Below are 71101 nucleotides of genomic sequence, written 5' to 3' on the forward strand. Positions count from 1 at the left end.
TTCATTCTCTCCATCTGTCATGCAGCAGAAACTACAGTCAGAACTCAGAGAGTATTTTTTTCTTCTCCAGGCTGAACAAACACAGAACCCACAGCCTGTGTTCTTACATGAACACCCTGAGAGCTCTCGTAACTTCTGTATTTGCTCTTTTGGAGTGACAGCACCAATTACTTAACACCCTGCTCATTATTCCTTACCTGTACATTTTCCTGTCCTTCACCCTTGACTAACACAATTAAGCAGATGATGGGCATGATAATGAAACTTTCAAGAAGAGGCAGCAAGAACCCTCACACTGAAAGATTTATGTTAAGATTCAGCCTCATAGATGCATCAGCTGAGTTTGACAGACAGAAAAGCAGTTTTGTTCATAAAAATTAACATAATGGGGGAGAAGGAAGTCCAAGACTGAAGAGGCACACATAGATCCACAAGGAAAGTATATAGGCAATGGTGGAGACAAGGATTATCAACTGGAGGAGATGCTGAATGCACCTTATGTTAATTCTTATGATCAAACTGTTTTGCTGTCTGTCAAACAGTTAATCATTGTATTTATTAGGAATGTATTTTTCAAGTGGGAAAATGTGTGCCTATAGGTCACCAGCCTTTCCTACCTGAGAAGACTGGAGCTCTGTCTTTTGTATAAACTCCCATCTTTAGGTAGTGTAGGACTGCAATTAGGTACCCCCTTATCACCTGTCTAGGTGGAAAAACCTCCTGTTCCTCAGACTCTCCCAATCAATGTACCGTGTACTCCAGCCACCTAACCACAATGCTTGATTGCTACCCCTCTTTTCAATCTGAGGAAAATGCTTCTCAAAACAGTAAACTCCTGTAGATTTAATGACAACATGCAGCCCAATAGGGTCTCTCCTCTCCTTTAATTCTCTAACTGATAAAAGGCTGCACATTGAACTCCCAACACAAGGACATGGACCTGTTGGAGTGAGTCCAGAAGAAGGCCATGAAGATGATCAGAGGGCTGGAGCACCTCTCCTGTGAAGACAGGCTGAGAGAGTCCAGGTTGTTCAGCCTGGAGAAGAGAAGACTGGGGAAACCTTAGAGCAGCCTTCCAGTACCTAACGGGGACTTACAAGAAAACTGGAGTGAGACATTTTACAAGGGCATGCAGTCATAGGGCAAGGCATAATTACTTTAAAATGAAAGAGGGTAGATGTAGATTAGATATAAGGAAGAAATTCTTCACAGGTTACCCAGAAAATTTGTGGCTATCCCATTCCTGGAAGTGTTCAAGGCCACTTTGGATGGTGAACAACCTGGTCTAGTGGAAGGTGTCCCTGCCCATGGCAGGGGGGTTGGGACTAGATGATCTTTAAAGTCCCTACCAACCCAAACCATTCTATGATTCTACAGGTCTATTTCATTATATACCAAAAAAGCCAAACAAGAAAAAGGCTGTATTAATATACCAACCATGGGAAAGGCTTAACAAAAAGATTACAATGAACTATAAAACTCAACAGAATCCAGCTAACTACTTAGTCAACTGCAATAAGGTAGGTAAAACACAGCTCATGAACAGTTCTTATGCACCACTGTAAGACCACACAGGTCTTCTACTGTAGATACTTTATTGAGGCTGGACAGAACGTGTAAGTTTCAGATCAGCTGCACTCTGAACTAAGACAGCTGCCTAGGCAGCAAGGACCTATATGCAGGCTTTCCAATCTAAAATGCCTTACAAAAACACACCTCCTTTAACTTAAAAGCAAAGTAGCTAAAACTTCAACATAACGCTAACGGTCTGCCACTGTGTTACGACTCCCAAGCGCTGTCAGGCTCCCAAGATTACCGCAAGGCTCATTCAGCAAACCTCCCGCATGACGAGAACCACACCCAGCGCAAAGCGCGGCTTGGGCACCAGGAGCGGCATTTTCCCCGCCGACCTCTTCTCCTCTCCCGTCCGCTCCGGGAGGGCAGCGCAAGGGCCGCTCCCGCCCTTTCCGAAGCCATGCGGCGGCAAACGCGCCGGCCAGCGGCCCTCCCGCCCCTCCGGGGCCTCCAGCTCCGCTCCGCGCTGCGTCCGCCCGGGGAAGGCTGAGAGCGGGACGCCGTGAGAGGGACGCTGAGCCCGCCCCGCCGCCTCCTCCCGCCGCGGGCGCCTGAGGAAGCCTCCTCCTCCGCCCGTCCTTCCCCGGCTCCGGCCGCCCCTCACCCTGGAGCTCCCGCTTCTCCTTGCGATGCCGCTTCACTACCCGCTGCAGCGGCCCCTCGGCCCCCGGCTCCTCGTCCTCGGAGCCCTCCATGGGCAGCCGGACACCGGCGCCCGCCGGACGCCTTCACGCCGCGGCGGCGGCGGTGCGCGTGACCCCCGACCTCGGCACGAGGCGGGAGCTCGCTGCGCTTCCGGCAGCCCCCCCCACCTGGCCCCGCCCACCGGCGGCAGTCGCGCGGCAGCCGGCTCAGGCGGGGGGGAACGAGCTGCCAAGTGCGGCCCTCCCGTCCTCCCGCCGGTTCTCCCCTCTGCCGCGCCCTCTGCGGCTTCCCCTCCCGTTGGGGCTGCTCCGTGTGCTGCTCGCTGTGCCCCAGGAGCGGTGGTGTCGCCGCCACGCCGGCGGGAAGGGCGGGCGCTTCCCCCGCTGCTGAGCCCGCGTGTTCCGGGCCGTGCGCTGGGAAAGGGAAACGTTTATTTTCACAGAGTCACAGAATGTCGGGGATTGGAAGGGACCTCGAAAGATCATCTAGTCCAATCCCCCTGCCAGAGCAGGAACACCTAGATGAGGTTACACAGGAATGTGTCCAGGCGGGTTTTGAATGTCTCCAGAGAAGGAGACTCCACAACCTCCCTGGGCAGCCTGTTCCAGTGTCTGTCACCCTCACTGTGAAGAAGTTTCTTCTCAAATTTAAGTGAAACCTCGTGTGTTCCAGTTTGAACCCACTGCCCCTTGTCCTGTCATTGGTTGTCACCAAGAAGAGCCTGGCTCCATGCTCGGGACACTCAACCTTTATGTATTCATAAACATTGCCCTCGAGTTGTGAGAGTGTGAGAACAGCGGCGGATGGAAAAGGCTGTTTTTACAGGAAAAGTGACCCCACTCCTCATTTGTGTCCACCTGAGGGAAATAATGGCGGAGCTGCTTGTTGGTAGCTCGTGCCTGGTAAAGGACTAACATGGACATGTCTTCACTGAGGAAAAATGGTACGTTTAGCTCAACTAGAAGTAAAGAGGTAAATCCTATTAAAGAGGAAGGCTGGAGGTGAGAAAATAATTGGTTGGGTTTTTCACATGATTTATCACCTTGAGGAAAAAAAAAATAACTTTTTGTGCAAAATACATTGCACCCTTTGTGTGTAAGTCTTTTATATGAAGTTACTTAAAGCAAAAGAGTACCCAGCAAGACTTTGGATTTTCCAGGTTTTGATGTTTCTGATTTGTATCTGCTCACCGCTGTGAAATTATGTCTCATAAAGAGTTATGTTTTTATTACAGTAAAATCCAAACTTCCTGGTTGGGGTCAAATCTCTGTCTCAAAGTAAGAACTACAAATCCTTGTTGAGTGCTAGTGTGGAGTGAGATGCTTTGCAGTGCAGGCACCAACATTATTTTGTGGAATGTTTGGTTCATCTGGGCAAAACATAATTGATAAACTTTAATATTTTAATTTGGTTTAAAATTATTCAAATTGAGCAAAAACCTTGGTAATAGAGACAGTAAGTTTGTGCTAAAGTGTTACGGCATTGGTTATTATTCGTCTACATTCTTATCAACAGATTCTCTACAAGAAGTACAGTGTCACATGCAAAGAAAGGCAATGCATATAAAGCAGACTAGTAAGATGATGGATCAAACTCTCTTGCTGTACAGAGCCACTCAACTTTTAGACCCCCCCTTTACAATTCTGTTGAAATGTAAATATTTTTATATCTGTACCTGGATATATAATGTATTTTACCCTTACCTCCACTTGCTCTTTCCAGCTTGTTGGAATAACACCAGGTCACAGACCAGATAAGAAAAAAAGAAGTTTCATCCAAAAGGAATGGAGGATTGGGGGTGACTTTTGGCTAGGAAAATAGATCAGCACTGAAAATTGCTAGGGTGGCCCTATAAATATTTCTATATACTACTAGTAAATCCAGAATAAGGACAAATCCAGATTAGATTTGCTTTGACTAATATATATATATGTGCTCTATATAATTTTGTCAATGACATATATTTGTCCACACATGTAGGTATATATGATTATGCTGACATATAATACATGTTCATAAAATGCTCTATATTAAAAAAATAATAAACACTGTGTTATAGCTTCTACATTTTAGTTTCCTTTGGAACTTCATAAAATTACAGCAAAGAAAAAAACACTGTCTTTTTTACCATAACAAGACACTGTAATTAGGTGTTCAGACATATGACCCAAGCCCATCATTGAAGCCAGCTAAGCTGTTCTGTGTTTTGAGAGACTACAGGCTCAAGTCTTTCAGGAAAGAAAATAAAATAAGGTAGCAGAGGCTCCTTCCCTCCAGCACAGCTGTCCGCAGTCAAAGGAAGGTCCCTGTAGTGACTACTGTTTCTAGTCCAGACTTCTCCCATATCTTTAGCAGTAAAAAGAGCATAGAATAAATACCAGCAACCAAATAAATAAATACCTCAGGTGACCAAATATGAAGTGCTAAGTGATATTAAATGTAGGTTGATTAAAATTATCTTACCATACGCTAGCCTCATTTGAACAACATGTATCTTAATACAGTTGAAAAAGTGACACAGGTATGGAGATCTTAGGGCACCCTAAGTGTGAGCCAATTCATTTTAGAGAAGAGCGGTACGATAAATGCTGGGGAGGTCATGTTGCACAGCCAGCTGAAGATGAGTTTCCTTGGCTGCCATGAAACTTAGAATAAATGAAAGCTATTAAGAAGAGCAGCGAGGCCACAGGCTCAATGCCAACTTCACAGGGCCCCAGTCCTGGCCTGTGGGGCTTGTTATCAACCTGTGGTGAGGACCAGCCCTATGAGCAGGAGCTTTGCACCAAACAGCTATTCTGAAGTGTTTAATGTGCAATAACAGCAAAGGCCTTGAAAAGATTGGAATAAGTTGAAAACAGAGGACCCAATGTTATAAACAACTGATGGACAATAATTGGTTGAAAAAAACACAATATTGCAAGTTATGAAGATGACTGCCTTGAGCATGCCAAAAGGAAGCAGCAGCTTTGCAAGAGAAAAACAACCAAGCAACAGGAAGAGGCATTTGCTGAGACCTGAGAAAGTAATGCTCTCCAGTATCACAAGGTGTATGTATGGCTTAGGGTGTGGAGACCAAAGACTGCCAGTTGTTCAGAGAGCATCTTATAAAAGGAAAAATATTTTAGTTTGGGGAAACTTTCACCTTGGGGATCTGCAGTCATGACGTCTCTGGGATTGCTAGGGCTGCAAGCGTGCCACCTGCCCTCCCTGCCTGTGCCCAGGGCTCCAACACTGCCTCCTGCGCCGCCTGTTCCAGGGGCCTCTCCCTGCCTGCTTGCTCCAGGATCCCTGGCTCCTCAGGGACCTCTTGACCTGCCAGCTCATCAGGGCTGTGTATATCAGGATCATGTACATGTGGTTTTCCCTCCACAAATTCTGTGTTTTTCCTCTCTGACACTCTTAAAACACTTACATAGAACCTGACTGCATGTAAGCTCAACTTGGCTAATTATGATTCCTGGGTAGAATGGGTTGTTTAACTGTTGGTAAGGTCATAATAAAATATAATGGTTAGAAGCTGAAATGAAAAAAAAAAAAAATAAAGAACTGACTTCTGAGGTAACTAACTGTGAAGCACTTTATCTGGGATGTGATAGGTTCACTGTCACACAGGTCTTTAAATCAAGACTGAATGCCTTCCTATGGATATGCAGTAGCTCAACTCTAAGTTATAGAATTCATGCCAATAACATTTACTGACATTCTTTCAGAATTCAAAGAAGTTCAACTGGATTGCTGTAACAACCCTTTCTGGGATTTCATTAATCTTTTTTGTAGGAACTTGAACCTCTCATTGAAAACAATGCTGGCTGTCAGATCCTCTGTACTAAGCAGAATCAGTATTCTACTGTCAGAATTGAAATTTTCAGAATTAAGGGGCACTTTTGAAATGTAACTATTGTCAGGTAAGTCACTGAAGTCAATGACTGAGGGCTACCTTTGATAACAGCTGATTTGGACAGTGAATTAGCCAGCTGTCATGTTCTCTTGGTTTCATATTTCTTTTCTGGGGAGGAAAGCATGCATAGCTATTTAAAGTATTACACTTTGACATTCTTTCTGGTAAATCTGGAAGGCTGTTTGTTCATTGGTGTATTATAAATAAGTTTAAGTGGGACTCCTGGTACTTCTGTCACTCTCTAAAAATCTTGATTTTGTTTCTTCAGTTGCAAACCCAATAAGGTAATGCTTTGTAGCAGACAGTTTTCATGACAGCACTAAAGAATATCCAAATCTTACTCAGTGATATGATATAAAACGTTCATCACGCAAAAAAGCTGTCTTACAACTTTTAAGTAAGTGTGCGTCTCATTTCCCTCCATTATCTCTAACATGTTTCATGCTGAGCATTGAAGTGAATTACAGACCGGTTGTAGCCATACACAAAACTCTTGAAGTGGGTCTGTTGTTTCACTGAGGTTTCTGATTTATGTACTGCATAACCACTCAGTCTGGGTCACTTGATGCTAAATATTGAAGTAAAAGTAGCTAAACTTTCCTCATTGTCAGAAAATTGGCTGCTAGTAAGATTTGCAATCATTCTACATAAAGTAAGGAGTACATGTGACCTTGCAATGAAGCCTCCCCAGAACATGAAGATCAGTACAGCACATTCTATTGGGCTCCTAAAATTTCCTAGCTATATATTGTTATATATATAATATATATAGCATATATATTATACATTATTTAATGTGCTATATTTGTTGTCTGAAAGTTCAGTTATATCTGTAAATGGACTAGCCAAGCTTTTCCTGTTGTTAGTTTATGTTTGCTGGAAATAGTACTATTAGAACAGGTTTTTGCAGCAGGACATGCAACTAAGATCTCTCATCTGTGAAACTATTTTCTAATAATTTTTCAATTCAATTTTTCAACACAAATCTGACAAGCGTCAGGACCTAACACAAATCCAATCACTTAATGAAATCTGTAATGAGTCAGATTTATCAGTTAAGCAAAATGTTTTTTTTTTTTAATGGATTTGACATGTTGGAGCTCACAAAGCCCAATGTATTTATCTTTACTATTTGTAGCACCAGAATGTGTAAGAAGAGTTTCAGGTCTCTGTTAATGCAGACACAGTCAGGGTCATCCATTGTTCACAGTTATCTTACAAATGCTGGGATGCAGAGAAACTGTGGCTGTTACCTGAGGATGTCCTTGATTTCTGTGAGGACTGCTATTGAGAAATGTGTGTGTTAGTGGTAGGACAATTTTGCCAGCCTCTGCAAATGTGTAATGAGCTTTGCAGTGTTTTGTTTTCTTAAATCTCAGCAATTGGAATGGAGTGATTTTATGAAAATCCAGGAGTCTTGATTTTCTTGGATGTATGACTGTGGCATGTGCCCTGTGTTTGACAAGAGGTGATGTGAATGCATCCTAAGTGCTCAGAAACAATAAGCAAAGAGAAAAAGCCCAGCTCCAGCTCTTCACACTGCTTTTCAGTAGGAAAAAAAAAATAAAAAATGGACACTTGGGATTTCCAGTACTTAAGTACAATCACTTAACACATTCAGCAGAGACTGTCAATCACAGTTTCACAGGGTTAGCACTGAATGTCATCACATTTTGCTGGTGCAGTCTTGGCAAGGATCTCGGCCAATAATTGATGCTCTGTTTAAACCCCTTGAAGCTGCCATCATTTTCATTATCGTCTGTATTTACTTTCTAGACTGTGGAGCTGCCAGCTATAGTTCATGCTATTGCTGCAAGACAATGAAAGTGAGTGTCGTATGTAAGCAGACATTTTTTGCCAGATAACCTTCCCAGATCTTATGATAATGAAAGAGAAGAAAAGAGGGATGCTAGGTACTCCTTAAATTACTAAAATATATAACTTGACAGTTACTGTAACCTCTGAGACTCTCAAAGTAGTTTTCAATAGTAAGCATTCCAGCTAAAATTGCATTTTACTACTATATAGACTTCAAGTCAAATATATTACTACAAATTTGTACCATGATTTGTGCAATATAATTTCTCATATTAATAAACTACAATTACACTTTAGTCCAGACCATTGCTGTCCATCATACAGACCACTGATTAATTCTCTCCATCACTGTCACAACTTAATCCAAAATATTTGTCTGTGTCAGACAAACTGCTAAAGTCCTTGAGCAGAGAACCCACACATGTATGCATACACAGCAGCAATGAGAAGGCCATGGGGGCATTCAAGAGTAGACCTGTGGGATGACAATCCTAAATGCTGGTGGTCTGTGACTAGTTTCAAGTCCCACCTAGTGTACGTACCCCCACACGTTCACATCTCTAACTAGGAACTTTGTCTACAATGCCGTGCAAAGAACTCGTAGCTAGGACTAAGTTTTGCCCTACTAATTTAATGTTTGAGCATAAGAATGAGGAAGCCACCAAAACAGATCCTTAATTAGGAAATACCTTTAGTATGGACATGGCAGATAGTACGATTACCAGAAAATTTTTATTGTCAGATTCATTTTTTTTCCCATGTTCCTTGTTAGCATGTGTGGTTGCATCAGCAGCCCTGGCACTGCTCCAGCTGGGTATGGCTGGTGCCGCAGGCTGGTGGAGCACAGTCTGGCCAGGGATGAAGCACCAAGCGAGACCCATCCTCTAATCCCAAGGCTGGGCTACCGTTACCCTCCACAGGACTGAGAACTGGAGCCCACCCATAGTGCTCTCATCTGCAGGCTACCTGGGAAGGGAAGAAAGGAATGTGCGTAACTTAAGTACCTTAAGGACAGGGAAAAGAGAAGTAGAAGAGCCAAAAGTCTGGAGACCCAGACAGGGGAAAGGGAAACTTCTGACAGAGAGCTGTGAAAGGAACATTGGCTTAGAGAGGCTGTGACAAGAGGAAGGAAGATGAATGCTAGTACAGAAAATGGAAGAGGGAATTGGAGGAGGCATATTTGACAAAGGGAGGGGAATTTGCAGGACAGACTTTCTAGTAGGGCCTGTTGCAATAGCACAAGAGGTTTTAAGCAAAAAGAGAATAAATTCGAACTAGATATAAGGAGGACATTTTTTACAATGAGGGTGGTGGTTGCCTGGAACAGGTTGCTCAGAGGGGTTGTAGATGCCCCATCACTGAAAACATTCAAGGTCAGGTTGGATGGGTCTCTGAGCAACCTGATCTAGTTGAAGATGTCCCTGATCATTGCAGGGTGGTCAGACTAGGTGACATTTTAACGTCTCTTCTAACTCAAACTATTATATGATTCTACACATTTTAAAACAGAGGATGAACAATAGGACTAGGACTAGTCAAAGAAGGAGACAGGGAATCATTGATCCCTATCACAGACAGGTTGAGTAGGGAGATAGCTCTGGCAAGAAGCAAAGCTGCAAGAGAACAAGAGAAGATTTGGATAAGCTGAATGAGAAGACAGAGAGAACCAAGGAATCATTCATGTGGAGGAAAAAAGCAAAAGGCAAAACAGGGTAAGGACCTGGAGTGAAAAAAAAATGAGTGCTGGGGCAGGAAAATGGTAAAAAGAGATTAACAAAACAGATGGATGAAATCCAAAGCTCTGCAATGCAATCCTAAAGTGAGTGGGCCACACAAATATTCTGATTGACATGCAGAGACATTGCTGCACACACTCCAAAGAAAACTATCATGCTACATTCAACATTTACAAACAAAGAGCTGATTAAATTGTTTATGAGTTTGGTAACAGACTGTTTGCTCTTGCAGCATGTTGGAGTCAACATCCTCTATGTGGAATGATTTATGACTGAATTGTGGAGAGGGATGAGATGGAGTAAACAACAAATTATTAGACAACAAGTGCAATTGAATTATTTGAAAAGGTGCAGAACGAATAGAGGATACAGCGTTTGGTAAATGAAGAGAATAAGTCAAAGGAATCATGAAGCTGCACATTACAATGATGGGGCTGCAAGTACAAGAGCTCTACTTCAGATGTTTCAAGCCAATGTTGGTACTTAACATCAGCCATCTTTCAATCCTTCTCTCAAACCGCTTCATCAAATTTTCCAGATTCAGAGAACCTACTAATAAGCACCTGCCAGAGCTTTCTATACCTTTGCTATGTATCATAGGGGAGTAAAAAGAAAATCCAAAGGTTTCCCCAAAACCAAAGCATGAAATAAACAAAGCTGATGTGCATTTCCATTCATCTTAGTACACATTTCACAAAAATCCTTTTCTATACTTAGAAGCAAGTGTTACTTACAGAAACAACTGACATTATAGCTTCCAGTGTTTATTGTTTCTTTGTTTGGGGTTGTTTGTTAATTTGTTTTTCTGTGTGTTTGGTGTTTTGTTGTTTGTTTGAGGGGTTGTTTGTTTTTTGTTTCTTTGTTTAGGTTTTTGTGGTTGTTTGGATGTTCTTTTGAGGAGAAGGAGGGAAGCTACTTTCAGGGCTTGAATCTGTGCCAGAATTGAATTTTCATTTCCCTTGGAAATCCTAAATCATGGCCTTTGAACTCCAAACTCCTCAACTTCCAATAGCATGCTCTCAAGAATATGTTGGAGGATTGTATGCATTCTTGCTTTGACATCCATTCTAATGATGTGCCAAAGTGCCCAGAGATGGTGCCATGTCTGATTGACGTTAGATGATAGGGGTGTATCAGAGAACATAGATATTATAAAATTCTTACAGAAGGTTGTTGGGGTTTTGTGATCTGTAGTAGATAGCATACTAGAGACCTCAAATGGTAGAGCAGGTCACCTGGGACGGTTTATGGAAGGAAGGCAGGGCTGGAAGTGAAATAGCTGCCTGCAAGAAATAAGGGAAGTCAAATGACTCTCTGCAGGGAGAAAGCAAAATATTACTACTTAACTGAGTAAACTGGTAGCAAGATCACAAGAAAATTGTGTCATTGGCTCCCAAAGCTGATGCACATCAAAACAGCTTTTGCAGAGATACACTGGAACAACTAAGTCTCTGGTTTTTTACCCCCAGACAAAAAGATCACAGGAATCAGATAAAAATATCACAGGACTCATGTTTCACTCATTATTAGCAGAGTAACAATGTACAAAGGATTCATGTTTATTAGCTCTTCATTAGGAGAACTACTTATAAAGATGCTGCAATGGCATTAACTTCATTGCACCTTTTTTCAAGTGTGTGGATCTTGAAGCCTGTCTTTACCACTGGTAAAGGAGTTTTTCTATTCAGTTATTACCTTAATTGCACCATTTTGCATTCTTTCTCCCTGCTATACCTCCTGCATCTTTTCCCCGACAATCTTAAGATTTGTCAGTTGATAAGGATAAATAGCTCCCAGCTCTGGTTTGACCTTTCCCAGGAGGATATTGGGTTTTATATCAAAAAACAGTAAATTATTCATCTGCTGAAGATGACGGTACTATTGGCATGCTTCTCACATCTTTTCCATCAATGTGAGAAAAATGTATGTTTCCACTTTTCCATTTTCCATCTGTACTGATAAGATCTAGATATAGACCAAAAAAAATGTATTTATGTTATTTTTATTCTTATAGTAGGAAATTCAGCCTTGTAGTAGCTGGAGTCCCTCCAGGTTTCTAATTCATCTGGTTTCTCAGTACTACTATGTTTTGCAGTTAATGACAATTTCCTTTTTATTGGTGGCTGTGATTAGACTAGCTGTTGTCACCCTTGCATCACATGCTGAGAGACACAGAGTAGGACTCGATATCTATAAAACTAAATTATTTCTTTATGAAAATAATTAATTGAAGAGATTCTGCAGGTGCAGCCAATATTTAGATGCAAACATGCAAACAATTTAATTTCTGTGTATCTACACTAAACTCATCCCCCCCCTCCCCTTTTATTTCCCATCCTGTTGTATGGAGGTTTCCTAACTCACTGAAGTCTTGCAGAACCTCAAGCTATAGCGGAGCCAGGCTCAAGGCACCCAAAGTTCTTTAAGAATTTCATTCAATGAGATTTCCAAAATGTACACATTCCTTCACCAGCAACATCTCTTTTGGCAGCTCCCAGTAGTAAAGCTTTTCTTAGAGACAGGCTGTCACCAGCATTTTCACTTTTCCAATCTGATTTGGAATGTTTACTTCCAAAGCACTGGTGATTCAAAGACTGCCAGTTAAATATGACTAGTCTTGATCACGTTTGAGCACTATGTTAACAAACGCAGTTAAATTTGAAAATCAGCACTGTGCCACTTCAGTCCACACAATCCATATCTCTGTGGAACAGTCTTTGCAATACAATTTGCAGTATTGTCATGAATCTACTAAGCATCAGGTCATCAGCAAAACTGCTACTTAACTGAAACAGACATTGATCCTCACAAAAAAAAAATAAAAACAAAGTAGCAAGCCTTGTTACTCTTTTTTATCATCCTGGACAAATAATGAACTTCTTTATGTTACTCATCGACTCCTGAAATGGAGCAACTCCAGTGAATATGTTGTATGAAACAAGTTCTGGTTGAAATTGAAGAAGACTGCTCATTGAGACTGAAATCGCAAAGGGAATTCAAGGCAAACAAATAATTATCCACACTGGAGTTTTACCAAGATGCTGCTGTTCTTGTGATATGTGTCATGGGATAGCTCATGATCAAAAGCTGTCATAACCTTGACTTCAATTTTAAGCTTCTTTCTTTATACTTACTCTCCACCTGGTACCAGAAGGGTACAGCCGTTCCTCTCCTCCTTAGAGCAAAGGGTGCCATCTACCGAAGCACCAGAAGTATAATAACTTTAGATCTTTACTTTGGGTGTAGATTTTTCTTGGGTGTATCTTTTCTAGGTATTGACTAAGCCTGATATTGCTTGCTTTTGTGATGAAAGTCTCAGAGGTGTTTTTGGCTAAAAAGTAACTCAAATCAAAACTGAAAAAAATGCTCAAATAAAAATTGAAGACAACTTTCTTCCTTGTTGTTCCCTCCAAACCCCTATACTCCAAACTGAAAATCAGAGGTCAAGTTAAAATTGTATATGATGCCAACATTTAGAAGTGTCTACAAATTTGGAACTATCTAATTACCTCTGTAATATTCATCCATTCCAGAACAGAAAAGAAAGTAGAAAAAAATGAATTAAAAGATTATTCAAAAGCTGCTAGTACAATACAAGTTGACTGATGTTAGTAAACAAATTGAATTATTTTACAGAAGGAAGGGATCTAGATACAGGTATTTATTAAGTACCAACCTCTGACAAATAATAAAGGAAGGAATCCTGAGTATATGTAATGTGATTAAGAGGAGATGAATATATTAAATTAAGACTTTTGAAAGCAGCTGCTGTCTTCAATATGACCAAGAAAGTGCTTAGCAGTTATGGTAATGCACTGATAGGGAGCTGGGCTGGAAATAAATTTAAAACCCATAAACAGTTTTCCTGCCAATCAAGATTACATTTTCCAGTATGAACTGCTTCTGAATTGAGACTAAAAATTCCTCCATTATTCTAAAAATAAGGTTAACTAGAAAAGCACCAAGACTGTAAAAGAAATGACAGATGTGCAATCAGGAAAAGATGATAGCAAGAATAAGCTTTACAAGAATTGCAATGAGAAGTCTCCCTTTGTGTAAATGAAAACATCTTTACCATGATAATTTCTGTCTGTCATAATCTACTGTAGTAAAATTAATGCAATCCAGTAAATTACAGCTTTATAACAGCAGCCTCCATACATACATTTGCATGAGCACTCTTTAGTGACAGGAATAGAATATACAGGATAAAAAGTTACCAAAAATAGACTTGTCGAGTCACTGGTCAAATGCTACCCATTGCTTTTGGGAACAGAGGGGTGGCGACAAGCAGAGGCTGCAGCACGACCCATCCTGCTGCTCTGGTGTGCTGCTCTCCTGCTGGTGGCCCTGCAGGTGGGGACGGGTGGGTTGGAGGGACCTCCGCTTGGTGCAGCATCAGCTGCTGTCAACCTCCCAAGTCATCACTGAGTAACATAATGTTCTTTGTCTGTGCTTTGCCAGTAGGAGGGTGACTGTAATGGGATGAGCAGTGTTGATGGGACTAGAGATAGAACTCTTCTGCACATAAGCAGTTTGTAGTTAATTCCTGTCCTCTGTAGACTTACTATCTAATTTCTGCTGTATGGAGAGGAATCAACCCTTTCTAAAGTACAGACAAATATGCAGTTGTATGACATTCCCATTTTCATGGTGCTTGTGTACTTTTGCATGTGAACAAATGTCAGACACTTGTATTAAAATTAAAAAAAAATTAAACATGACAGCATACTAACAACTCCAGAGGCTATTATTGCTCATATCAATGCCAAGTTACAAACCCATCTTAAGTCAGGAGTCTGTACTAGGTTGTGGCATGGCACAAAAGACAGAAGTGAGAAATATTTTCAAAAGACTTGCCCATCCGTCAAAATATGCTCTCAACTACTATCCTGGATACTGTATCATAGTTATTAGATTAGGTTACATTAACTTACCTGAAACCTCATACACAAACCTATAGTTAGTTATTTTTATAACTGGTGCTAATTATTATATCCTGCATTTCATACTCTACACTGTATTGTAATTACGTTTCTCAGACTATGTACAGTATAAAATTTTATCATCTCATTATAGACTTGATCTTGCAATACAGGATACCTCTGCAAATTAAAATCATGGGAGGATTTCCCTGAATACTTTTTCCTTTTTTTTTTTTAATCTTTTAAATGGTCAGGGTGTTCCTCTGTGTCTTTGAACAGCTCCTATCACAATGGATTGAGGCTTGCAGGATTTTTGTAAAGGAAAACTGCACAGAGGTGTCATTAAATATATGTCATAAGAGGGGAGACCTTATTGCTCTCTACAACTACCTGAAAGGAGGTTGTAGCATGGAGGGTGTTGGTCTCTTCTCCCAAGTAGCAAGTGATAGGACAAGAGGAAATGGCCTCAAGTTGCACCAGGGGAGGTTTAGATTGGATATTAGGAAAAAAATCACGGACAGGGTTGTCAAGCATTGGAACAGGCTGCCCAGGGAAGTGGTGGAGTCACCACCCCAGGAGGTGTTTAAAAGACATGTAGATGAGGTTCTTAGGGAGATGGTTTAGCACCAGAGTTAGGTTAATAGTTTGACTTGATGATCTATCTTGAGGGTCTCTTCCAACCAAAATGATTCTATGATTCTATAAGGCAGTTATGTCCAGAGGAGGAAGAGCAGGAAGTGTAAGTTCTCACTGCCCAACTTCTCTTCAGCTTGACACTATACGATGTCTAAATTATTCCCTTTACAGCCTGAGTAACATCCAAAGAAGGTTTGTTACCAGCTGAGTGCATTGTCTTGGTCCACAGAACACCTTTTGGTACCCTCTGTTGTTACCAGCAGGGTCCATCCGGCTTCCCTTGGGTCCCACAGCTAACACAGATCGATACATCAGGCTGCAATGTTTGAGTTGGACAGTCATGTAGACCTTTGGCTGCCTTAAACGCATGGACCCAAAATACTGAAAAACAGGTGCAGACGATTGAACTATGACCTAATTTCTGCCATTTAGACTGTTCAGCAGCTCTGGTGACTATTGGAGTTAAAGGATTCTGACAGGTCAAATGACAGGGGCTGGAGGAAAGCATTTTTTAAAAAATCCTGAATGGGTACTTATTTAGATGACAATCATATTTCCAAGGATAGGTCAGCATGCTGGGACACTTAATAACAATAATTCTCAGAGGTATGTGCAGGCTTGAGCTGTCAAAGTGAGCTGTGACATAGGCTTTTCTGCAGGCCCAGGGAGTGATCTTAAGGTTTTCAGTCTTTTTCTGAGGCACAGAACAGCAGTTCAGTGGAGGTGGAGATGCCACACAGACAATTTGCTCTACTTGCAGCAGGATAGATGTAGCATTGGTGGAGTTCAGTGCTGCCCACTTGTCAGCTTTACCAAGATATAAAAACTTTTCTGCCTTTCCCCAAATAAGAGAAACGGTAAAGAAACCTGGTTGCAAATGCCAGATCCTGCATTAGAACTCAAAAAGAAAGCCTATGGCTCTGTACTTGTTGAAAACTGGGCAAGTGATGGCAAAATCATGAGATGAAGATGTGCTGAAGATACAACCTGGCTGGTAATATTTACTATCTACTTTTGACTTGCCAAGGTCAGCCTCACAGTACCTCATAAAGATGAAGGACTTGGGGCACAAAACACCTTGAGCGCTAAAAATCCTCACAAAAAAAGCTTTTAAGTATTTATTTGAGCTTGAGAGAGTTCCACATGGCGTCACTGCGTTTCTTGCAAGATGAAGAGAGTTGGCTTAACACAACCAGCTGCCTTGTAGCATATTATTCCTTACACAGTAACATCAGAGCTTGCTCAAATTCAGAGTTTACTTCTGCAGGAAATAACAACGTTCAAAAATGCAATTTTGTCCCAAACAAGAAAGAATTAACAATATTTCAAAATTTACTTCAAAATAACTTTTTTTTATTTTATGGAAATATTAATACGGGAAAACACTGTGTTTTGCCATCACAGTGTTACCGTAGCTTATTAATTCCATATTATAGTTGTTAAAGTGAAAATGAATAATTTATATATGACAGAAATAAAACACATCGGCCTCCATTTAAGTTAGAGTTTTGATTATTTCTCATAGTCTCTCAAATATATCAGTCTGTTTTTGTAGAATGGTTTGATTTCCTAGATTAATTTTTTTTTTTTGTGAAAAACAGCTCTCATAGAAAATTTTCACCATGATGCAAGAAATACTATTTTATTTTATAAAACGTATTATTAAAGAAGAAATATGACCAGCTCATGAACTCTCAGGCCATGATTTCATCTTTATCCGGTTGTTATGAAAATATCTGCACATATTCCACATAACACATTTCAAGAACTGGGTCGGTTCTGGGTAACCATGCTGTGGTTATGCTGGGTGGCACTCTGCAGTCATGTCTGCTCCTGCACAAAGTAACTGCTTATCTTCCAGTATCAACGCAGCCTGGCAACCTCTGACCTACAGACAGCGGATGGACACAACACACGGGTGACAAACATTTGTCTTATCTCAATATAGGCTGAAAAATTCACTGGGGAAGGCTGTTTTCCCTCTTTGCCGGAGACTTGCAGATGGTGCCCGAGTGGGCTGTCTAGCAGAAGGAAATTAAATCCTTATGTCCTCAGAGAGCTCAGTGACATCAGGAGAGGGACTTCTCGGTTGAGCAGCAGATTTGAAAACGTGTAGATTTATCTCCTCACGTTCAGAGCGCCCTCGAAGGTTACCACCATTTTCACACCTCAGTGGGTATTGCCTGCGTCGAGTTCCTCACCACCAATCTGCATCCTCAGCCCCTTGGCAGCAGTTAAATCAACTACAGCACTTCCCTGGTATTCATCTTTGTCACTACAGCGTTTCAGAAAAATACAAATAAAAAATAAAAACCACCTTTTTTTATTTTTGATATTGAAAAGAAGCATGTTGTTTCCCCTCTGCGCACCTTCCTGCTGAACCCGCCCTCGATTTACCGCTCCGTGCCACGACCACCGCCGACGGGCTGCGGGTCCCTCCCGCTCGGGGCTCTCCGGGCACGGCGGGGCGCAGAGAGCCCGCACGTCCTGCCGGGGCAGCGAGGGGCGGGCCGGGCCGGGCCGCGCCTCCCCGCTGCGGACCCTCCTCCGGCGGCGCTGCGGCTGGCGGCAGGCCGCAGCGCGGCTCTTCGGCCCGGGAGGCGCCGGCACAGCCGGCACAGCCGGCCCGGCCCGGCCCGGCCCGGCCCGGCCCGGCCCGGCCCGGCCCGGCCCGGCCCGGCCCGGCCCGGCCCGCAGCGGCGGCAGCACACCCCCGCCTGCTCCACCGGAGGAAGCCCGGCCCTCCCCGCTCATTAGCCCGTGACGGGGAGGTGGAGGGAGGCAGGTCCGGCTAGCCCAGCCCCCGCCCCTCCTCCCCGCCCCGGTCCCATTCATTCCCAGCCCCTTCCTCTGCGCTCCTTCCCCGGCGCTGCCGGTCCGGCCGCCTCCCCGCCCCACGCCTCGAGCCCGGCAGCGGGAAGGGCCCTTCGCGCCGCAGCCATGGCCGCCGAGGGGGTGGACGAGCGCTCCCCGCTGCTCTCCGCGCCCGGCTCCGGCAATGTCACCCCGACCGCGCCGCCCTATTTGCCGGACAGCAGCCCCCGAGGTAAGGCCGCCGCCGACCCCCCCGCTGCCCGGTGCCGGCGAGCCGCCGCCCCCGGACCTGTCCCGGGCAGGGGGGACGGCGGGGCGGGGCGGACAGGCCCGTAGGGGCTCGAGGTGGGGGGGCCAGGCCCCTGCGGCCGCGGCGGGGACGCGGCGCCTCCGCCCGGTGACGGCGGCGCGGGGGCTCCCCCGCCTTTGTCGGTGGGAGCGGCGGTGCTGGGGGTGACTGCGGGGCCAGGCTGGAAGCCGCCGGCGCGGGGGAGTCCTCGCCCAGCCCCGGTGTGGGGAGGACGAACAGGGAACAACAGGTAACGCCGGGTCGAGTAGGCCGTGCGCTGCGCTCCGGAGGGAGCTCCTCAACAGCCAGGAAAAAAAGTAATTGTTTGCAGTGGCAGAACAAGTCCGAACCGGTCGGCTCATTATAACTCACTGCATGTTGGAGCTTGCAAGATAATTGTTGGACTTCGGTTTCCCTATTAATTAGGAGCAGGATTAAGTAAAAGATCCTTAACTACGAGCAGCCGAACTCGGCGCAGGGAGCAGCTGCAGGGTGGAGGCGGAACGCAGGCGCGAAACGAAGTCTGCAGGTCCCCGGGCCGTCCCCAGTGCCCGCCGATGTGCGTTACCCAGGGAAGCCGGCTGATCAGCAGTCAGTTTTCAGTAGGCAAGGAGCTCTGTGCAGCGTCGTTGTTGGAGTCCAAAACCACTAGGATGTCCTTGCAAACACGTTTCAAGGCCATAGCTGGTTTTGGCTTTATTTTTAAAGCAAGTCAGACACTGTAGTTACAGATCCGGAATTGTTGCTTAACAATATGGTTTTAACTTTGTCTGACAGAGTTGGAAAATCATCTTGTTGTTCAATACCGAATATTTAGTAAGGAAGTGAAAAAAATTAACTTAGAAAATATAAATCAGGAGGTTTACAAAATATATTAATAGATTCTTTTTTTTGCTAGTTAAATGTTATGGAGCAGAAAGCAAGCCGGGGGTAGAAAGCTGAAGAAATCAAGGATAAGATTAGAGTAAGTTTTACTAGCAGTAGCCTTTAAAACATAACAGTCCTGATCTCACAGGCTCCAGTGTGTTGGCTCCTTCTTAAGGACTTTAATGTAATTGTATAGTTCTTTTACATATATATGTAATTAGAATGCTATGAGTGAATGTGTCTCTGTTTTGAGTATTTAAGCCTATGGAAAGTCAGCCCTCTTTGCCTTTATCAAAATGTATTTCAGTTATTGCTGTAGCTGGTGTTGACTGTTGACTTTCATTTGAGTTGCACGAAGGAATATTGGCCTGAAAAACAGCAGTGGGTTGTTTTTCAGTCAAATTGTGTAGGATTGGCATAATCCCTTAAGTTTCGTAGCTTTAAAAAAATTCAGAAATCCTTAGTTTAAATTCTGTCATTTGATGTTTTAATTCTTAGTAGTCCTTATCCTGTACCTATTACTTTTGTGTATGTTTCAATCTGGTTTTGAAAAGGTCTTTGTAGATTTAAAAAGTAATGAAAATGCATCAGATCAGTGGCTCTTTCTTGAACCTAGGGTAACACTCATGATCTGGGAACAAGCTGGCCCCTTCATGCTCACTTCAGTTGGTGTCTGTGTCCTGCTGCCCCTTCAGACAACCTCTGTGACTCGCTTTCACTCGCTCTGTGCCGCTGGCAGGGTGTGATGCTTCAGATAAGAGGCTTGTTCCCAAATATGAGGAGGAACCATAGAGCTCTCTTAAATGTCAGACATCTCTTTGTAAGTTGAGGGTCTTGTTTGATTGGTCCGCGAGCAAGCAAGCATACTAGGTAGCACTTGAAAACGGCTCTACAAAACTTACAAAAAGATACCTAACGAACAAAATTTTGCAGAGCTGTCACATAAAGCAGGTAGCTCTAGTTTCCTTGCTCTGTCAGTTATCCTTAGTGAAAGGATCTATGCAAGCTAAACCTCCTTTTTAGCTAACAGCCAGTCTTTTCTCTCTCTCTAGCGCAAGTCTAGTTGTAGAGGGAAGAAGCGTTCTCGTGGGGAGATGGGGTTTGCTTCCAACCCCCTTTCTGCAGAGCTTCCTTGCTTAACATCACTTGACTGGTGTGGAGCTGTAGGGGAAGGAGGAAGAAGCCCTTTGCCCTCCAAACTACCAGCTGAACGTACATTAATAGATTTATCCCTGTAATTATCTACTGTGACCAATATGTCATTCTGAGCTTTAAATTAAGAGAGGCTGTGATTTGAAAGTAGGCTCCTCTTGCCTCGTTGGGCTGCAGCGGAGACCCAGCTGACCCCTCTCCATGTGAGCTGCTGGGTGGTTGGATTTTGGTAATGGCTCAGTGTCTGTTCCTAATGATGGAAGCAAGAAAAATTCTAGATGTGGAGTAGGGCACAGTGTTTAAGAAACTTTTCACATAGACAAGGGAGGGACCATCAGCTGTGCTCCCTGTAGTAGGGTAGTTATTCAGCGCTTTTTTTCTCATTTTGTGAGGGGATCAGAGGGTTGTTCAGGCTTTCACAGTTCTTAACTACCTGTCTCTGGCATAGATCACTAACATTTTTTCCTCACCCACCACCCCCTCCTAGGTCAGGATTAAAAACCTTTGATTCATAAATGTTTGGTTATTTAACAAATAACAAAAACAACCTTATTTCTGTTTGACCTGGGTAAGCTGTGGTTTTTGTCCTTCCAAATACCAGGGAAGGAATTTCTAAGGTTGAATATGTGGTATCTTCTGCAGCATCTCTATCCTTTGGGGGTAAGAAGGGAATCATAGGTTAGTCAGACATACTGCATGGCATGGCACTCTGCTAATCTTTCTGAGCTAATTACTCTTGGACTTTTTTCTTAAAGAAAAACTGATAACACAGCTGTAAACTTGTATGTCAGCAGCAGGAAATTCAGTATTATCATTAATTGTGTCTTGAAACTCTTGGTGTGTACCTGACACTTGCCCACCATCCAGTCACATGCAACATGATGGACCTTTTATGGGCTGTTTTTAGATGTTAGCCTGAAATTCAAGGTGTCAAAAAAAAACCAAACCGAAACAAAATACATATGTTAATGTGCTTTGTAATTTTTTTATTAAGGGGTAATGAACTGTGAACTCTGAGACAATGCCTTTATTTTCCTTTTCATATCCCCTTCCCCCCCTGCCCCCAGTATACTTTTCTTTAAACTTAATTTTGGTGGATTTGCTGGTTTGTTTTTTGGAGATCCTCCAAATGCACTTTTTCTTTAAGTATGAAGGTTGCGGTGCCAAGATACCTCCGGCTTTCTGCTTCATAGCCAATGTTATTTGCTGCAGCACCACTCTGAAAAGCAGCCATTATTCTCTTGCTATCTGAAATTTGCTGAGCCAGCAGGACAGGAACAGAGAAGCTGCTTACCTGGAAGCCGAGCAGCTCCAGTGTGAGCCTCGAGAGGTGGCTGGCGGTGTCTGTAGGTGCTCACACACCTCATTTAACCAACTTTACAAATCTTAGAGTTGCTTCTTGCAAGTAGGGTATAGGATATTATAAATGTCTAGAGGGGCATAGTTGTCATTTCTTAAAGTATTCCAGGATTGTGGAAAGCTGAATGGCTGAGGGGGCTGTGTGTCTTTTTTTTCTGTTTTATTTTCTAATACCCTTCAATATACTTTTTGCCTTTCCTTAGTACAGCTGCCCAGTGTCTAGCTGACAGAATTGAGAAGTTGCGCTTTAAACAGAGAGGACAAAGCAAAGAAGTTCTGTAACATGATTGCTGCTTTTCAGAAAGGCAGCCTCAAAGCTGGGGTTGAACTGCAGGAGTGTCTCGACAGAGAATTTGGTATGAGGTGTGCTAGACATGCGTTTTACTGTATGGCTGTCTCTTGTAGCCAGCCAGCGTGTCAGCTGCTCGCTGCAGGAGCATTCACAGCTGCTTACAGCCAAACCCCACTTTGCAGCAGCCTTGGCTTTGCCACTTGTAGCTCAGACACTGCTGTTCCCATCATCCAAATCTCAAACCTGGATTCTGCAGTGATCAAGTAGGCTTGAGATTGTTTCCAGTTGCCAAAATATGTGGATGTTGGAGCTTTGTTTTGTGTATGTTTTTCTTGTTTGTTAATTTCTTGTAATATCTCCTGTCTTGCATGTGGCAGTCTTGTACTGAAAATAGGGTGTCACAGGACTGCAAAAATATTGTTATCCTTAAAAATTTTTTGACTAGATGCTGTATTTTCTCAGAATACAGTTCCTCAGGAACAGAAAAATCAGAACAACACTCTTAAGTTACTTAACGTGTTTTAAGGACGTTGTTTTCTACAACCAGTATATCAGAGCTGAAGGTGTGAAGTTCAGTTGCTCAGGTAACAGAGCATCAGTTTGTATGTTGACTTCAGAACTGCATTGCTGCATGTAAGTTAATTTTGTTTCTCATCTGAAATAATTAAAATGCGTAGGATGTGATTCTGAGACCCTCAAGGTGTCCAACTTCCTTCCACTGCCTCTGTGAGTTAAAACCAAGTACAGGTCTGGCTCGTTTGTAGGCCAAACAGCAACAAGAGCGAGCACTGAACAGCAATGCTGCTTCTAAGGTTTATGATGATTTTTGGATCTGAAGGGCAGGCAGGGTTTCTTATATCCCTCCAGCTTATGACATTCACTTTAAAACAGAGTGAAGGAGTGATGAGTGCTTTCTTACAGGCTTAGATTTAATACTTGAGCCTGTCAGCCCTGACAGCAGTCCGTGATTTCCCTCCAGCAGACACTGCTCTGTTCAGCACTGTTTGCAAAGTGAAAGTAGGTTGATCTCTCATTGCTTCCTAGAAGATTTTGTTGGCTGCTAGGATGTAATTATGAAATCATTTACTGAAATCCAAGGCTAATAATTTCAAATTATTAGTATTAAAGAAAGTTAACTATGAACTACTAAATATGCCTATTCCTTGTTTGCTTACCTGAAGAACCCTGAACTTCTCGATGAAATAAAAGCTGGTGCTATTACACACCAAGTAATTGTGGTAATAAGCTTGCAAGAGGTTGCTGTGTTGAATTGTTTTCATTCCATGGATTCTTCAACCAAGAAGGATCTTGAGTGTTTCCTCCTCAGTTTGTTAGCCGTGGGGTCAGGACTGGTGAAGCCGAAATCTGCTCTTCCACAGGGGTCCGAGGCTGCTGTATTTCTCCCTTGTGTTAGCGTGTCTTAAGTGACTTAAAAACATCCTTGTGCATCAGCGTTTTGGATCTTGGACAACAGAAATATTTGGAACCCTTAAAAGCAGAAGCTCTGAGCGTTCAGTTCATCTTTTTTCTTCAAGATAACATACGTTTGCTGTTGCACTCGAAAAAGCAGCACAGTTTATGCCACTTCTCATTCAAGACTTGTTTCCTTAACAGAACTTTTCTGTATTTTTACCTGCAATATTTGATACTATATAATAAATAGTTGACTGTGTTTCAGTTTCTCCAGATGTTTGTAAATGCCAGTTATGGCTCTTTTGCCTGTGTCTTGTGTGTTGTGGGGGGGTTTTGTTGTTGTTTGTTTGTTTTTGTTTCGCTTTTCTTCATAAACCAGTCTCTGGTGGCTACTAATCTTTAGTGGGTTTGGGCTTTGTTTGGGGGTTTTCGCCCCGCTTTTCTAAAGAATGTAACAAGTTGTTTTGAAAATAAAGTTGTATAGATCAGCCTTTTCTGTGATCCACTTTTCTGGAGTTATGTATGGTGTGTTTGTGTTGTTGGTATGCTTTATGTACAGCTATGGTTGATGTTTAGGTACACAGAAGTTGTGCGGAAGGGGGAAAAAAACCTTAGATTTGTCTTATGTTTATACTAATCAGTAACTTTTTTTTTTCCTTATTTTCTTTTGTTCTGGTTTTTTTTCCTGTATTCCCTAGATAGAGACTACATTTGCTGATAGTGTTTTAGGATCCTCTGGTTTTCAACTGAGATTTCGTGGTCTCTTGCAGCAGAGCTCCCTCCTCCGTACACGGCCATCGCCAGTCCCGACGCCAGCGGCGTTCCCGTCATCAACTGCCGCGTGTGCCAGTCGCTCATCAATTTGGATGGCAAGCTACACCAACACGTTGTTAAGTGCACAGTCTGCAATGAAGCTACGGTAAAATGGATTTTTAGCCTCGTCTTTTTGTGGGGGGAGGTTGAAGTATGTTGTTGGTAGAATTCATGTCCTCATGTAGGAAGGGTGAGTCCCTCCTGCTGTCCCTGCCCAGGACCTGCCAGCGCAGCTGGCTGCTGGTGTGGCTGTTTCCTTCTGAGACAGAGAACAAAAGGCAAATATGTTGTTTAAGTAATTATTCCTCTGTAAAGAAGGGTGAAACTGTTGTGATGAAAAGAAATGAAGAATTGAATTGTTAAATAATGGAAGAAACAAAATAACTAAACCACACCTCTCCCTGGATGTGTGCTTTCCTCCTGTAGTACTGTTCAGTCAATTTGTTAGCTTGCTAACAAACCACAGCAATTTTGAAATGCAGCAATTGTAGGTTATGTTCCAGTGATCACAGACATTTTTGCTTCTCCTCCCCTTTTCTTAATTCAAATCTTCAGCTTTTGACCTCCTGCTTCTGTTTTTTTCCTTCCCGCCAATTTCAGTTTTGGGATCTGATACTGCAGCACCACACAGCTGCTGGGGCATTTACATGAAAAACACTGGACTGGATTTATTTTATGTATTTTATGGAAAGGATTTTTAAGTTATTTCCAGAAAACAAGAAGCCTTAAATCTGTAGCAAAACTTTTTTTTTTTCCCTCTCTCCAGGTAAAAGAGAGAGTAGAGAACTTGCCATTAATACTCATTTTCCCTGCCAGTGTATAATGTTTCAGGCCAAACAAAGTATCTTATAGCTTTTGAGACTTATGATTTGCTATATGGAAGGGATCCAGAAACTTGACTCCCAGATTGGAAAAAGAGAATTTCAGTGCAGTTTAAAATAAGACTACAGTTCAGCATATTCTCTTAGTGACTGAGAGGCAGACTGAAGTCCATTCACTGTTCAGTACCAGGTATGGAGGCTTTCTTGATGTTCTCAGTGTTTTTTTTAAAAAATATGTCACTACTTAAGCATATATTTTAAAAAATAACTATACTGAAGTCTTGAATTCTTCATTGCTGAAAAATTTTGGTTTTTTTTCCATTAGTTTGCAGAATCTCTTTTTGTTCTAGTGAAGAAATCTGCACTTCCTTCTCTGAGCAAAGAGAGAAAGCTTCCAATGTTGTCTTGACTCTCAAGTTTCCTCTGTAAGAGGAACTTCAGTTCTCTGTTAGCAAGAACTTGTCACTGGAGTTGTTCCGCTTTATCATACTGTTGAGGAAAAATATGAATTGCTATGACTTCTGATGTGTGTTCTCTGGTGTATTTTTTTTTCCTTGTTTAGCCAATCAAAAACCCTCCTGCAGGGAAGAAGTATGTTAGATGTCAATGTAATTGTCTCCTTATCTGTAAGGACACATCTCGGAAAATAGGATGTCCAAGACCAAACTGGTAAGAATAAAAAACTGTAAGTGCCTTGAGATAGTTTTCATTAAAGTAACGGTGCTCTTTGTGTTGAGTATGTAAAACTAAAAGAGATTCAAGCCTGAGCCTCTGTACATGGACAGCATTATTGAATTACTGCAGAGACAGGTTGTGAGAGTGTCAATTTTTAATTTTTTTTTTTTAAGGTTAACTTCAGAAAAGGAAAAAAAAAATGTATTTAGTGGTAGTCTCACATGTGTGCTTCCCATTTTGTCTACATTATAAGGAAAAAAATGGTATAAAAAATGATAGAGAAGAAAATAACTTGTTTCTGGGATTCAACATTCCTAATTTCTTGCAAACTTAATTATTGTAAACACACAGGTTGCTCACTTTGTCTGGTTCAGAGTGGGGACTTCAGAATGAAACAGGAGGGGGAGCAGTAGGGTGCCGTCAGTCCTGATCTCCCTTCTTTGGTCCACTGAGTGTTCAATCTCTGCTCAGCTTTCAACTTGAGTTTACACATTTGTTATAACAGGAATAAGCACGATTGCCGTAGTGAGCATTGTTACTGTTTGGCCTAGGGTGTTGAAGATCCCACTGTGGTAGGAGTATCTCGATTGTAGGTGGTGCAGTTCTAATAGGAGAAGCTGAGATGAAGGCTAGATCTGCAGCTACTTGAATGGAAGCTCTACCATACCAAGTGCGCAGGTCACCAGTCTGTTGGCTATTCTGGTTTTGAAACATAGTTTGAGACTTCAGTGGGAGGGATTTTTTTTGTTGTTTAACTAATCGAGTGTTTGGGAAAACTTCAAAACATTCAAAAATTTTTCTCAGAGTGAAAAAACTTTGAAGGAGAATGTTGTGAATATGCCCTAAGTGGAAGGCTCCGGATTGAAGGGAAGGCATCCAGAATACATTGTGGTCAGACATGGGGAGAGATGCAGTGCAATTTAAATAATACTTCATTTTAACCTTCACTTTTTTCATGTCAGGAAGTCTGATCCTCATTCTTCTTTGGGTTGATTAATTTGAGTGCTGTCATTTTGGACAGACAAACTGTATAATTAAACTGGAAACACATTGAATATAAAAGCACATACTTTTCCTGTGAATTGATGGCATTTAGTCAACCTGGGGTGTTTTTGTTCTTTAATGCACTCCATTTGAATGGAATTTTTACTGTACAAAGGTGGACAGGCTGCTTATATTGATATGGTTGTCAGTAGTGTGGGAAGGAGGAGTATCTGACTTGGGAGGATGAACTAGGTTATGGAAGAGTCCTTACTCTTCCTACAAGTTGCACATGGGTATGTACATTCCAGTTCATGGGCTTGCTCAGTCTGAGTATTAAGATTTTGTTTTCCTGAGAAGTGTTTCTGCCGTATGATGGCAAGTCTTTGATCTCTACAGGGTTCTGGCTTGCATGGCTGATCTTACAGTGAAAGAGAATGTTTGCAGAACTGAAAAGGAAAATGCTTTGGAGAGAGACCAAAACTGGGTCCATCATCTGTTTAAAAAGCAGATCGTAGTTTAAAAGTGTAAGATATTCAGTCGTAACTGAGCTAATTGCTTGAAGGCATCGTCCTTCCCTTTTGCTAGCTTAATTACATGTACATCTAATGTTCTTAACACAGTAGACGCATCATTACTCTTGGTCCAGTAATGCTGATCCCAGAAGAGCAGCCAGCTCAGCCTGCCTTGCCAGTTCAACCTGATGGAACTAGAGTGGTATGTGGGCACTGTGGAAATACGTTCCTTGTAAGTAAAGCACCAGATTCTCCTTCTCACCTCACTGTGTTATCACTCAAGCTATTTGTTGTAAGCACTTTTAAGAGGTTATTGTCTCACTCTATGGCATCATTGAGAAACTAAAGCTGCTTCTATGCTTGTACTGCTATGGATGTATGGTCTGTATTTGGTTATTTTTACATGCATTTCAAGGAAACTTTTAACCATCTTTCTGTGCATGCATGGATAAAACCCGTAGTCAGTCTTACTGCTTAGTGATGTAAGAGCAAACGGTGCAGGAAAGGAAGGTAGGCTTCCTGGTTCTGCTGAGACTCGCAGTGATGGTTGTGTTCTGCTGTGGCTAAGAGAGCAGCTCTGCTGCTACTGTATAGACCCCTGAAATCTATTTGTTACAGCACTTGTTAGCATTTCTGTCAGCTGTTAGAGAACTGGAGATTCTGGTTTAGATGTGAGGCTGACAGTTGATCACATTTTTGAAGTATAAGAATACTCTTCTTCAGTTGAACTGTTTGCAGCCTTTTACATGGATAAAGGGCTGCCCTACACAAATTTTGATTTGGGAACAGTCTCTGCAGTACACAAGTAGGTTGGTTTTAGCTTCATCATCTAGCCCTGCTAGAAAGTTTGTCATGTTTGTGAGTTATGGGAAATGACTGAGACAAGGGGTACAGCTAAAGGACCTGCAGAGTCACCGGAGTGGTGGGATGTCCCTGAAATAAAGGATCATAAGATACAAAAAGGCCAGAGAATACTCAAGTGCATTTTCTGAAAGGAAGAAGGCAGCTTAGGGGATGGCACTGAATGTGAGCTTGTATCAGCAGTGAGAGAAGTGTGTGCTTGTGATGGGCTCTATAATGGAATGGACTTGTGCCCTCAAATCTTTACTTCAGGTTTATGGATCAGTGAGACGGACAATAATGGTTTGTTTAACTACTATAGTAGATGATGAATACAGGGAACAGGAGATGGCTCTTAACCCCCCCCCCCTTTTTTTTTTTTTTAAAGGAAAACTAGTGATTTGACTGAATTTACAACTAATGTACTATCTAAGAAACCATTAAAGAGATGCTTGAGAAATGCTCTATCTACTAATTCTGTCTATGTATTAAAAATATACAAATATTCCTATTATATATATATAAATATTCCTATTATAAACCTTTCAAAAGAACAGTAATCTACAACTGGAGATATCTGGAGTGGGTATTCTGTTTGCTTTTTATTTAAATGCAAGTCTATATGTGACCTTAACTAGTAAGAACATATGCAATACAGAATAATGTTGCTAACAGGAAACTACTGATCTATGAAAGAAAAAGGCTGTCTCGAGTACATATTCTAAACCAGGAATCTTTTACTAAAAGTTGCCTTTTCTTTTAGCTTTTTTGGTTGGTTTTTTGTTGTTTTGTTTTGTTTTGTTTTTTTCAAATATAGTAGCATGTTACAAACTGTTAAGTACCTGCAGGAACACTGTAGTTTGATACAGAGTCATAATTTAATTTTGTAATGCAATTACAGTTTTTAGCACACTTTAAAACTGCACAGGCAAAAGCACTGCTGTGGAAGAGTTACAGTATTAAGTTTTAATGTGGTCTCTTAACACAAAAGACCATCTCCACTGTGATTTTTGGATTGGGATCTTTTTTGGGGGGGAGAGTCAGTGTTATGAAGTAAAATTATAATTGCTAAATCATTGGCCTATTTTTGATGGCTTTCATAAGTATGGGGGTTTTATTTATCCCCTATTTACCTTTTGTAAGTGCAGTCCAAATTAATTTTGTAGTTTACACTATGAACTTTTTAGGTGAACATAAGGGGAAAACAAACAAACAAAACCATAAAGATTGTTTTTTCCCTTAACTACCAGATTATGCCTAGAAAGGCTGAGTTTTCTAATTTGGAATTTGCATGTGATTTCAGAGCTGATGGTTGCTCTTAGGGAACTGCATCATTTTGAACTTTGTAGTCTCATCTGCCAGTAAGACCAATTTACCACTTCACAGTACATTGAAAAGAAACCTTCAAAATCACTAGAAATTTGAAGCTTGTATTCTGCTGAGTTATCAAGAAACAAACCTTTTTTTTCTCACATTATACAGTTAAGGAGAATCAGGAAAGTTTTAGAGGTTTGAGAGTAAGCAGAGAAGCAAAAAAGTAGAAGTGCTTTAGCCAGCTTGGAAACTCAGCTTCTGTGATGGTGGTTTTTTATGAGTCTTTTGATATCTCCACACTGTAAAGCAAATAGGGAATGCTAGATGCATCTCTCAGCAACTCAGTAAGATATCTCCTTTACTTTACTTGGCAGTTAAAAAATAAATAAAATAGACAAGCAAAACTAGAATCCCTGGGGTGAAAAAGCTGAATTGTCAGTTGCTTGTTCTGTCTTCTTTTAAGAGTATTAACTTGTTCACCACTTTTCTAAGATTATTTTTTTCCCTTTTCCCATATAAAAGCATAAACATGGGCTGTGCTTTCCCTGCCTTTACACGTGGGGAGTGTTGTTTATAAATTATTAAAAGTGTGCTCCGTGCTATGGAGTGCCTTCAAGTTACTGTGTCTCAGCTGGGAGGATGACTGAGCACTCAGGTGATACTGCAGCTGAACTATCACTAGTTATTCACATTTTGTTCATCAGATTATTTTTTTTCCCTCGGGTAACTGGATAGGAATCTTTTCTGTGTTAAGGTTTCTGGCAGATTTGCAGTTCAGACAAGTGGAAGAAGTGGTAGAAAATAAAAGGAGGGCAGGATGAGAGTTCAACTGTCTTGCTGAATCGCAGTCTGACCTGGTTTGGGCTTTTTGAGAGCTGGGCTGTGGCTGAGCCCAGTTCGTTTTTGCCAGCAGTAAGTCATTCCCTGCCACCCCTCTCCCAGGGTCTCTGGGAGGAATTGTGGGTGTCAGTGGCAGGCAGGGGAGGGGTGTCCCTGTCCCCCCTGCCATCCTACTGCAGTCAGAGACCCTTGAGGACAAACAGCCAGGACCTGGCTGTGTGAGTACCAGCTGTGGGCTGAGCGCTGCGGTTTGTCAGTTGTGCTCTGTCAACTCTGTTTTTTTTAAAGCTAATCAAATACGAGCAGTATTTCTTCTAAAATAACTGAATAGAAAACCCTTTAAATTCTTTAGAAAACTAGTAAATGCTGAAGTATTTTTTTGCTTTCCCAAAGGACCTGGGGGAAGCAGAGGGGAAGCTTTTTTTGGCAGATGTGCAGCTGTATGTACAGAGGTGTATGTATATGTGTCTTATTTGTTTGTTTGGGGTGTTTTGTTTGTTTGGGTTTTTTGTGGGGTTTTTTGTTTGTTTTTTATTTTGTTTGTTTGTTTTTTCCTCTGTCTTGTCTTGAATGCATTGAGAACTATTGTAGGCTTAAGAAGAAAGCTTGACATATTTTTCTAGCAATTCCCTTGGTGCATGTCTGGTTTTGTCCCAGTTGAAACATTTAAGAGCTCTCTGAAATCCTCATCTGTCTTTCAGTACATCTAACCAGGGATCTGGCTATTGTTTATTGTATTGTTTCAATGGGAAAAACACAGTTTGTGTTGTCAACAGAGTGCCAAATTTCATGTAAGCGTAACCTCAAGTTTTCTTAACAACAAGAACCAACATTAGGGTACTTAAAAGCACTCTGAAGTATGAGTAAGAATACCAGCTTAAAACATGATTTAAACTACTCGTTGAACCCACCAGAACTCCAAGAATTAGAATGTGGGTGAAAATAACCTCTCCCTACTGTGCTAATGTGATCTGAATTCTTGTAGTTTGAAGGTTTTGTTGCATTTTATTTTTGTGCAATTATTTCCAATGTGTGCAGAAGGCATCATAACAGCGTTCCTCATATTTCCAGGTAACTCTCAATGAAAACAGATAATGTTTTTTTCCATCAAAATTTGGAGCTCAGATGGGTTTGAATTTTATCCATCAATAATTACAGCTAATAATCGGAAGTCTTTCAATAAAACCCTAGAAAGATCATTAATGAGTAACTCCAGAAATCAGGTTGCCTGCCCTGCAATAAAACTAGTGTACAGGAGTGAAGTTGAATTACAGATACATAAAATGTAAGTCCAGGATTTAGATTTGCTTCTGTTTCTGGAACTGCAGTTTATAAAGCTGAAAAGACAGCTCTGAAGAAGCCTGTCTACATCCCTGGTGCTCACAACTGCACCTTAGCCCACTTTTGCTGTGTAGAATTAAGTGAAACTGAGTGGTTTTTGTCAGAGATGCAGGCAAATAGCTAACTTGTTCTCTGGTAGGAATGTGGAAGTAGAATTAATGCTCCTAAAGCCCATTGTTCAGGTGGGGAGTGCCAACAGAAGCTTTCACTTTATTAAGGGATAAAATACAACTCTGCTAAATCAGTTTAACCAAGTCTTTGTAAACAAATAAATTTAAAGAACAACTATGTAACTGGTAGTGTATTGTAACTGGACACTTCAGAACCAGGCAAACAATAGTGAATTTCTTCTTAGTGGGGAATTAGCCTCTTTAGAAGTAAATAAAAATGAAGAAGACTTTTGAGAGGCAGGAAAATGCACTCTAAATACTACAGATCAGAACCTTGCTCACAGCAAAACCTGCCTGTACTGGCAAGGCATTACTAGCCACATCCTCCTTCTTTGCACATAAGATCATAAATTCATTCATGATATTTAAATGGTGCTGTGCTGTATGTAGGTTCTGCCTTCCCTGCAAGGATGGGCTCTGATTTTGATCGGTGTTTGTAGCAGTTAGAACAACACAACCGGATTCAGTAGGCTTCTGATTTCTCACAGAGATAAGGGAGATCCAAGCGGAGGCATTGGTGCTCTGCGATGTAGCTGCTTCTGCGATAACAATTTGCATGGTGACTTTTGCATAAATTAAGAGGCAAGGGGAGAGGGGAATTAATTTAATGTGCTAACTACCTCCAGTTGGGAAAGGCAGCAGAGAAGAGCTGCAATTGCAATAGAACTACTTTCAGAGCAAAGAAAAATAGTCATATCCTGTAGACTGAAAATGCTTGTTTAATACTTGTATTATCACAGGTATCTAACAGATATCTAACAGAAACTGTTGGTCTTAAACAAGTGTACAACTGTGTAACCTCTGGGTCAGGTAATTCAAGGTATTATCTTTACTGAGGCTGCTTCCCATACAGGTTTTAGTCACTGCATGGAAGGCTGTGACTATAGCATCTATGGGTTTATACACTGCCTTTTTAAAATGTCATAAAAGTAGTTGATAATGTTCTCTATTGATATAAAACCTATATTTTATAAAGTAGATGTCTTTATTTAACCTTCCCGTAACACTTAACTCTGTTTTCATGAGCGATGGAAGGGTTGGGAAAAGATGGGAAAATGTATCTATCTGTAATTGTGCCAAGGAAAACACATTTATTTTGATTCAGGGTATGTTCATAGTTATGGAAGTAAGAGAAAAAAACTTTATTAATGTTGCCATGTTGCCCGCACTCTGCCTGTGGATGAAACCACATTACGTCAAGCGAATCTAGTAATACTAAGGCAAGGCATGGGAAACTTTCACATGGAAATCCCAATCCTGTGTTGCCACTGACAAAAGGGCATCCCATTGACGGAAGAAAGCAAGAAACAAGTCAAAGAAAGCCTGAGAAGCAAAATGTTTTCACAGTGACATTTAGCATGGTACAACAAACATTTTCTCATGCCAGTTTTTCAACCTTTTTATTTTTTTCTTTTTACAGTGGATGGAGCTGAGGTTTAACACACTAGCAAAGTGCCCACACTGCAAAAAAATGTAAGTTCTCTGAAAGCAAGGGAAATTCATTTTGAGATAAGTTGCCAGTGTTTCTGCCATGAAAGTCTTTGGAGTAAAACATGTCTACCATGCTGATTATTTTGCTGTGCTCATCTGAATTTCAAGGCTAAAGAGCATGTTGCGTGCACCTGAATTTTCCATTCTTCATGCACAAATCAGTAGCTTTGACGAATCAACATGCATTTATTAAAATGCTCTGTCTGAATTGCTAGAGGCAAAAATAAGCTGCTAACAATAGGCAGGAATGAGTTGCTAAAATTAAACTTACGTCCTTGAAATTTTACTACTTTTAATCAATGTTTAAATGTAGAATGTGAATTGCCTTATTGTCAAAGGAAGAAGTAATTTTGTCTTAGTTTGAAAGAAGTTATACTGATTTCATACACTCAACAACTGACTTGTTTAGCATCTTAAACAATAAACAAGGTAGTACATTGTTAATTACTGTGGAATAATTTGTCTACTTATTTGCTGTTACTTCAATAAGGAGGAGAAAAATTAGAATACAAGAGCTGTAAGACAGTTTCATGTTTTGGGTTTTTTTTGGGACTTTTTTTTGAGTATTTGGCCTGTCTTATCTGAGGTTGGGAATACTTAGTTTGAAGTGCTGTTAAAAGCTGCATAACTAACATACCTTAAATTTGTATGGAATCTCAACCACAAGGTGTGAAATAAGACTTACAAAAGTGTCTGAAGTAATATTCGTGTCTTACTGATTAATTTAAATATTTTTCTTCCTTTGATAGTCAAGTGCTACTCCCAGTTAAAGGAGCAAATGTGTTTTTTTGTTGGGAATGGAGAACCACAGCTGTGCTGTATGTTGTAGGAAAACTGGCAAGTCCTTTAGGAAGCAGAAGGCTTAGAATAAATGTACTGTAGATGTTGGCATGGCCTGGCCTTCAGTAGTGATTGAAATCTATTACTGGGGTATGTGATAGACAAGTCCCTTCTAGTGATACGTTTAACCTCATGAGGGTAACCGATCAGGTGTGGACTAGTCTAGTGGATGTTCTAGTTTGCTCTGGTCTTGGTGACATGTTGCTTTGTAAATTGTTGTTGTGATTTTGGTTTGGTTTTTTAGTGACTGTAATTGCATTCAGTCTTCTCAGTCCTGGGGGGAGGGGTTGGTGTTTTGTGGTTTGATTTGTTTTTAAACTAACTGCAATTATGTTTTATATTTTATCATGTCATGCTTGATAGCTGATCACAGCTTTTTTCTTTACTCTCCTTAGGTACAAAATTATTTGCTGTTTAATCTTAAAACACCAAAACAAAAATCCGCAAACCCAACAATAACAGCAACAACAAATAAAACACACTCTAAGCAACAGTCCAAAACTCATTAGCATGTGATCTTTTGGTCTGTCTTCTTTTGACCTATGTTGCTTGTATTTGAAAATACAGCTGGAGCCCAAGGATTTCTTAGTATTTTTGTTTTCTAAAGTGCAAAGCATGCTATCTGTATGTAATAAAACCAGAGCATCTCTGCAGTGCAATTTGCGAAAATTACAGCTTTTGCGGCAACTGAGTTGCAGAATACAAAACAAATTTTAACAAACAGGCATTTTTGTCCTTGGGCTGAGGATGCAAACTATGGAATGCTGTAATTTGGCTTTGAATTAGTTGCTTGGTGTCTTCCCACGTTTGGGATGCGATGGTCAGGAGTTTTGCACTTCCAGCAGCATAAACACTTCTAATGCATGGATTTAGGGCACAGCATGGGTGAGGCAGAGCTTTGAATCGTGATGATGGAATAAATAGCTGCAGTGACCTGCTGCTATCAGCCCTTTGTGTCGTCCCACCTGTAGCCAAGTGGTCAGAGGGGAATGTGGGGTTCTTTATTTCAGCTAATTAATACAAAACTTCTTTCATTAGTAGCTGACTAGTCATATGCAAAACTAGTCGTTCCTTCTTGACTCATCCACCAACTTGACTCAGTTGATGGTTGTCACTAAAAAAAAGAATAGTGAGGCAAAAGGCACCTTGAATTGCTGCTACAGTAGGCTTTTCAAGAAGACAGCTGCTGAGACTTTTAGATTCTCAAATAATTGTCATTATTTTCTTTCAAACATTTTTACAAGTGTGGTCAATGACTGCAAATGACTTGTTTGTGATCACCAGTTTGGAGACGAGAATGCCTGGTAAAACTGCAGGGAAAGTTAGGAGTTATTATGCAAAAAGGTCAATAACAAAATAATGTTCAGGGAAAATAAAGCGATTGTGCCTCAAAGTTCATAAACAAAGGAACCTTTCATATCTGGATGTCGGGGGAAACAAGATCTTGGTTTTCTTGTTTGTTTTCAATCCCGTCTACCTGCTACCATTGTGGTCACAAATTTATTATTTTGCGACATACTTTTTGTGTGTGTCCCACCCCAAGAGTAATTTAAAAAAAAAAAAAAACCAAAACTTGGGAAATATAGGAAATTAGTTGTGATGTAGAGAATAAAATCATTTATTTGGTAAATGACCAAATCTCTTAGGAAATGGGCTACAAACCTGGCCATGGCCATATAGGTATAAGCTGTTTGCAGAAGCGCTGCTGAGGTTGTCCTGCCTAACACAGGCAGTTAGTTGCATGTTACCTACTGCATTGGGACAAGAAACATAGCTAATGAGGAAATTGTTTCAATAAAGTTTTATTTAGGGCAATGAAGCTGGTGAGGGGTCTGGAGCACAAGTCTTACAAGGAGCAGCTGACTGGGACTGGGCAGCTGAGGGAACTGGGGCTGTTTAGCCTGGAGAAAAGGAGGCTGAGGGGAGACCTTATCACTGTCTACACCTACCTGAAAGGAGGTTGTAGCACGGAGGGTGTTGGTCTCTTCTCCCTAGTAAAAAGTTACAGGACAAGAGGAAATGGCCTCAGGTTGTGCCAAGGGAGGTTTAGATTGGATATCAGGAACATTTTCTTGACTGAAAGGGTTGTCAGGCATTGGAACAGGCTGCCCAGGGAACCAGTGGAGTCACCATCCCTGGAGGTGTTTAAAAGGCATTTAAATGAGGTTCTTAGGGATGTGGTTTAGTGCCAGAGTTAGGTGATGGTTGGACTCTTATGATCTTCAAGGTCTCTTCCAACCAAAATGATTCTATAATGCTATGGTTTTATAGTGTAGAGGATGATACCAGGGAATGAGGGAGAAACTGTTTCTTTTACTGTTTCAGTGTTCTTTTGTGTTACAAAATACTAGATGTTTATCAGCCTGTTTCCTGAAAGAGTGAGCAGTTTAAGGAAGGCTTCTGGTATTTTTCTTATTTAATGAGGGAGTAGAAGCAGGAACTGTTTTTTGTCTGCTGCTCTCTTTCTCTAATTATTTATTAAAACATTTAGAACTTGAGGATCATGACTTCATTTACTAGAAAGGAAATTGAATGGTACAAGATTTTACTTCAGAGTGCCAAATGTCTTTTTTAGGCCTGGCATAATGATGAACCCTAATGAATTTATAACGTTTTTCATACCATAAAGTCTGCAGGACCTTCAGGAAAGAGAGAGATGTTGGAACCCCAGCATTACTGTGGAGGTTCGATTCACCAGTGCATTTCAGCTTCAAAATACTGGCATTTTGATCTTCCTCTTAAAAACTTGTCCAAAAGTGTGTCTGAAATTCTGGCAATAATTCCTATTATTTGGTACAGAAGAGATACTGAATTCTGTCTTGTGCTACTCCTCTAATAGCCTATGTCCCTTGTGCTGGTTTTCCCTTCTTCTAATTACTACCTGATGCTAAATTGACTTTGATGTCTTTTATATCTGCTGCTGCCCAAAGGTCTGCAGGTGCTTTTGCTTCTTTAGCAGCAGCTCAGAAAGAAGGAATTGCTGCCTTTGGGATGTTGAGTTCACCCTCATCAATCCCACAATGGAAACAGCTGCTTCTGTGATTTAAAAATGTTCTTTTGATCCCAGTTTTAATATTTCTGAATGTGCTTGTCGGAGTTGCTGCAGTTGGTAGGTTTTGGGGCAGGGTTTTAGCTTTCTTTATTCAAAGTTAATTCGGGTTTCTAATGTGCAGTTTGGGGTGGGTAGAGGGAAACCTCACTATTTAGAGTGGCCCAGTGGCAAATTTCATTGTTAGGCGATGAAAAATAAATCAAGATTTATTTGGATGGCTAAATATTCTCAGGTCTGTTATGTGACCATTGAAACTTAATATATTTATTTCGACTTTGCTTTCTGTGGAAAGAAAAAGGCAGTTCAATTAAGACATTATTTACATTTCCCTTTTTGTGGTATAAGAGGTGATGTTTTTTCCCCAGCCTTTATGACTGAATAGAAGGGGACAGAGCTTGAGAGAAATATGGATGGAAAATACAAATGCCACCTGCAATATTATAATTACAAAAACAAGATCATAAGTCAGACAGCTTTGACAGTGAAGGTCTCCTTCCCAAAGTGAACTTTGTCTCTGTGTGAAATACACAGTGCAGTAAATATCATGTGTGTTTTAGGTGTATTGAACATGACATTTCTATCGGCTTATCTTAAGGTATCCAGCTCTGTAATTGAATTAACCTTCGGAGTACAGAGCCAGGAAATCCTGCAAATGAGGGAACCTAAGGGCAGTTTGGCAAGCTCAATGCTCAGTAGTTCAGCTTTTGGAGACATCTCCTCCCTGTCTCCTTTTATAAAACTTCTGTTTGGTTTGGCGTGCATTTGGCTGTTTTTTTCCACATGTATCTTGTTATCAGAGATATCACTCTTATAGAGTGGCTGTGGAAGTATTTAGGGTGGCTTTAGGGGAGTGTGTGGGAGTGGCTGGTGTGAGAGGGTGGTAAGATACGATTATTTCCCCAACTGGGAATTCTCCCATGCTAATCATCACCTCCCAGTCCCTCAATCCCATCCCAAATGTGTATTCACCATACAGGCTTTTGATAAGAAGTAATTTCCTCAGGGAAGTTAATGATAGGGCAGTTTGGGGACTTTCCTCTTCTGGAAATGTCTAACAGGTGGCTTTTGAGTGGTCGCTGTGTTCAGCCCTTGCCTTGCAAGGCGAAGCTTAGAGTGTGCATGTTAGCTTCAGGCCTGTGGCTTGCTTTTTTTTGTTGTTGTTGGAGAATTTTAGAAATTCCTTGTAACGAAGCAATATTGGAGTAAAGCTGCTTAAACCAATCTATTTGAAGGCTTTCTAAGATGAATGCTTAAAAAATTCTAGTCACATGCTAAGCATATGAGGCCTTACTATGTGGTTGATTAACTGCAGCCAGAAATTTAGTCAGTCATATGACAGATGTGCTACTTCAGTAGTTAAGCAGTGCTTTCTTCTGTTACATATATTTGTCCTGAATATACTGAACTATCATGAGATGAAAATTATTTTCCCTTGCATTTTTGAACAACTACCAACCCAGTATTTCCAAGGGTGTGTTGATCTCCCAGGATGGGATGAAGTTGGCTATGACAGCAGGCTTCAGTATGGTTCCAAAATACTTCTACGATAGATGGTACATGTTTTATGAAGGCATCTCTACCTCTCTAGTCCTTTCAATTGACCTGCGTGTTCACTGTGTTTCAATGGAATTAAATCAAGTTCCTGTCTTCGTTAGTAGAGCTGTATGTGATTGCAAATGTGTGACTCAAGATGTATTTGCTAAACAACACTGAGCTTCTGGAATAATTTTTCTAACCTGCAGTAAATAATGTATGGCTTTATTTGCATTTTATATTGTATTTGACTGAAGCACTGTAATAGTTAGCTTAATGCAGCTGGTAGAAACAAAGCTGTCTGTCTTGGAGTTCCTAATCTACGTGATGAGTGACAGAATTTCCATGAGCTTTATTTACCTTGGTTGTCAGCAGTGATTTGTGCAGCTCATGTAACTTGTTGTACAACTCTAAAAGAAAGTAAAAAGAACTTATCACGTTTCTGAAGTTACTAAAGCTGACGTAAATGTGTCTAAAGAATTTCAATCTTTGGAAATGCTGAACACAAAAAATTTTTTGTTTGTGACTAAAAGTTTATTTTTTATCTTCAAGAAATGGGGTAAGAGTTTATCCACTCAACAGTATTGAGCAAACTATTTCAGGAAATAGTTGGTGCAGGTTATTACTGGTAATGAGATTTTAGGGATGGTAGATCTGATTTCCAGTTACTTACATGCATTAAATGCATTATTAGATGTATCAAAGCTATGTATTGATGTATTAAAAGTCTAAAGAGTGTCTTAGAACCTACACTGAAGTTGCAAAGCAAGCTTAGGTTTTGCAGTCCAAAGGTTATTTGAGATACTGATCTGGGTGCACTGTGGATATGGGAGGTAGACACACTCAAACTGTAGGTGTGGCACCTCTCTCTTGGTTGTAAGCATCTAGACTTTTAGACACTGAATAAGCTTTACCAGTAGTTCCCCTTTAAATAAAATGTGGACTGTGTTCCTTACTGTTTGGTATAATTGTAGACTTTGCCTACAACTATATAAACTTAAGATGGTGTATGTGTATTGGCATTCTCTTCCCCGCCCCCCATTCAGACTGAACAGTTACTATTTATGTAGAGAGCTTTTTTGTTGTGGGGCTTTTTGTTTGTGAATTTAAAATACCATTTCTTTTCTAACAGTTCTTCTGTTGGAAGTGCACTGCCACGGAGACGCTGCTGTGCATATATTACAATTGGAATGATATGCATCTTCATTGGAGTTGGATTAACTGTGAGTGATATACTATGATATACTTGCAACTGTGTGCAGGGGTGTGCGTGTACAAAGGAGATTCCTGGGTTGACCAGTTCTTCTTTCACCACATTTGAGTAAAACCTCCTAAGTTTGTGTGGTTTTTGTAATCTCTATTAAAGCCATGGACTTTACCATCTAAGTTAGCCAGAAAAATGAAATGTTCTGAAACAAAAAAAAGTTCTTGCACTTTGCTCTTCCTCATGTTAACTTTGACTCTTCATCTCTGTAAAAACTTCAGTTTTATGAAAAATGGTTTTCACTGTAGAATTTTGGAACATCTGGCTTTTGCTAGAGCTCTCAAAACTTCCAGGTTTCCAGAAATACATACTGCTGTATAGCCAGGAATGAGAGTTCCACTGCAGGGGGTGGATGGGATTCCAAAAGTTAGAAACATGTATACACACTTGTAATTTGTACAAGGTATAAGGAGTAAAACCCGGTAATAAGCTATTTACAAATTAAAAGGTACATGTAGTTTTCTGAGCAATAGGGTAACAACCACCTGGCTTGCTTTGCTTTGAAGTATGTGGTAGTGGTTACTGGAACCACCTTTCTACCCAGCAGTTTCAGAAGAGCATGTATGAGGAAATACCTGCAGTTTAATTCATATGTGTGATTCTCATTACACCTCTAACTTGCATGATAACCAGAATAATTTTTTGATGTGTGAGCTTGAATGAGTTATGAAGGATTTTCCAGTTTTCCTAATAAAATCAGTGACAGCCAGAAATAAAAACAGACTTTTTTTTTAAACAACCTTACCGAGTTTGAAAATTATGATTCTGTTTTACCATGGGTGTGCCCAGAGGTTTTTGTAGCCTCCATCCTTGGAGCTTTTTGGAACCCAGCTGAGTTAAAACCATGAGCAACCTGGTATGACCTTAGAATTGACCCTGCTTTGATCAGGAAAGTAGCACTAGAGACCTCCTGATGTCCCTTCCCGGCTCAATTATCCTATGATTGTGTAAAATCAAACTAATAAAATATCTGACTAAAAGATGCCAGAACGCTTCTTTTTAATGTGATTTGCTTTTCCTTGAAAAGCAGATAGTTCTGTATGTTTGATGCTTTTGTTTTCTCCTTTTAGGTTGGTACACAGGATTTCGCCAGGCGATTTCATGCAACTTATGTTTCCTGGGCTATTGCTTATCTCTTAGGTTTAATCTGCCTCATTCGAGCCTGCTACTGGGGAGCCATTAAAGTCAGTTATCCAGAGCACAGTTTTGCATAGAGAAATTGTTAGATTATAGCAGATGAACATCTAGTAATTCTGGATATGACATCTTGGACACTTTTAAAACCTTTCCTGTAAGGATTCCATTCTGTTCAAAGTAGTTTTAAGACTGGGGGTCTCCAAGAACAAATGTTCATTGCACTACATAATATGCAAATAGTTTGTTTTGCTGCTAGATTCCCGAGCTCTGAATACTAAAGCTGTGTTTACATGTTCATAACTCTGTCTTTATAGGTGTTGAATTTTATTTCAACAGACAGTATTAAGTTTTACATTTCTTTTGTTATGTTAAAATCAGTCTGCCATTTTTGTAGATGATCAGTAAGAATTCAAAAGCAAGAGTGTTTATAAGTGTTTCTACAGTAGCTTCACATTTGTACTTAACATTTTAACTAAAATTATATTAAAGTGGCTTGCTTTAAAACCTAAGCAATAAGCATTTTGCTTGAACTGCTTACTGTATCTTTTGCCCAAGATCATAGTGACCTTATTCAGGAAACGACAGGTATGAGTGAACTTTAAGAGACTGACACTGTTGCTAGAGAGACATTTGTAAACACTGTACGCTTTGAGATTTTTCAGGTAGAGAGATGCTGTTTTGGTAGTCCAATTAAATTTCCATTTATCCAGGATTGGATTTCGGTTAGGATAAATGCTTTCTTCTCAAGGATCCTGGGACTTCGGTGTTTGGTTTTGTTTTGTTTTTACTGGCAAATCACGACAACCATGCTCGGATTATGGAACTTAACTCCGGTTATTCGTACAAGTTCCTTTACAGGGTCTAAGGGAAGTATTTCATATGACTTGTTTTGTAATACTTCAGTGTCACATAGGTGACAATAAGGTGGTGATGGGCTGCCTCCTACTTTCCTCTGATCATGTCAGATTTTCCCTGTTGGGGAGAGTTGCGCACTGGTCACTGCAAAGGGAGACACTGTAAATTCACGTTAACTGCTGTAATAAGAAATGAGTAAACTATTACTTGGACCATTCCATTAAAATACATCTAGTCGATTTAGCGCTGACTTGCCAAGAGAATACGGAAACAGAAAGCTTTTTCTAATGATGTATTCACAAAGGATTGAGGGACCAGTTCTTGCACTGCCCATATTCATAGTTTTAAACAAGTTTTTGCTAAATTCGGAAGGAATGTCCCGAGTAATTTAGATGACTGTAGTAATTTAGATAATGGGGTCAGATGGGTAAATTAATGTGGATGTTTCAGGGATACATGTAATTTAAATTATCTATGTTCCTGCTAGGACAAAATGATACTCAGATAAGGATTTTGGAGCACAATAAATGTAAATGATCAAACTGTAAATGATCTGTCTTTGTATGACGCTAAATGTATAAAAGCAGTAGCTCAGGATGACAATGTACCTTTTACAAATAAACTAATAAAGAAATAAAGATTATTATTCAAACTTAATATATATTGTTATTTATTTATAAATAAAAATACACAAATGGAAGAATTTCTAGTATGATACAGGAACAACAAAGGTATTATGCAGCAGAGGTGAGCTCTGTCTTTTTGCCAAATGGCAGCCTCAGGAATATAAGAGAGCAAGAACAAATTGCTGTTTTCTTGGTGTGTTGGGAAGAATGAGGAAGTAAATAAGGGATGAGACCACTGTTGGGATTATGTGGTTTTAGTCAATGGCTTATTGAGGGAACACAGTAATATCCTCTCTTCCTTTCCTAATGCTCTTTACATCCCTTCACTGTATGGATTGCTGTGCTTATTTGCATTTTTAACCTTGAAATACTCTTTCCAGTTGTCTTATATTTCAAAATACTGCCTGCCTTCCGCATCCTGAAATGAAATAGTCTGGGGCTGCACAGAAAATCATCCGCTGCTTCAGTGAGGGTGGGAGGAAGCCCAGGTACAATGTTCTATTCATGAATCAGAGGAAGGTGTACTTTTTTTCTTCTGCATTAAGCTGGATTTTATTTCCTATCTTGTGCGTCTTCTCAACATTTCTGAGCAGAAGGGAAGATGCGCAGACAAAGTAATTTATTTTTGCATGGATCAAGATAAAAGCATGATACTTGCTACGTCTTTCTTTTGCAAAGTAGACCATTGCAGTTATTTCTATAAAATACAAAATGTATTGTGTCATGACATTTCAACCACTTCTGGGGACATAAGCATCATGATATTTTAACCATGTAACAAAACTAATGGTAGAATCTGCAGGGCCTCTACCAGTGGCTAGAATAGATCAGGCTGTTTGTGGAACCGGCTTGTTTGCAGTCATGATGTTGTGTGCTGGATGACATCTCAATCCATTAAACTTCTCTAACCTTTAAGTTAAAAAAAAATCCTGTCCTGTGCATACTGGCCACTAGAAGAACTTTCAGCTTTTATAGTCACTCATTTCTTCCATTGGCTTTTAATAGTCTTTTCATTGATGTATTATTTTTGTGTTAGATGGGAGAAGGAGCCATCCGAATTCACAGTGAAGGGCTTCTGTGCTTTCAGGTTTTATCTTCCCCCTTTCCTGCTCTCCTTCCACTCTTCACCAAAGAGTTTATATAAAAGCTCAGTGTTGTTGACTAGGAAACACTCCAGACCTCAAACTGTGTTTTGTTTATTAATTATGAGCCAACTGATGAGTGTCTTACTGGTTTTGTTTGTAGCCCTCATACTTGTGGATATGTTGTCTTTTAAAAATAAAAACTAGAGGGTAGTGTTTCTGAAAATTAGATTACCAGATGTTTGTCACAAGTAATGTGTTGTAGGAATCTAGAGGTTTCAGATCAGCCTGATAAGAAATTTGCCATAAAGTGCTTAGAGAAGATGCTGAAGCATCTTTGGAGCCATTAGTGGTTATTGCTGAGAAATGGATGATTAGTAAATTTGCTTTTTCCTGGTGTTTCAAACAGTGTATGTCTTTACAAACAGAGGGGAAGCCAGGGCAGCAGCTTAGTATCAAGTGCTAGGAAATCCCTGTAACTAACCATAAGAACTTGAATAATAAATAGGTGGGTATCAGCAGAGATGGTTTGTCATGTTAGATCAATCTAACTGCCATTTCTGACAGGGCAAAAATACTGCACTGAATGCAAAATGCCCTCTAAAAATATCTGTGAAATGTTCTTCCAAGCAAAACTGAGAAACACATCAGTAAAATTATTCAAAGGTAGTGATTATCAGACTGGGAGGATGTGGCAAATACATGCCAGCTCTTTTGAAATATTTAATACTTTTGTAAAGTAACTGTGCTGTTTACTTCATCTATTTCACTCCTAGCGGATAGAAACTGCAAGCAAGCTGAACGGCTGGTTTAAGTTAACCAGTCCTGGTTTCCTACTTATTTTCCTTTTATTTGTGATTCAGTTTTGCAATGACAGGGACTGAGCCTCCCTTTCAAGAGATTTGTTGTGGAGAAGTATATCAGTGAGTATCACAACTACTTGCAACACAAAATTCTAATAGTAACAATTAGTATCCTGCATGGTGCTCAAAAGCTGAACTCTCATTGTATTAAACCCCTTTTCATACCAAAGCTTGTTTTCTTCATAATGGAGTTATAAAATGTGTGTCTCAGTAGCCATATAGATTAAAATGTCCCTATACCTCTGCCTTCCATCCCTGTAGCTCAGCTCGGCAGCAGAGCTGTACTGGAGGAGACCGGGAGGGGAAAAAGCCCCCTTGAAAATAACTTTAAAAGTTTCTCTTCAAGTTGTTTTCAGTGATTTTATCGGTACGGTTGCTGTGCAGCAGGTAGAGGAACAAAAGTTCATGAAGGAGAGAGGAACTTAATCCGATTTATTTGCAAGATTTTGTTATGGTTATTTGAGCCAACAAGAAAAGAATATCCAGGCTCAGTTTCGTACAGCTTTAACCGCAAAAGGGCTTTTACTTCAGAACAATGAAGCTACTTGTTAGCCTGATTATGTAGCAACTCATCAGGTTACACTTCACCGAAAGCTGGAGACATCTACCAGGGAGGTATCCCGGTATCACTTGCCCTGCTTTTATATTCACCCATAGGCGTTCACCATCACAGTATCACAGTATGTTTGGGATTGGAAAAAAAGGATATTGAACTAAACAGATTTTGCATCCAGACCTATATAGCTGGTTTTATGGTTCCTTTTTAACAGATTATGAGCGTGAAGCGTGTTCGGTTAAATCTTGTGAATGAAAGTAACGGATATGACAGTATGGAATGGAAATTGCTGATCCAGATGATAAGTTGGTGTCATTGCAATGACTTAGTAAAATGATTGTCAAATGGGTTTAAGAATGCTGCCGATAAATAATGGTTAAAAGATAAAACTGGATGAGATGTGTAGGATCATAAGGACAGATGTATATTATGATTTTATCCAGTAACAGTGTATCTTGTAATGGAGAAACAACAATTTATTTCAAAATAAATGCAATACTAGCTCTTTTGCAAAGCTCAATAGTAATATGTAATGACATGGTTATAGTTCCAGCTTGCTTGAATTTAAGTGTGCTTCTTAGTATTTATAAAAAAAAAAAACGAGGGAGGGACAAAGAGGCTGGGGTTAGAAAAACACCTCTGAGGGCATGCTGCTTATTTTTCTTGCAATATTTCATAGGGAAAATGATGTGGCTGATGGAATTTCAGGACTGATTGAAGTTAAACTGTATGAGAAAGAAGTTGCTATCAGGCTTAGGGGTCCAGGCCAAACAACATACAGCATTTACCTTCACAGAAAGCTCAGACTGAATTTCTAGTATTTCCAAAGCAACATCTCTAAACTTTCACTGTTACTTAATTAAGTTTCTTATCCATATATAATACATTTTTCTTGGCATACTTTCAATTTGTCTAAAAAAGTAGCGTAGTTGCTTAGATAGGAAATAAGTATGGAATTTGATTTTTATATTATCTGCCTCTAAAATTTTGCCTGTGTAGTATTACTGGAGTATTACTCTAATCAGTGTTGGAGAGGGCTGAAAGGGCCTACAGTGCTATTTATAGGTTGTGTATGTGAGAAATACAGTTGTGATTCGTGCTAAGATGTTTAATGTTTAGACATATAACCAAATGAGGCATGGGCTCTGAACCTGGAAAAAGGAAAAGGTGGTTAAGTTCTATGTAAAAAGTTATGAAACTTGCTTATGAAGTTATATTGACAGAGGGAACTAATATTTTAAGGGTTAATTAAACATATAATGGGTGCCTACTAACGAACTAACACTTCAAGGCTTAGCCACACAATAAATGCTTAGTTTAGAGCTTTATGTTAAGAAGAACAGAACCCCATTGAATGCCAAGATAAGAAGTTTTACTGCACCTAGCTGTAAACTTGACGAGACAAGATAACAAAGATTTACAGCAAAACGGGGCGCCAGTCTGGTTTCAATCGACTTGGCAGCTTGGGTCCCAGTCAATTCAACATAATGGGCCAAAGGTAAAAAGTTCACTGTGACGAAGCTGAAGGAGCCTTCATCCAAAGACCCCCAAAGACCCCTCCTCAAATTCACCAAGTGGCACTGCGCAGGCGCAGCAGGGGAGGGTCTATGGAAATGGTTATCTGAGACTCATTTTCATCAGAAGCGAGGAAAGGTTATGAATATGTATAGGCGTTCCTGGGGTCATTATGAATATGTAATACCTTACTGTATTTAAGCACACTTCTTATTGTTTAAAGGTGTGTGTGTTGGGCGGAGTGAATCCCCCGCGCACCCAGCGCTGTTTTGCTTATGCTCTAAGGAATACAAGGAATTGGATTAAATGTTGTTTATCCATAGAAAAAACGTAAGTTATTTATTTCACGTACCTCTCTTATTAAGGAGTAAGAAAACACTACCTTACATTCCTTTTAACATAAACGCACACTATTGTTATTTTGATGGTAAGGTCAATGAACTAGAAAGTGTGCTGTAAAAATTATTTAACTTGCCTAATGTTTTCCATTCTCTGAGCTTTAATTGTCTCATTTCTGTTTTGATGCTTATAATGTCAAATATTAACCTTTTAGATCAAAATTTTCCATCCCAGGTGGCTGTCTCAGGCATATTTTCTGTGCAGTTTCAGTTTAAATAGTACTGTTTTTCCAGGAATGAGAGCAGGGGAAAATTGTTTATTTGTTTATGCTTAAATAAAACCACATAGCCAGAAAATTCCAGCTGTCCCTGGCCCATGCTTTGGAGCAGTTTGGCAGGATCGGCTGGCATTATGTCAGGCATGTTTTCAACTCTCCTGTGAAAGGGAGCTGAAATATGGCGAAGTTTGGAGACTCCTGATCATTATCTACCTGACTTCACAGCAAAAGGATGAGGATGGATAGAACCTGGGCTATGAGCTGGTCTTCTGGAGTTACTCTTTGATATCACCACTGGCTGCATCAGTCAGTCCTGTATCAGGTAATGGGAGCTGGAAGACCCGTAGAAGCAAGAAGTGACGCTCTGAGGTGAAGAGCACACTTGTCATCCCCACAGGTCCCATCCATCAGCACTGTGCTACGTGACCAAGGGACCCTGGAGTTCCTGGCAGAAATGCCGTGAGCTTGACAGCACCCAGGGACATCCTGTGGGTCCCAGGAAAAAGGAGAGCCAGTATAAACCTTAGAGTTAAATACACCCCCATAGGGCCAAAATAACTAAGAAACAATAACTATTAAAACAAGGTCAATCTTAGTTTTTCGCATTTTTTAAACTATAAACAGGTAAGTGTCACTTAAAAAGTTGCTGTATTTAATGTTGTATTTAGATTGTCTAAACTGGACACTAGAAAGCTAAAGGAGCTAAGCAAAATCGTTCAAAATGCATGCACAGTACAAAACAGAACAAAAAATCAAAGCCTGCTACAAAATAGCATAGATTTTCCTCAGAGCTCTGGCTGATGAAACACTTATCACTGAAAGCATCACTGTATACCCACTGTCCTATATAGTGCTAACATGAGAACTGCCCCCAAATTAATGAATGTTATTCTCATTAGAAAAACACTAAAGTCTCATTTACATTTGCTGAAGAGAACAGATACTGTAGGTTTCCTGAAAAATCATTAGAATCTGCATTTCTATTAAAAATACTTCCAGTTTTGTTTAAAATGCCCTGTCACCAATATTGGAGGTGATACACAATAGACTTCACCGAGTGATAGATTTCCAGCAAATTAGCACATTTTGTGATTGTTAATAGTTAAAAGAAGACACAACTTTACAAATGCGTTTTTCTTTCCAAATTTGAAAACTATAATGTAGCAGCTATTACTGATAATAAAACCTCAGATGTACAAACATACTGTCATTTACTTTGCAAAGACAGAAATAATGTAGTAATAATACAGTCCTGGTATTACATCTGTGGCAGGAAGCCTAACAAGATTGCTTTTTCCTGATTACCAAAGTAAAATTAGTGACACTAACTTTTTTCTTCATCTTTGTTTAAAGCAAAAAGCAGAAAACATAATCTGAATACATTTTTAAGCAAATTTCATTAAATCAGAACAAAACCACTCTGCAGACCTTCTGTTTCAATTTAGTTTAAAACAAAAATGTAGTGCCATTGGCTTTATAAAAAACCACCTTTTTTATTTCATAAATGCAAGCTGAAAGCTTGGGATATATCTCCTTTTGGGAGATGATAGATGAAAGCTTCCCATAGTTTGCTACCTGATGAATTATAGAAAGAATATTGTTGCCTCCTGTCATTCAGGCTTTGTCAAATGAACTATTGAATTCTCCTGTGCTTTTAGCATTAAGACAGCGCAGGTCAAGAGTGCAGAGAAGCCAATGTCATGCTTCACTGCGTGTGGGAAAAGCCGTGTTTTCTGTCACATGCAGACAGGGTGGCACTGCCTGGAGTGTGACGCTGCCCTTCTCTGCAGCCCGGCTCTAACACCAGCCAGGCACTAGCACAGCCAGATGAGCAAAACCTGCTAGAACTGACAGAAAAGACAGGATCACGATTCATAATCTTGTTATGCTCAAAATAGCTCATGTATTTTTAATGCAGCATTAGGTGTATTGGACCGTCACTAATACTGATTTTATTTTTGAGAGTAGGCAGAGGAAGAAGAAAATGGTAACAGTCACAATTTATATATTTATATTGGTGAAATTTAATTTACTTCCCTACTAGGATTATCTGCTTTTAGTTTCACAGTCATAAGCACACAGGCTGGCTGAGCTAGAAGGCTTGAATGGAATTTTCAAGTAACAGTAGATCCTAATCTTAAATAGCTTGAAGGAAAGACTTGGTCTGAGCTGATATAATGAGATATTTATGTGAGCTAACTGAATTCTGAGTTTCCTATTTCATTATTATTTATGGAATCTCTGTCATTCTTCTAGGTCTATATTATTTTCTAAATTGATGAGGAATATATGCTTTAATGAATATAACAATTTCTTTTTCTTTAAGATTCTTGGACTAGACTGATATAACATTTTCTGTTTAGTATAACTATCTATAATACGGTTTCAGTGATGGCTATACCACTAACTTTGCTTGGATTCAAGACATCAAAAGTTAGGATTTACTTATCCTGCAAAAATGTTATTGCTGATAAGAGACTGAGACCACTGGGGTCCTTGGAAGATGATTTCCAGGAGTGACATCGGACTGAACAACAAATTCCCAACCCAGGGCAGCACATACTTAATGTTTAGGATGGGATAATGACACCTGTGTTTAACTTTCAAAACATCTACCCCTGGTTGTGGGGGGATGGAGAGCGGGTTGCAGCAGCTAACAAGCTCTTTTGTTTCTCATTGAAATTGATTTCTGCAGAGCAGGAATAGCTTTCTGCAAAGAATGGCTGTGAATACTCCCTCAGTGCTTTTGTGCAGAATTAAAAACTTTGGATTAAAAATTAGATAAATCTAAAAATGAGTTACATTTGTTGATGAAACTGCAGTTAATACATTATGAAAGAGACCACCCCAAAAAAGTTCAGGTTTCTCGCAAATCTTTGTTTTAATTTGTAGAGGCAGTTAAAAGCATGAAAAGTCAAATACTTGCCTACAACCTATTTACAACCTTTGAGGCTTTCTTCTCTGTTCCTCTTAACTGCTATTTCTCAGATGACTTGAGTGCACCATGTTGATACTCTCATGCTAGTTTCCACAGCAAGAGATTGCAGTTCCACACAGTGAAGCATGGAATGATGTTCTTGCTTATATTTTCACTGTCTTCAACAGCACACACAGCAAACAGATGATCTCTGTGCTGTAGGTAGGTATATGCTGCAGATTCGGTTTTAGGACAAGACTAAGGCTCTTCTGCTGCCTCTTCCTTGTCCTGCTTCCAGAAGGATGGGGAGTGTGAACTGCAAAGAAGCTGCACAAGTTCTCCCTGTCCTTTTCCACCCTTGTAAAGTCTGTTGAACATTACATGACACATTATCTGTTCTGCAGTATACATATAGGTGCAAAGCAGAAAGACAGATATGTGCTGAAGTTATACTGACTGCTGCCTTGATAGCTCATTGTTACAAACTACTAGATTTACACAACCACTTAGCACAGGGATGTCAAACTCATTTTCATCAGGGACCACATCAGCCTTGCGGTTGCCTTCAAATGGCCGAAGGTAGTGAAAATGAGTTTGAGACCCCTAAGAAGAACACTGAACTGACTTAAGACAGACACTAACTTAAAAGCTATAGAAATATTACTCTCTTTTGAAGTAAATTAAAATTTAAATGACAATACAAGTAGGAAACTTTATTCTGATTCCTTATAAATCAGCTATACCTCAAACCTAGAAAAATCTAAATGAAGTCAGAATTATTCCGTTCCAATATTTGGCAATTTGCATTCAGTAATTTTACAATAATAAATTCAAAGTGACAAAGCAAATCTATTTTTCCAGGGTGCATGACAATGGATTCATTTACACAGGATTAATTTTCATTTAGGTCATTCTTACTCTCATATGTATATACACACAGCTGAACACTTAGCAGTTTTATTATCTTGAAATCATATTTCCTATCTGGCATGTAAGCCAAAATTGTAAACAATTTTTCCCCACAGCTATGACATAAACAGATTATTATCTCAATCCAGAGAAACATGAATGTATAGTTCTAATGTATGCAAATTTTATAATTACTACTCTTTTGCACAGCTAATGTGCTTCCTTATGTCACGTTCCAAATTTTAGTCTTTTTTTTTTTCCTGTTATGCCCTTGGTCCTAACTGCTTTATACCCATTTTACTGTATCTTTATCAGTACAGGTTTTGGTGGCATTTGCTGAATCATGCTGATTTAGTCTGAATCTAAATGTAGCAATGTCTTAGTCATAAGACTCTGTGTATTCCTGGTATTAAAATCTATAACAACAATCTCAATCAGTGTAAGAACTAAACCCGTGACTGAAATACTGGAAAGCAAAATTCTGCATTCTAGTGGAGGATAAGCTGATTTCTCTTGCAGTTTAATTTCAGAGCCAGCGTCACTTCAGCATATATAAAGATTTTTAGGTCTTGTAATTCAGCTATAATAGACATATTACACGTTAGAATTCAGAGTAAAGGAGTCTATACGAATAACAGGTGAAATCTGGCCCAAAACCAGAAATAAAAGTGCAAAACTTGCAATCAATTAATTAGGCCACAATTTCAGAATTTCAGTCTCCCAAAGCAAACTTGGCTTTTCCAGGATATTATCAACTATTAAATGTGGCTCTTTTCCTGTGCACATATAAAAATACACAAGAAATGTATGTGGTTGGTTTGTTTATTTAATCTGTTTACTACTAAGTGTATGTGTATATACATTATACAACTTTGTTGTTCTAGATAATGATGGATATGCATGAATTTATCTTGATTAATGTAGGACCACAAATCTTTCCTAACTTCTTTTTCTTATGCTTTTGTTCATACAAAAAAATAAGCAAAGAGTAGGTATCTTGATACTTCCTGATATCCTCCTTCATATACAAAGTTAGTTCATCAAGCTGTTAGCTGCAGCCTAGCAATTTTCCTTCTCTAGGGATCAACCATCCCACAGCATCTTCTTCCAGTACCCAGTGCAATCCCAGAAAAATAAAGCTCTGCATGGGAGGTGTGCCATGCCCTTATATGCCAGTTCCTCCAACGGAGGCACAGTTTAGCCCACCAAAACCAAAAAGGCAACTCTGAGAAGGGTGCAACACCTGTGCTGGTGCAGGCAGCGAGAGCAGACCCAGCTACCCAGGTAAAACCCCTGTGACACAACAGAGCCAACAGGTTCCATGGATGTTTCTGCCTGTTAATTCACCTGACAGTCACTTCTGGGATCCCCTTCATGAAGCAGGTGGTTTTTCGGAGCCTACAAAATAAGGTCAGTTGAAATGTCAACGTTTGGTGTTTGCGGCTATTAAGAATATTCAGTTTCTACATCCTGAATGCTCTGTTCAGTTTAGGTCCAGTAACCAACTCCCTACTGCTGTCTCTCAGGGATGAGAGATGAGCAAGGCAGTTATCCCGCAAAATAACAAATGTTTAATTTAATGTCTTTTATGTATTTATTTATACGATTCTTTTCATTTGTCATTTGGGGTCTTTTTTTGGTACTTGTATGGTGCCTTTGAGCCATGTTGTCAAGATTTTTCTCCATATTCACAGAAAACAGAAATTTTGAAGACAAATGTTGAGAATCTGTTATAGTTAATGATCCCATAAAATTAATTTTAAATAAAAATACAAAATCCTAATCCAAGAGAGGCATGACAGTTGGGAGAAGTGAAAGAAGTTTTGTTTGTGAAGAAAATATATTTCCATACATTAATGTGTACAGTATTATATGCTGATCATATCATATTCAAACCTCTTTTTGGTTACATGTGGTAAGCACTAAATACAGCAACAGCTTCCTACTTCTAATTCAACACTTTCTCTAGTCAGAAAGAACATGATTAATATTCTGAATTCTCCAATCCGTTGAAAGAACAGCAGCAGTATAGTAAATAGGTCAACTTCAGGAACAGGCAGGGGGTAATAAAGCTTTTGCATTCTTTCCCTATGCTGCTGTCACAGGGCAAGTCACTAATTTAGCTGAAGTAGCCACTTTACCTACGTACAACTAAAATATTCTGTGTGCACACATATGAATTTACATGTATATTCTTGTCTCTCAATGTTTGTTCAGTTGACTAATAAAAGGATACGACATTGAAATAATGCTTTTTTTTGCTTTCTAATGAAATTACTTTGAAGGTGGCTTTAGAAAAAAAAAGTACTGCTAAATAAAACACAATTACATATGCAAATAGGCTGATTATATTTGGCTGCACAACTGAATTACAAATTACACTGAAAATGGCTTTTTAAATGTGCATCTACAAGTCTGCCCGCAGGCTGACCCAAGAGTCCTTTCATTTCAGCACAAAGCCACTATTTTGCTATTAAGTGCCATCCATTGCAAAGGTAAAATCATGTGCAATTACAATTACACGCTCATTTAGATGCGCAATTGCTCATTTTTACACGTGCAATATTGATACCATCTTCCATAAATGTTTTATGCTTTCCTGAACCATATCTAGTAAAGAAAGTAAGTGTGACTATGTGGCTTTCTGCAATCTACAGCCTTTAGGAGCACAAGCAATATGTTTTTTTTTTAAAAAAAATCTGATTAGTTTGCTAAGTAGAAAAAGCCAGTTGCTTTGGGTGTGGGTTTTTTCTATAGATATGCATTTTTCTTCCACAGCAATAAAACCTGTAATATTTATATTTTGCTATATATAATAAATCTCTCTTGGCTAGACATGTCATTTGCTCTTGAAATTAATTATTGTACATATCAAGTATCTGAGAGAACTCTAGATTATCACCAAGCAATGTAAGAACATAAACAATACCAAATGAAGTAGAAATTTCCAGTAGGATAATTACCAGCACCAGGCAAATTGGGAGACAACTGATAAAGTAGGAAAAAACATTAGCTTATGTTTTCATTTTCGACAATCAGAAGCAGGACTCTCTCCAGGCACAGGCAAAGTTGTTGAAGAGAGCAGGTTGCTGGGATCTGTGAAATGGCCGTGGTCCAGGGCTCCCTTTGCCTGCTGGACGGCTGGCCTCACTACTGCTGCTGGTATTGCCAGCTCATGGGTGGCAGCGTGTGAAGCAACAGCTATTCCTGCTGGGATGGTCAGTGCCGCAAAAAACAGCCATTACCACCCCTAATATTTCCATCTATCCAGCAGGCCCAGGAGCAACAAGCTTTCTAAAGACCTGGCACACTCCATTTGTTTCCGCTTGCGCTATTTCTGCTCCTGCCCCTTCTGCTTCCCTGAGATATTAAAAGCAGCAGCCCAGTCTACAGACCCTATGAAATATCCGAGTGAGGTTTTTTGCTGTTTAATTCATCCTTAGCATATGGATGCTACAAACCTGCAAAAATACCAGAAGGGTATGTACTTTCACATCACTGTACATGACACCATTTCTGGATGTCAACTACAAAAAGGATTGTGTTGATCCTGTGCAAATGTGTTTTGCAGCACCTGGTACTCTTCTTTCAAAAAACACAACAGCCCTGTGAAAATTGTACCTTTATCTTGGTTGCCCCACTGCCTTTCCTGTCAGTAAGTGTTCTGGAGGAGCAGCAGACATTTAATATGTATGTGCACTTACATATTAATAATTGATAATTAGTGCTGATTTTGCTAAGGGAAATGGTTGACATGAATAAGGGAGTAGCTGTTTTACATTATAATCTTGTGAGAATAGATGATGGGCCAGAAGAAACATGATATGTCCGAGTATAAACTAATTCACTTGGGAGAAATTACTTCAAATGAGTCTTTAAGTGGCAGCAAGTGAGTTAGCAAGTGTGCAGATGCACTGCATCAGTGTCTGCAAAAAGAATGTGATGGTGCACTATGTGTGAACAGTTCTGGAAACTAACTGGAAGATTATCTGTTATAAAATAAAACTATAGGAGCATGACATGTATATATTAGCTTCTGTTTCAGGGACAGTATTCAATTCTGCATACATGACTTAAGAAAAATAAAATTCAGAGAATGCAGCAAAGAAGAACCACAATGCTTGGTGGAACAAAAACGTCTTTATATATAACAAATCAGGATTGTAAATCTTAACATTGCATATTAATAACTGAATACCTATTATGTAAGTACTTGCTATTTCTATAACTAAGCTGCATACTTGATCTTAGCTACCTATTCTGAACTTCTGGAGTCAGAGTTAGTAGCTGCTACAAAACCAAAAAACCAAAACCACATAAAAACCCCTCACAAAACCAACCAACCAACCACCCCCCCTCCCCCCCCAACAAACAAACAAACAACAAAACAAAAACATAACTCAAAATTTAACTAAATGGTTAAGGAGTTTTCATTAATGCATACTGATGTAATGTAAGTACGGTGACTACGTGCAATCTAGCAAATTAACATCAGGGAATTTTAGTCTGCTCCTCTGGGAGTTAGCGGGGCATATCCATTGTTATTTTTATTATGTGTTGTAAGAAGAAATACATTTCAACTTCCAAAACATGCAAGATGTCATCACTTATATAAACGACAAGCCAGTGGCCATTCTCTGGTCCCTTATCCACATGTAGCTGGTTGGTGCAACTGGGCAGGTTGACAAGGTCAGTTTTCTGAGTCACAAACCACACCTGACAGCTTCCCCAGGCCTGTAGATTTTTCTTTTCCTTCTGGACAAGCTTACTTGTGGAGGACCCATGGCTGTGTTCAAAAGTCACTTATTTTCCCTAATTTCCACTGTAATGCCCTGACAAAACATTACTATACTTTGTAGCACAGAGTAGTTCTAATGATAAATAAACTTAATTTTCACAGGAGTGGGGGAATCTTATTAACTACCAACAAAGGTAGGGAGGAAAAGTATGTGGAGAAGTGCTTTCTCTTCAGCCAGTAAATCACCCAGATGCAAGCTGACTCCTGAAGTCAACTTTTCATGGGCATTATACTCATTGAGACCAGAAATCACCCTCAAGGACACTGGACCCATGCCTCAGGGAAGAGCACTGGCCGTATGCACTCTCTCATACAGACCCCAGGATTCTCCCTCAGCCAGCAGGTTTCCGACTGTTGGCGCTGGCGGTGGCCGAGCTGCCCTCTACACTTCATTATTGAGACATACATAACCACATAACCACAACCAAAAAGCACCCTCCCTCAAAAACATAACCACAAACCACTCAGCAACCTGAAAAGGCAGAACTTTGAAGGCAAGTGTGGAAGGATCAACTAAAGCATACTGTACAAATGACACCGCCTTTAATTTGCAGTCTCAGCCCCGACACTAGAGGGAGCTGGCGGCAGCACCTCAATCTCGCCTTTCCCGCTGCCTTGGCGGGGCCGACAAAAACAACCACGCCTGGTACGGCGCCCCTGGAGCCCGCACTGCCGGCTCGGAACGCAGCCGGTGTGGGGAAGAAGCGGCGGCAGCCCCGCTGAGGGACGTTCGGCGGCGCGACCGTTAACCGGCCGGCGGCGGCCGACCCCGCGTGGCACGCGCCTACGGCACGCGGCTGTGGCGCGAGGCGCCGCGCGCAGGCCGGGCCCGCCCGCCGCTGAGGGGAGCGGCGCCGGGGAGCCCGTTGTGGAGCGGGGACGCTGCCCGGGGAGGCGGTTAGAGGTGGGCTGGGGCTGCCCTGCGATCCCTCGGCCCAAAGGCAGGCGGGAGGGGCTGGCGAGCGGCGAGGTGAGGGGCCGGGGAGGCGGCCCGGCCGGGCCAGGGCGTCGCGGGCTGCTCGGTAGCGGGCGGGGGGCGGCGGCTCCGGTGGGGCTGAAGGAGCTTGGGTGGGTTGTGGTGGGCCCTGAGGGGCTCGAGTGAAACCCCGCTGTGCCTCTGGCAGGGGCAGAGGGTCAGTTTCTGGTTGGTCGTGGGCCTGCTGGCATCAGGGCATTTTTCACAAAAAATGTGTTAATTCTCCTTCATATGTTCAGAAAAGGGCCTTCCAAAGAACATTTCTGATGTATCCTTGTAAGCTGTCTGCTGTGAATGTCCAGCTTGTTAAGATACTCAAAGTCATACAGAAATCCTGCCGGGCCTGGTTGCCACAGCAGAGGGCTGGCTGGCTGGTGTCAGGTCACTCACTGGAGGGTCTCCGAGAGGCAAATTGGGCTTTGTAAAGGGGAGGTCTGGGGGTGCAGGAGGTGCACCCGCAGCAGTCGTCTCTCTTGGAAGCGTTTAGTTTCTTGGCTATTAAAACTAATATTTTTTACTTTTCTTGATATTAGTCAGCTAGAACACTATATTAATCCAGAAGGTCGGGCTGGAAAACTTCTTGAGATCTTTTCTAGCCTCTTCCTTCAAATTAAAGGAGGAAATAGAACTGTTACAACACTATACTGGATTTCACCTGTGCCCAAACTTGCCTCTTGTATTCTCTCTTCGGCATTCTTTGAGAATATATGTGGTTTCTTAGGCATCTTCCTCATGGAAATTAAGGGAGGGGGCAGTAAAATGTGTTGTCACCACAAGTTACCTTGTTTTCATTGACAGAAGGCTTTAAAAAGTACAGGTGTACTGCATTCTAGAAGCTAGCCAGCCTCTTAAACAGGTTTTCCTGTTTTTAAAAATAGCATGTGCCTATCATTTGCAATCAGGGTATGAGGGAAAACTTGCCTTTTTTTAATTTTCAGATGCAAGTAACATTACTGTATTCCTTTATGCAGAAATTTAGTATGTAGTATAAACATGGTTTAAACAAACATTCCTCATCTGGATATAGTGAAATATATTGTCTATGTCAGTAATCCCAGTTCATTCATCTGCAGGAATTCTTCTTGTTGCTTTTCACTACAGCTTTCAAGGTTTTTTAAGTTGAGGAGGTAGGAAAAACAGGGAATCAAACCACAACGTTTTCCCTACGTTTAGCTCAACTGTTCTAATTCAGACAGTAATCATTTAACAATTGGTTTCTATGTTGGAAAACTGTTACTTGAATATAGTAAAAGTTCAGTGTTCAAGTTCAAAAGATTATAATGTAGTAAATAGATTATTTTTTTTTCCATAATGAAGTGATACTGGATCATATTTTAAATATCCTAACTTCTCTTTTCTTGTTCCATAGTGGAACTGGATAAACTCTTGAAGTCATTAAAGTTTCCTTTGAATATTTTTTGTTGCAACAGTTGTTACCTTGTCTTGTAAAGTCTCTTAGAGAAAATTGAATTTCAGTACTATTGTTATTGTGCCAATTGTTTTTTTCTGATATTCTTTTTCTTTAAAAGAAGCTGAAATTCCTTCAAATCATGAAATCTTCCAGTTGACAAAGGAGATATGTTTGGGAAGGAGAAGAATTAAGATATAGATGTCACAAATTAAGATATTACAACTGTTGGTTTACTTATAGTGGGAGATCTGTCAGCCCAGCACCACTGTAGCAGTTTTTGGTGCTTCTATAGTAGCCTGAGTGGGAAGATGCAAAACTGTATTCACTTAAGTAGATATTAAAAAACAATTATGCAAGCTTATGTAGATATATATAAGGAAATGCTGTGCAGCCAGCAGACTGCAAAGGATGCACTGATGTTAATTAATTAAAACCTTGTTGAATTAAATTAACTCTTAGAAAGTAGTTGAACAGGCTGGAGAGTTGGGGGGTGGAATTTAATGAAATATAACAAAGGCAAGCGTAGAGTCTGGCATCTGGGCAGGAACAACCCCAGGTTCCAGTATAAGTTGGGGAATGACCTATTAGAGAGCAGTGTAGGGGAAAGGGACCTGTGGGTCCTGGTGGACAGCAAGGATGGCCATGAGCCAGCACTGTGCCCATGTGGCCAGGAAGGCCAATGGCATCCTGGGGTGTATTAGAAGGGGGGTGGTTAGTACGTCAAGAGAGGTTCTCCTTCCCCTCTACTCTGCCCTAGTGAGACCGCATCTGGAATATTGTGTCCAGTTCTGGGCCCCTCAGTTCCAGAAGGACAGGGAACTGCTGGAGAGAGGCCAGTGCAGAGCCACAAAGATGATTAAGGGAATGGAGCATCTCCCTTATGAGGAAAGGCTGAGAGGGCTGAGTCTCTTTAGTTTGGAGGAGACTGAGGGGTGACCTCATTAATTTTTATAAATATGTATACCGTGAGTGTCACAAGCATGGAGCAGACTCTTCTTGGTGACAACCAATGATATGACAAGGGGCAGTGGGTATAAACTGGAACACAGGAGATTCCACTTAAATATGAGGAGAAACTTCTTCACAGTGAGGGTGACAGAACACTGGAACAGGCTGCCCAGGGAGGTTGTGGAGTCTCCTTCTCTGGAGACATTCAAAACTTGCCTGTATGCTGTCCTGTGTAGCCTCACCTAGGTGTTGCTGCTCCAGCAGGGGCATTGGACGAGATGGTCTTTCGAGGTCCCTTCCAATCCCTGACATTCTGTGATTCTATGATTCATTTCTATCATGTCGCCATTTCCTTTCTGCAAGTGTACAGATATGCATAAAGGAAAAAAAAATCTTTTTCAGCAGACGTGTGATTCTGTCTTGATGCAGATTTTAGCCAGCATATTCTGTTACGTAACAAAACTTCTGTGTTAGGCCTATCTTCTTTTTCCTCCTCAGATACTAAAAAACAATTATTTCTTCTTGTCAAATGCAACTAATAAGTTGCTAGGCTTGTGCGTAGAATGCTCTGCTCACTTAATATCCATATGTGAAACTGAATGTTGTGTGTTGATTTCTGCTGCTTTTTTAAAGTGTGATGCTACAAAATGTTAAAGGAACCTAAAAAGTTAATTGGTAAATCCCTTCAGCCAGCACGACCTGTGCATCATCTGTCTCCTAAACAAGGTGAGTAGCATGGATAACATACAGTTTGCTTTGCCATGCTTCAGTTGATGTTACTACCCCATCTCTGTGCTAAAATCTGAATTTCAACCAGGTTAGGTTTATGCAGAACTCTCTTTGGTGGTATTCTGGCTTGGCATCTGAAGTTCTGGCATCAGAAAGCCAAACTGGTCTTTTCTATTAAATTTGCATTTCTTGGGTTAGTTGGTGTCTGCTACTGAAAACATAAAATAGACATAGTTTGACAGATTATTAAGCTTTATTGCAAGTTTATTAAGCTTTGGTGATTATTAAGCTTTAAGATTATTAAGCAAGATTATTAAGCTTTATTGCAGTACAATATGTTGCACCGTACTGTTGTTATCTTGACTTCATACAAATTTAAAACAAACAAAAAGCCTAAGAAGTCATGTGGTATTTATATCAGGTGTGTATATTTTGGTTTTGTTTTTAAATCTTCGTATGCCTTCTAGATATTGAAGTATTACCACTCTTGTTGTTAAGTTAGAAATTCTTGTTGGTCGAGAAACTGTGACAGCAGTGATGATGTGGACACAAGTTAAGTGACATGCTAAAATTTTTCTTGTTTAAAATTCATGGAAGAAATGGAAAAATGGTGCTACGATGATTTAGAGCTTTTCAGTTGTGAATAAATGCCCATACAATCTATTTGCAGTTGGATTTCAGTAATGTTCTTGTGACAAGTATCAAAAAATAAAAATGTGGAGTCTATTTAAAATATTTTTCTTAATGTTTTCTCTTATTTTCACTGGCATCAGCCATTCCGTTAAACTTTGAGACTGAATTACCTAGCAACAGTGAAGTATGTTTGCAGCGTAAGGTTGACTGGGTGAGTACTGAGTAAACAGTAGGTGACAAAGTTGATGAAGTGTGTTCTAGAGTGCTATAAATTGGAGGTCAGCTGATCTCTTATGTTACCAAGGGAAAAGTTAACTGTATTTCCAGCGGGGAGTCCTTGAATCTGTACGATATAAACCAGCAATGTTACAGGTGTTAAGTATGAGTTTCAGGAATGCCTTTCCCTGCTATTTGCATGCACTAGTAGCTGAAAAATACATATAATGAATTACTTATTTAAGAGTCTTACGAAAGTCTGTGTGACGTTTCTTTAGTCTTGACTGAATTTAAGACAGCTGTTTTAAACTTAAAGTACACGTATTCAGTCTTTGCTTATTATACGTAAAGAATAACATTAGATTTTTTTTTTTCTTTCTCAGGTAGCACATGCGTGAATTCATTTGAGGCAGCAAACTTGACAAAACTAGATTCTTAAACAGTACCAGTGCATTCTGTAGTTCTCTTTCATTGACTCTGCTGGACTGAGCAATAAATGGGCCTTAGCATCCCCAAAAAACAGAAACACACTAGTGTTTTATTGCCAGAAATACTTGGTTTTAGACATGGTACAGTGTGTGTTTCAAACTTGAAATTGGTTGTAGCTGTTGAATGAAGTTTGTGGTGTTCCAACTGGAATGTTTAATGTTTCGTAGTCTGAATTTGATTTTTCTGTTGGTACTGATTTGAATATACTTCAGACCATATTGGAAGTTTTTTATTTTGTTGTCATTGTTGGTCTAATAATACCATAGTTCTTATTGTATGAAGCTTCTGGAAGCTATCTTTGACTTTTTTAAAAATCAAGATGTTGACCACCTATTCTTGATCACAGAGAAATCAACAGTTAGACTTGTCTGTTGAACAAGGTGTCTAGAAGAACAAACTATTCCCTTTTAGAACAGGTCGGTGGTCAGTAATGCTGTGGTACTCTGTTTTGTCTATATTAGGCTACATGTAGCTAGATACTGCATTTCTTTGAGGTTAGTGTGTATATATATATATATATTTTTTTTTTTCTTTCCTTTGGCATAGGATACTGAGAAAGTTTTTTAATGGTTTTGAGTATCAGCTGTTTCATGGGTACCTGCAAATACCAGCTCATTAGGACTCTGTGAACTTGTTGATTTCAGTTGATGGGCAGCATTGGCTTGGAGGCTGGCATAGCAGATTCACAGAACATTTTTCTAAGCAAGAACATTCAGTAGCTAGCTCTGAAGATACAGAGACCTGAATCTGATGATACAAAGTTTTATATTATCACTCTTTAATGAATCTTTCCCAATATTCTGTGTGTTTAAAAAAGCATTAGTGACAATCTGAGAAACCTGTGCTTTGTTATCCATTTGCTTTTTGGCTCCTGATTTGGCTCCCCTTCTTTGAAGAACAGGTTCTTGAAGCACAATATATTATTCTAAATTGTAATTGTATTTTAGGTGATGTAAATCTTATTGCCTTTTTGGCAAGACAGTAATAGTGCTCTGTATGTACAAGCATAAAACTTTAATTTTCCTCATCCCCTTTTCTTCCTCCTCTTTTTACAGAAGATAGGAAGATAAATTATCACAGCAATAAACACTCTAAGATGAAAAACAGGAACAACTTTTGAAATAACACTTAGTATTGCTAAAGGACAACCAACTTGTTAGAATTTTTATACCACTCATGGTCTTATGTAGCAGTGGTCTATTAAAGATACAATAAATATTCAAGTTTATATAAGTTACAATACAGGAAATACAGGTTACTTTTTGGAAAGCTTGGTGAAGATTTTAAAAAGTAAAGCAAATTGTGTTTGCCACTAACTTATAAATAGATTTTAAAAAACAAAATAGGCTTTAGAAATGGAGAAGAAAAAGCCAACTCTGACAAACCAGGTTCTTAAAGCAGTGAAAGAACTGAAGAAGGATCTGGCAACTGAATTCTCTGAACAGCTTTACTCTGCGATATTTAGTATGCATGCTTAAAGCTGATTAGACTTCTTCCAGGGAAAAAGAATCATCATTATGGCACATCAGGAGTGCTGGTCAGTGTTAGATTCCACTCTGAGTAATCTAAAGAACTATAAGACTACTGTCTGAGGAACTTAGAGTGTGAAACTTGTAGTCTTTAGTCTTAGAGGAAGTGCAAAAGAGCTACTGTTAATAATGAACACAGTGGTAGTGCTCGTATCTAAGATGTTAGCCTGTATTCTAGGGAATTTCTGTGAAACTGGTGTTCAGAGTGAAAGTGCCTGAATACTCACTGTGCCCTAGCTGGATAATTTAAAGCAGAGAATAATTTTTACTCCTTTATGGTATACAAAGAATTTTCAGAAGATCTGGGAGTGTTGAGTCCACTACCTCAGATCTGTTTGAGGTAGAGGGACTTGTAAAGTCTCCATTAGTCATTATGAGTTTTCATTTATTACTTCTTATCTACGATTTAAAAATAATGTTGAGCTTCAGAAATACATGCACTGCTCTAGGGATATTCTTTGTGGATAGATTCCCTCTTTGTGAATGGATTTCAGATAGAAACATGTATGACTATTGTGGTGATACTCAGATGTCACATTTTGGACTTAAAACCAAGGATAATAGAACTCTTGGTATTGTAAAGCAGTTGGCAGGATGATGTGATGGGAGATGGTGCAGAAAGAAGTGTTAAAGTATTGTGATGATATTGTCTGGCACATTGCTGTAAATTCTGCTTTATCATGCATGTCTTTCTTGTGGAATTGAGAATCTGTTAAATCCTTGTTTGTACTTGGAAAGAGCCTTTGAAGAGCCAAGGCTTGTGAAGACTAGTTGAACATCACAAAGCAGTTAGAATTAGCAGTGTGGCTGTTAACTTCATTCTCTGAAATACCTAGATTTTTCAGAGTTTTTTCCCCAGAAGTTGTAGACAAATCAGGAAAAGATAACTAAATTTCAACCACAGAAAATGGCAGTGCAAGCAGGGTGGATAAAATGCTATTCATAATTTCTAGTCTTAGCAGACCATGAAAGCTGGTGCTGCAGTTACAACACAAAGTGTAAACTGCCATCTCTGTCTGCTTTTGACAAATGCTTCCCAAATTTTTCAGTTCTTCCTACTCTTCTCCACCCCCAAATCTGTCTCAGAATGAGGTTAAAATTCTTTAGTGAAACCTGTGGAGCCTTTTGGGAGCCAAGACAAATTGTTGAGAGTAAACTGTTTTCCTCCTTTCTAAAACACTCACTTCAGGGCTTTGGCAGCTGGAAGGAACTTGGCATTATACTGCAGATGTTGGATATTGATGCTTATGAAACCTTTTGCTAGGTGAGAGAATCCAAATCTCTCTTTTAGTTTTAAGGAGAGTCCTTCCTGCTTTTATTACTCCCCAGGGTAGCAGCTTCTCCCTGTGTTCTCAGCAAGATAAAAGGGGGAGGTAATTGTGTTCTTTTAAAAAACTAGCAGTAGCACTGTAAATTTTTTTCTAAAAGATTGCTGTCTCAAATGTCCTTACCTATACTGCTTTGAAGGCCATTTAATTCCTTTATTGTATGTAATCAAGAGTATCAAGAGTAACAAACATTCTACAGGGTCAAATTAAACTTCTCAGGCATTTTAAATTACTACTATTCCTATTTTCAGTTTTCTGCAGTTATTTTTCAGGTCCTTCATCTTTCTAGTTAGAGATGCATCAACTGTTATAAATAGATACAGTTCTGACTACAGTTAAATTTGTGCAAGACTTTCTTTTCAAACTGTTGTTATACTGTAAAGAAGATGGTGATTCACTTGCAAGGAGTAGAAAAAATGAACAGATGTTTGTTTGTTTGTTTGTTTGTTTTGTGCACACATAGTATTAATTGTCCAAAATCTTGGTAATGGGAGAAGGCAAAATTGAGTACTGAAACTGTTACAACTGTTATTTTTAACTAAGAAACATACATCCTTGTTTTAATAAGTTTAAAGGAAACAAATTTCATAATTTTGTAAAATATATCACAAAAATATTTTAACTCTTCCCTCATATTTTAGTTATCTGAAATGACTGAAGTGAAGATCTTAACTCAAACTATGATGCCCTGTCAACCAAACCAGCATGAATCAGAAGCAAAAAAAGGTAAAATAGTGCATGAGTGTCTGTGTCAGAATTGTCTTTTCTGGATGGAGGACAGTTGAACTTTGAAGAGATGTGTGCTGCATGTTATTTTTTCTGGTTAGCCAGTGCTTTGAGACTTTGGATTCCTTCTGTACCTCAATTTGAGAGCAATATGAAACTTTCCTGTTCTTCACAGACTCTAGAGAAAGTGTAGAACATGGCCATAGGTGAGGTGGGAAGCCCTCACTGGTAGACTTACTTGCATATAATAGTGTACCAGTCTTAAAAAAAAGACCAACAAAACCCAAGAAAAAACAAACCCCAAGCATGAAAAAAATTTCTTCACGTAAAATCCCAGTTTTGTGTAAATTGCTTCTGTGTATAGAAGTACAGGTCTGAGTTGTGTCCTTTAGCCTGTTGCAGGGGCATACAATCTTTAAGACTATTGTATGCACTCAATTTAAGAATTTAGTAGTTTGGCTTCCTTTTCCTACTCTTACTACAGTACTTCTGAAAAATGTGTATTCTGATGGTTAGAAATCACTTAATTTCTTTTATGATTAGTCCTGGACAGTTTGTTCTTGTGTAAACACTGTCCTTAAGGTTTGCCCTACATGCTTTTCTTTCTGTAGTGCCTGTCACTCAACACCCATAGAGCATAGTAGTGTTTCTGTCGTGGTTTGGTAGCTTAGAATGGAATCATTGAATAGTTTGGGTTGGAAGGGTCCTTCAAAGGTCCAACTCCCCTGCAATGAGCAGGGACATCTTCAAGTAGATCATGTTACTCAGAGCCCCGTCCAGCCTGAACCTTTGAACCTTCACAACTACTTCATTGGTATTAATTCGTTTGCAACTTTACATGCAGAAGATCTGATAATTGCTTTTACCTGTTGAAAGGCATCAACTTAATAGCTCCAAGAAAAGAGACAGTTGGCTTTTGTTATTAATCCTGTAGAAACATGTGCCACTTTGGCATGAGTTATAAATAGATTTTCTTCTAGCCTTTCAAGACTAGTTTGTGGTGTTCCTGTTAATTAAAATAAGATACAGAGAGTCTGTCTTTCATGTAAGGTTGGACTCTACCTTTTTGTCTTCTTTTGTATTAAAACAACAAATGCTAATGAGCTTGGAATAGTCCTCAGTATTTACTAAGTCAATTTGATGAAGTGAAATGCTCTGTAATTTACTACAAATTGTCCTGATGGAAGGGCAGACTGCTGGTTTTGGTATTGATTTTTTGTATTCCACATGCAGCATTTTTACCCTTCTATAAGAAACCAAATCAGTTCTCTGAATTCCCAACCTTAATACCTTAAACAGCAGTGCTGAACTTAGTAATTTTATATGTTCACAGAAAGGATCAAATACAGCAGAGACTTCCTTCTGAAACTTTCAAGTGTTTCTCTCTCTCAGAAGAAGCCAGAGTTTCTTCCTGATCATCCAATTGTACTTGAAAAGCCAGTAAGTGCATTTTTCATATTAAGTGGAGCTATAAAAACATAATGGAGGTTTTGACAACCCATTTGATAGGAAACCTTCTTCTTCAGACTAGCCTGCCAAATTGATAAAACCTTCAAAAGATCGATTGCAGTTCAGCTTTGTTACTTTTGTACATAGCTTTCCCAGTTGGTATTTGGCATTTTACCATGGCAAGTACTATACAAAGGAAAAAAGTTTTTTCTTTGTTTTCAGGAAGAAGATCAGGTGTGTTTCCAAATCTAAAGTCAGTATGAAATCATATTAAAGCTTTTTACTATGAAACCACAGTACTTAGCTTTGGTGTTCTATGTGATTTCCATCTCTGTCTTTTCAAAATATTAGAGAACAATATTGATAAATTCCTAGCTTGGTGAAAGTCTGATGCCAGTGTTTAAGTTGTCCATTCATCAGTGTCCACTACAAAACTATTAATGAACTGAATGCAGTTTGTGTTATCATTATCTCTGGTCTGTGTTGTTGGGAGAAATTAATAGAAATTAATGGTGAATGTGAAGGAATGTGAGTGCCACTTTAACCTTTGAGATTAAATACTCAAATACTTTGTATGTTAAGAGAAAAAAGCTAAGGGCTTGCCTTCCATACAGCAGGTGTGGAAAAATGTTCTTGGGTAGAAACATTACTTACTAGGCTGCTTTTGAAGCCATTGGGGTTTAGTTCTTCTAGAAATAGGATTCCTATCCTGGAGAAGTATGTCCAGATGACTACTGTGTTGGCCACAATTTGAGGCAGTTTTAAACTTTTAAAAATTTACATTTAGAAGAACGAATTTGAAGTAGTGTATTACAGTAATCAGTTTTCCCAGATCTTACTTTTTACATCTTTCTGTTACATTTGTCCTCAATATGAAAGCTTCATTTGTTTGAAAATCTGCCTGTAGACAGGGAAGTTTCAACTCTTAAATTTCTTATTCCGTCCTCGCCCCTCCCTACCTTCCTGTAGCTTGAGTTTCTAAGGGAGGCACATTTGGTCATATATACACTTTCACATGGTTATGTTCATAGGCAAAGGAGGAATCCTGCAGAAATGGAATTGGTGGATGAATGAACTCTAAAATGGCTCAACATATGGCTAAATTGCAAATAATTTGAGTAGAGGGAAATAAGGATAGTAGAAACTGCTGCAAGCCAAGATGGGTTGCATGTATTTTAAAAGTTTGTTTTGGGGTTGGAGGATCTATGTCTGCAGGATGTGTATCCAGTTATATATAGTCTTGTCTTTAGAATAAGAGTATCTCACTGTTTGTGATGCCGGCTCTTAAAATCTTTCCCTTGCTTTGTGTTAGTCATATGTATGTGAGCCCCCACCTGCATATGCTAATTTGTCATACAGATAAAAAAGCAGTGAGTTTTTTGATTTTATTCAGCTGCAAAAGGGGATGAGCAAATTACAAACCCTTATTAGTCAGGAGGTTGTATTAGAATAACAGTGCATCACCTAGCTATCATTATTGGTGTCTTAAGCACAAAGTACAAATGGTTGAGTAGGAAGCTAAAGGATGTTCACATTAAAAGAAAGCAAAAGCTGGTGAATTTGCTCTGTGATCTTGGAGAAGGTATTGAAAAGGATATTGCAAGTAGACTGGTCTCATAAATAAATAAAGGTGATATTATTAGCTTACCAGTCATATTCAGAAGTTAGTTCCACGTTGTAAGTATGAGGCTTGGTCAGTGATAGTCTGTATTTTTTTTTTCTGATTTGACTAGAATAAATGTTTTGCTGTTAATATAGTATAAAACTATTCACTGTTATGCTCTAGTGTCGAATTTTAGTATAGGCATTGAATTTTCAGTATTTTAGGAGTTTGGAGGAGTATTCACATGAATTAAACATATAAGTTCTTCAGACTGTCTTAAGATGTATTTTGTATGTCAGCATGGATATACCAGCTTGCTTTTCAATAAGTAGTTTCCTTATTGGCAAGGAAGAGGAAAAAATTACTGGTATTTCCACAAATACTATAAGAGCTCAGTTAAAGTAGAAACCTTGTTAGAAATCCCTTTGCCATATACTGAAATAAATATTTTATTTGTGGGACATTGAACCCTACCCAGCAATTCACTTTCTATAAAAAGATTGAGGCACTCAAAGACGTTAAGTTTTTCTGTATGGGAATATAAATATAGGAACCTGTGAATAGAACAGAAGCTGAGTCTTGCCCAAGAATGCCCTAGACTTGACTTGGCCTGTCAACTAATGGATCGTACTTTCAGGTCTCATAGATTAGTGTGAAAAATACATGCTGAATGTCAAGAATAAGCAGTGACAAAACACATTTCAGAATTAGAAGAAAAAAACCCCAATAACTACAAACATTTTAATGGGACAAAGACCTGTATTATTTCCACTTCTGAGTTAGCTGCATTTCTTGGAAAGCATTACTAGTGAGACTTTTGTGAAATACAGGACTAATTAGTCAATATGGAAATCGGAGAGTCCACTGTTCAGAATGTGGGGCTCATTGGCTTATAGCTCCTCTTAAAACAGTGACACTGCATAAGCAATTTTTCTGTCCAGGAGAGAGTTTATCTCAAATGAGAATAGTCTGAGCCCAATATCCCATAAAAAGATTGAGCCTGGAATGGATTTTTCTTAATACTTCTTATAAAATGTAGATTGAAGGAAAACCATTTCATAATTCTTGGCCATGTTACCTGAGAAGGCACCTGAAATCAAAGAAAAAGTGAAGATAAACTCCAAACTAATATATCCAGAAAAGGCAATGATTTCAGGCCCCTTCTGTTGCAGTGCAGTGACAGCAGTCTGTCATGTTAAATTGCCTTCTTTGTTTGACACCATGCTTATTGAGACAGGCTGTCAGAGTTTGATCATTCTGCACTGAAGTAGACAACAAGTTGATTAATAGTGGAAGGCCTTGAAGAAGTACAAACACCTTTAGTTTTGGTGTGAACAGTGTTTTCCAGATGCTGTGTCTTTCTAATCTGTTAGTGATGAGACAGTTATAATCTACAGCCTTCTTTTGGGGTTGGATTTTTTTTTTTTTTGCTTGCTTGTTTGTTTTTCTTTCCTAAGCATATTTTTGGTAGCTTTTAATGAATTTTCCCAGAATCATTTAGTTTGGAAGGGACCTGCGGAGATCACCTAGTCCAGCTCCAGTGCCCAAGCACTAGTGTAAGTTGTGCAGGATCATGTCCAGTCACATCTTGAGTATCTCCACAGGCAAAGACTTAAGAGCCTCTCTGCAGAGAGATTGCTCAACTTGTTGCAGTGCTCAGTCACCCTCCCAGTAAAAAAAACAACAACAAAACCACAATAAAAACACACACACACACACAAAATTGGTTTGCGGAAGCTGTGAAAGCTGTGTCTCTCTCATCAGATTTTACTGTATGTTCCCAATAGTTAAAAAGAAAAAAAACAAATAAAAAAATATTTCTCATAGCCTCTGTGGTTTCTAGAAGGATGGGAGAGATAGGCTAATATTAAGGACATCCTGTAGCAGAGCTGATAATGATAGCGAGAAAATATCTGAATGTTACTGTTCCTGAAATCTCTAAGGTAAGTGCTGAGCTGGATTTCTGTGCAGCTTTGCTTGTGGCAGCCTGATAACAAGTTATCTAAAGAGAGTACTCTTTAGTAGAGCAGTATCAGAAATGATAGCAGAATGTTTGTATCCTGATGATACCATTATTCAGGACTTGTTTTCAATGGAGTATGCAAAACTACTTAATTTACTTAAACAGAACAGCAAGTGGTGTTCAACTGTTCCATTATTCATCCTCTTTCCTCTGCACTTCAGTTTCCCTCATGCACCAGATTCTGTAGTTACAGGGGAAAATTACAGTGTGTTGATTGATCCTGTGTCACTCCTTTTGCTGTATAGAAACCAGAGGGATCAATGAGATACATGTGTAAATTAAATGAATGATGCTTAAAAGGGGCAAAAGGAGGCATCCAGGTAAATTCCTAATGACAAACAGACAATCCTACAACATGTCAATGATCTTGTATTTTAGAGTAGGTGGTTGTCAACGGTTTGCTGAAATGAGTGTTCAGGTGGTTCCTACCCATCTTAAGATTTCTGTCGTTGTGAATTTTTGAAGTTGCTGCTGAAATATATGGCCATCTGTGTGTAAAAGTCATATTTTCAAATGCAGAAATCTTCCTAGAGTGACTTGTACAAGTCTGTTGTTAAAGTTAGTGGGCTATGGGTTTTATTTGTCCTGAAAGACATTGAGGTTTTTGAGATGTGGAGACCAGGCCTACAAACACACAGCTCATGATTTGAACTGAACTGATATTACTGTGTTAATAAAGTCTGACAGGAAGCTTTCAGATTAGTGAAAGTAGAACAAATTGTTAAATGTATGTGGATTAGAAAAGGGTTATAAGCAGACTCATGAAAACTTGGCTTAAATTACCTCTTATGACTGAAGTAATTTGAGGGTTTATTTGTCTTACAGGAAAAGAGCAACCCTTTTGTGGACATAGGCAAGAAGTGACAGGTTGTTTGGAAGATGAGAAATCCATCAATGAAGGAGCTGCATATGATGCAGATGTCTGATATTTTTGAAGGTACTTGGGTACCTACGGGTCAAAGTCGGACCCCATGAAACTTACCAAAGTGCCTGTTTCTTCCTGTAATTGCCTGAGTACTTTAAAAGTCAAACCTTTACTTTGTAATGCCTGAGATGGTAATACAATGACAGTGAAAATAAATAATACTACATTTTGCTGTAACAGAATTTTGTGCTTGAATTGTCTGTGTTATGTAGCTACATAGTTTGTCTGACCATAAAGTCTGAACCAATACTTAACTGGGGCTTTTTGCTTGCTCCCACCTTCCTTCCTTAGCAGTAATAATGGAACAACAAATACTGGCTGTGTCCAGTCTCA

General features: G+C 39.8%; 3 protein-coding genes across 4 annotated transcripts in view; 2 read left to right on the plus strand and 1 right to left on the minus strand.

Moving 5' to 3' along the window:
• The window catches only part of OTUD6B (OTU deubiquitinase 6B), a 12235-nt gene extending 9788 nt beyond the window's left edge, over positions 1-2447 (minus strand). Inside the window, exons 1-2 of one of the 2 annotated variants that reach the window (XM_080339281.1) lie at positions 2180-2226; positions 1-14 (exon numbers count right to left, since the gene is read on the minus strand). The exon at positions 1-14 is cut by the window's left edge and continues 47 nt beyond it. Coding sequence is in view for 1 of the 2 variants with exons in the window: in XM_080339280.1 (XP_080195406.1) it covers positions 2180-2270 (91 nt within the window). In the remaining variant the exon portion in view is untranslated. Of the gene's footprint in view, positions 15-2179 lie in introns of both variants that reach the window. The other variant, XM_080339280.1, reaches the window with a different exon arrangement.
• A 15726-nt stretch (positions 2448-18173) lies between these two features.
• On the plus strand, positions 18174-41123 carry PIP4P2 (phosphatidylinositol-4,5-bisphosphate 4-phosphatase 2; the record flags this gene model as incomplete). Its single annotated transcript, XM_080340444.1, has 7 exons — positions 18174-18279; positions 24190-24338; positions 25616-25722; positions 27333-27456; positions 33150-33202; positions 39778-39868; positions 40980-41123. 7 exons carry the CDS (start codon positions 18174-18176, stop codon positions 41121-41123), a joined length of 774 nt encoding a protein of 257 aa, XP_080196570.1.
• Positions 41124-59765: 18642 nt separating this feature from the next.
• On the plus strand, positions 59766-67287 carry LOC308053261 (uncharacterized protein C8orf88; the record flags this gene model as incomplete). The annotated part of the gene is made up of 5 exons (XM_080364118.1): positions 59766-59844; positions 60612-60691; positions 64684-64768; positions 66102-66208; positions 67249-67287. The coding sequence occupies 5 exons, from the start codon at positions 59766-59768 to the stop codon at positions 67285-67287; spliced, it is 390 nt and encodes a 129-aa protein (XP_080220244.1).
• Positions 67288-71101: the final 3814 nt, after the last annotated feature.

The sequence above is a fragment of the Nesoenas mayeri genome (assembly GCF_963082525.1).
Source record: "Nesoenas mayeri genome assembly, chromosome: 2".
Lineage (NCBI taxonomy): Eukaryota > Metazoa > Chordata > Aves > Columbiformes > Columbidae > Nesoenas > Nesoenas mayeri.